The 67,124-nt window shown below is 38.6% G+C and overlaps 7 protein-coding genes and 1 pseudogene across 11 annotated transcripts; 3 read left to right on the plus strand and 5 right to left on the minus strand.

Annotated features, from left to right (window-relative positions):
- The first annotated feature begins 2,291 nt into the window (after nucleotides 1–2,291).
- LOC122075331 lies at nucleotides 2,292–3,239 on the plus strand. Its single transcript, XM_042640322.1, has one exon. It carries the CDS (start codon nucleotides 2,528–2,530, stop codon nucleotides 3,029–3,031), a length of 504 nt encoding a protein of 167 aa, XP_042496256.1. The 5' UTR covers nucleotides 2,292–2,527; the 3' UTR covers nucleotides 3,032–3,239.
- Nucleotides 3,240–15,025: 11,786 nt separating this feature from the next.
- On the plus strand, nucleotides 15,026–21,446 carry LOC122076661 (cystathionine gamma-synthase 1, chloroplastic-like). The gene is made up of 11 exons (XM_042642079.1): nucleotides 15,026–15,715; nucleotides 16,602–16,705; nucleotides 17,026–17,099; nucleotides 17,201–17,369; nucleotides 17,647–17,706; nucleotides 17,796–17,999; nucleotides 18,217–18,303; nucleotides 18,558–18,665; nucleotides 20,623–20,718; nucleotides 20,815–20,933; nucleotides 21,149–21,446. The coding sequence occupies exons 1-11, from the start codon at nucleotides 15,229–15,231 to the stop codon at nucleotides 21,270–21,272; spliced, it is 1,632 nt and encodes a 543-aa protein (XP_042498013.1). The 5' UTR covers nucleotides 15,026–15,228; the 3' UTR covers nucleotides 21,273–21,446.
- Nucleotides 21,447–22,122: 676 nt separating this feature from the next.
- Nucleotides 22,123–27,076, minus strand: LOC122076660 (phosphate transporter PHO1 homolog 3-like). 2 transcript variants are annotated; one of them, XM_042642077.1, is made up of 13 exons: nucleotides 26,147–27,076; nucleotides 25,662–26,055; nucleotides 25,497–25,545; nucleotides 25,227–25,298; nucleotides 24,765–24,894; nucleotides 24,489–24,609; nucleotides 23,845–24,103; nucleotides 23,649–23,753; nucleotides 23,502–23,546; nucleotides 23,254–23,403; nucleotides 22,894–23,046; nucleotides 22,675–22,811; nucleotides 22,123–22,522 (listed from the first exon to the last, which is right to left on the minus strand). In XM_042642077.1, exons 1-13 carry the CDS (start codon nucleotides 26,766–26,768, stop codon nucleotides 22,417–22,419), a joined length of 2,343 nt encoding a protein of 780 aa, XP_042498011.1. In that variant the 5' UTR covers nucleotides 26,769–27,076; the 3' UTR covers nucleotides 22,123–22,416. The 2 variants fall into 2 exon arrangements, with proteins under 2 accessions (XP_042498011.1, XP_042498010.1); XM_042642076.1 differs by having other exon boundaries at nucleotides 22,894–23,172; nucleotides 26,147–27,072.
- Nucleotides 27,077–28,055: 979 nt separating this feature from the next.
- Nucleotides 28,056–33,576, minus strand: LOC122077444 (phosphate transporter PHO1 homolog 3-like). 4 transcript variants are annotated; one of them, XM_042643398.1, is made up of 15 exons: nucleotides 32,949–33,576; nucleotides 32,667–32,693; nucleotides 31,938–31,980; nucleotides 31,384–31,659; nucleotides 31,259–31,307; nucleotides 31,080–31,151; nucleotides 30,636–30,765; nucleotides 30,357–30,477; nucleotides 29,718–29,976; nucleotides 29,523–29,627; nucleotides 29,392–29,436; nucleotides 29,147–29,296; nucleotides 28,793–29,071; nucleotides 28,575–28,711; nucleotides 28,056–28,425 (listed from the first exon to the last, which is right to left on the minus strand). In XM_042643398.1, exons 1-15 carry the CDS (start codon nucleotides 33,574–33,576, stop codon nucleotides 28,326–28,328), a joined length of 2,421 nt encoding a protein of 806 aa, XP_042499332.1. In that variant the 3' UTR covers nucleotides 28,056–28,325. The 4 variants fall into 4 exon arrangements, with proteins under 4 accessions (XP_042499332.1, XP_042499331.1, XP_042499330.1 ...); XM_042643397.1 differs by lacking the exons at nucleotides 31,938–31,980; nucleotides 32,667–32,693 and having other exon boundaries at nucleotides 31,384–31,738; nucleotides 32,973–33,576; XM_042643396.1 differs by lacking the exons at nucleotides 31,938–31,980; nucleotides 32,667–32,693 and having other exon boundaries at nucleotides 31,384–31,720.
- Nucleotides 33,577–36,809: 3,233 nt separating this feature from the next.
- LOC122075324 lies at nucleotides 36,810–41,228 on the minus strand (annotated as a pseudogene).
- Nucleotides 41,229–45,069: 3,841 nt separating this feature from the next.
- Nucleotides 45,070–49,752, minus strand: LOC122075323 (phosphate transporter PHO1 homolog 3-like). Its single transcript, XM_042640312.1, has 13 exons — nucleotides 49,019–49,752; nucleotides 48,573–48,924; nucleotides 48,429–48,477; nucleotides 48,251–48,322; nucleotides 47,733–47,862; nucleotides 47,466–47,586; nucleotides 46,744–47,002; nucleotides 46,550–46,654; nucleotides 46,415–46,459; nucleotides 46,170–46,319; nucleotides 45,743–46,021; nucleotides 45,525–45,661; nucleotides 45,070–45,377 (listed from the first exon to the last, which is right to left on the minus strand). Exons 1-13 carry the CDS (start codon nucleotides 49,632–49,634, stop codon nucleotides 45,278–45,280), a joined length of 2,415 nt encoding a protein of 804 aa, XP_042496246.1. The 5' UTR covers nucleotides 49,635–49,752; the 3' UTR covers nucleotides 45,070–45,277.
- A 2,914-nt stretch (nucleotides 49,753–52,666) lies between these two features.
- On the plus strand, nucleotides 52,667–55,565 carry LOC122076876 (fructose-bisphosphate aldolase-lysine N-methyltransferase, chloroplastic). The gene is made up of 6 exons (XM_042642482.1): nucleotides 52,667–53,249; nucleotides 53,411–53,439; nucleotides 53,685–53,896; nucleotides 54,063–54,185; nucleotides 54,554–54,958; nucleotides 55,199–55,565. The coding sequence occupies exons 1-6, from the start codon at nucleotides 52,744–52,746 to the stop codon at nucleotides 55,412–55,414; spliced, it is 1,491 nt and encodes a 496-aa protein (XP_042498416.1). The 5' UTR covers nucleotides 52,667–52,743; the 3' UTR covers nucleotides 55,415–55,565.
- A 277-nt stretch (nucleotides 55,566–55,842) lies between these two features.
- Nucleotides 55,843–64,039, minus strand: LOC122076875 (rhamnogalacturonan I rhamnosyltransferase 1-like). Its single transcript, XM_042642481.1, has 8 exons — nucleotides 63,023–64,039; nucleotides 61,098–61,165; nucleotides 60,924–61,012; nucleotides 60,660–60,822; nucleotides 58,223–58,512; nucleotides 57,414–57,618; nucleotides 56,760–56,917; nucleotides 55,843–56,296 (listed from the first exon to the last, which is right to left on the minus strand). The coding sequence occupies exons 1-8, from the start codon at nucleotides 63,369–63,371 to the stop codon at nucleotides 56,023–56,025; spliced, it is 1,596 nt and encodes a 531-aa protein (XP_042498415.1). The 5' UTR covers nucleotides 63,372–64,039; the 3' UTR covers nucleotides 55,843–56,022.
- Nucleotides 64,040–67,124: the final 3,085 nt, after the last annotated feature.

Raw genomic sequence — 67,124 nt, forward strand, 5'->3', positions numbered from 1 at the left:
GGGGGGGGGGGGTGGGTGTGGAGGGTGAAGGTTGTTTAAAATGACGGTTTCACTGGGGTGAATTGGAGGAGGTGGTTTCCAGAGGAGGGATCCGGCTCCTCTCCTGAGCGCTAATCGCCAAGGTAGATCGCCCATGTCGATCCATAGCTACCCGGGCGATCAAGATATGTCCAAACGCTAATCCAATGACTATTAACATCACGCCTCTATTCTAGTCGGTAGAAGCACAACTGTTAAATCAATGTTTGAATACGTGTCAATCTCCCAAATAACCATGAGAAGGGGTGCGATAAGGAGGATGAGGACAGAATGGCAACACGGTAAGATTGGCCCATGGCAACTTGGCAAGGGTGATGAGAGGCGAGAGCAGTAGGTGATAGGTGACAGGCTATCTGGACAGAGTAGGGGTGTCAATCCTAAGCCCGCATCGGTAGGCCCGACCCAGCCCGACCAGCTTAAGGCCCGACCTGGACCGGCCCGTTTAATAAATGTGTCGGGCTTAAGCCCGACCCGTTTATTAAATGGGCATTCACGGTACAGAGTAGTAGCCCGTCGGGCACCCGATTGGCCCAACTCACTTAACTAGCCTGGTAGAACCGACTCAATTAGCCTGATCGGCCCGACCCCCTTTAGAAATGCTAAAATTGTATATGGAATAGCTAGGACTAAATAGTAATTTCATATGGGAAAAAACCCTAACTGCCCAAAGAAGTAAAAGAACCCTGGAAGTCACTCACCAGAGCCGCTTCCTTCTTCCCTCATCCTTCTTCTCTAGTCGTCGCATGCCACTGGTAGCAGTTGGTCGCCGGTGCCTTCTTCCATCTAGTCACTGCATGCCGCTGGTCGCCGGTGCCATCTTCCCTCTCCTACCCTTGCTGCCGCTGTCAGCCGGTACCTTGCGAGCCACTGCTAGCCACTACCCTCTTCCTTCTAGGCTCTGTTACCCTCTTCCTCCGCCGCTTGTTTTCAGGTATGTTTAGTTTTTTTCCTCTCTTTTTTTGCTATGGTTTTTGTTTCATCTTCAAGAACTTGGAATAGCTTCCCATTTTCCCCCATTAATTTTTTCCGCTTTCCTTGCGATCCCTTCTTCAAAACTTCGAACCCATTTCGTTGCTGAGGATTAAACTTTGAACTATTCAGTTTCTCTTGTTTCAGGTATGTTTACTACTTAGTTTCAATTGGGTTATGCGGAATACATTCTAATTTGAGTTCAAATAGAGGACCTTTGTTTATAGTCTTCTATGTGTTTGCGCGTGTGTAGTATTTCTCTAATCAGATTCCTTTCAAGTCTATTAATTTCCACCCTATATAGACACTTGGCTGTGAGGGTTGTGACTTTGGCTATGGAGACCCAATTTGGAAATAATGACCGGATTGACGAAGATAGAATTGAAGAGCCTCCAGGTTGAGATACAACACTTTTTTTTCCCCCTATAAAATTGCTTTTATTGTCTGCATTTGTATTTGTGGAAAACGAAAATCTAACTCCAGAGATGTGCATTTGGCAGAACTGATTTATAGTATTCCGTGAAACCATTTGAGACCTAAGAATACAACTAAAAGAACATCAGGCAACAAAGACCTGGCAAACTGCAAGAAGCATGCAAACTTCATTAGATTAGTTATTTTTGCTTGTTTTGTCTGTAAATTTTGTGCACTTGGCAACTGTATGGAGCTGTCCCTAATATTTTATTGTATATATCTCAAATACAGTTATGAATTCGTTGATCAGAATAATGGTGAACATGTAAATTCAAGTTATCAATGAAGGTCTAGTCATTACCATAAACTTGTGCTTCCAACTGAAATTGTTAGATTGATTGTGAAGCTGCTCATCACTTGATAAAACTTAGAAACCCCTTGTTAACTGCAAGATATGGTTCTGAAATTGTCAATTGTGAATGTTATCCTCGATTTAATCCGCTTAAAAACTGATTTTAGAGTAGGCCCGTTTAAAGCCCGTTTAGAGCCAATTTAGAATTAAATAGGCCCATAGCCTGTTTAAGCTAGCTTGATTAAAGCCTGACATCGATTGGCCCGTTTACAAACCGTACTGTGCCCCCCAAACCCAGGCCCGTTTAAGTAAACGGGCATTCACGGTGTAGGGATTTCAAACTGTCAGGCCCGATTAGGCCCGACTGAGACCGGCCCGGCCCGACCTATCGACACCCCGATAGAGGGGCTAAACTAAGAATTTTAAATTTCAAGGGAGAAAGTGAGGTGAAACTTTGTTTTTCTTAGAGAATCAGAAAATAAAATTAGGGTAGGGTATTTTGAGTGAATATAGGGTGAGAAAATAAGGCGCAGACCAAGAAACGGATTCCCCACGAAACCCTGAGTCCTGACTCTGACTGACTCTGAATAAAGAAAGCCGAAGCTTGATGGCCAGCGAAAGCAACCGCTGAGGGTTTAGGGTTTAACGGAAGCACATCGCCATTGGAGGTCCCTATAAGGGTTGTCAACGTGAACTACAACAAGAAAAGAAGAACAGTAGCAGATAGTTACAGCAATCGTCAAAGTTTCGATCATGTCGTCCTCTGCTCGTAAAAGTTCAGAAAACGAAATTCCTGTGACCTCGGAATCCCCTGAAACCTCAGACCATCCTTCTCCCTCTGAAATCCAAACAATTAGAGAAGTTTCAGACCTTTCTGTCGGTGACAAAGGCCAAGATTCTGGTGTTTCAGATCAGTTGAATGTCTCTGGAAGCGAAGAAGGGGAAGGGGGAGAAGATGAGGAAGAGGGAGAATGTGGGTTTTGTCTATTCATGAAGGGAGGTGGATGCAGAGATAGTTTCATCTCTTGGGAGAAATGCGTGGAAGATGCAGAGAAGAACAAGGAGGATGTGGTCGAAAAGTGTTCTGCCATCACGGGAATTTTGCATAAGTGTATGGAAGCCCATGCAGATTACTACGAACCGATACTTCGGGCGGAGAAGGCAGCAGAAGAAGAGGTGGTCAAGGAATTGGAGCGGGAAGCCGCTTCGAAGGAATCCAATCGGGAAACGGAGTCAAAGGATAAACAGGAAGCGTAGTGGTTTATTCAATTTTGTTATTTATTTATTTATTTTCAAGAGAAAAAAATATTTCTATTTAATTGTAGGGCTGACATTAATTGTTATGTAGATCGTCAGCTCCTTCGAGGTAAGTAACTAAGTACGAGATCCTGAGATGTTAATGCTCAGCGTCCCTAGTGTTTTTCCATAGGGGATGAATAAAAGGATGAGATTTTTGTTGTTTAAATTTGTCTCCAAATCTGAATACTTAAATTTAACTAATCATTTACCTCTGCTTCGGGACTTATATGCTTGTTCAAGTGCAGGAAAAATACTCATATCATTGACTGTATCTGGGGAAAAAAAAAATTCTGTTATCACATGTCAGTGCTAAATATTTCCTGTGTAATTAATTAATTAGAGTTCAAACAAAGATGTTTTCATCAAGTTTGTGAAGTTTTGAAACGTTCTTTTGTTATAGAATATTTTTTTGTTACCAGGATTCTATAATGAATCTTTCATGATCGATGTTTTGTTTGTTAATTAATTGAGATAACATGAAGTTCTCAAACATGGGTTTTATGTTCCTTAAAACTAGAGGCTGTGGAATTAGTTACATGTTTGTTACTTATATGCTGCATAATTATTTTTATTGCATATTCTTGACATGATAAAGCTAATTGCCAGTGCTGCTGAATGTATTATGATACTGAAGAGTGGATCTTAGATTGCTAAAGAGTTGTCATTCATGAAATAAGAAGTCTATGGTGGTCACCTGGTTGTAGCAGCTCTTAAAAGTCAAGTGACTTGACATATTGGGCCTACATCCTCATGACTTCCTGCCCATGGAGCCCTAGAGAAAGAGGACGTATGAAGTCTACATTTAGTAGAGCACTAATCAAAAGAAAAGAAGACAACTCCGCACCCTTTTGTTGTTGGTCTCATGCCCAGATAAAGGAGGAGAGTTGGTGTGTTAGGTCGGCAATTGGCATTGGAAAAACCTAGCCTTGGTGCATCAGGTCAGCATCTAGCACTGTAAAAATCCCTGGCCAAACCCTTTTGATATGGATTCTAAAACCTTATATTATCAGGATGATGCTAGAATGTTCCCAGCCATAATAAGTGACTCGAGAAATGACCTTGGTGTATTGAAAAGTGAGCAAGGGTTAGCTAAGGCATCCCTTGTAAGTGATGTGCCACCTCAGCTCCCAAATGTGGTGGTGAGTAGGCAATGGTTCTCGCATTGTGGACAAGTACGAGAAAGTAGCTAGTCCAAAAGCGTAAGATTAGGTTAGCATCTTGGAACTTTAATGGGTAAGAGTCTAGAATTGATAGATGTTATGAAGAGAAGAAGGATTAACATGGCCTGTATTTAAGAGACTAGATGGAAGGGTAAAAAAGCTAAGGAGTTGGACAACCTTAAACTTTGTATATGGGGGATAAAAGTAACAGAAGTAGAGTGGGCATAGTTGTGGATAAAGATTCAAAGAATGATGTGGTGGATGTTAAAAGATTTGGAGATATGATTATATCCATAAACCTTATGTTGGAGAAAGAAGTTGTCAATATAATTAACGTTTGGCACCCCAAGTAGCATTTGATATTAAGTTATAATTTTGGAAACACATGGATGGATTAATGCAAGGTTTTAATTAAGGAGAAAAGATTGTTGTAGGAGTGATCTTATTGGACATGTTAGGAGAGATCGTAGACGCTATGGAGGTGTACACAGAGGATATCGTTTTTAGAGAGAGGAACGAAGAGAGGATCTCAGTTTAGATTTTATTGTGGTGTATGATTTATCCATTATAAACACTTAGAAAAGAGAGATGAGCATTTAGTTATCATAGTAGTCAATTAGATTTCTTCCTAACTAGAAGGTTCGATAGATCGTATGTAAGGCCTGCACGGTGATTCCAGGGGAGACTGTAACCGTCATGGATATGAGTCTTATTACGCAGAATCGTAAAAAAAAAAGTGAGCTTATTTGCCTTAGGATAAGGTGGTGGAGATTAAAAGGAGATGACTACTTATATTAAGAAGGTTGCTAAAGATGTCCTAGACGAATCGAAAGGAAAACATCATTCCTCTAGGGAGGCTTGGTGGTGGGATGATGAGGTTCAAACAACATCAAGACTAAAAAAGCTAGTTTTAAGTGATGCAAAATCATGGCTGAACTGTATTGACCCGTGTGGCAATCTAGACTGAGATGAACCACGTTCAATTGAATTTTGGAATCTAGTAGGATTTTAGGAGGATTTATTTATTTTGGGAATAATATTGTAATCTTTCTTTCATTTGGATAGATGCGGAGGAATGGTCTTTTATTTCCTTTCTTCTTAGTTGGGTAGATTAGGGTAGAATATTTTATTCCCAAGTAGAATAGTTTTCCAATTTAGGTTGTTTTTTCTCTTATTTATATAAACTGATGGGCATAGTAGAGCAAGATTTGAAAAATGGATTGAACAAGTGTTTATGGTGCCGGGTAGGTGCATAACCATGGTCGTGTGGCCACCTTATTTTTCCACACCCTTTGTGAATCTCTCTCTCTCTCTCTCTCTCTTTCCCTGTTTATTTTCCTGCAACCAGCCCTATCAGCCCTCGATCTCTCTCTACCCTACCTCATTTTAGCCTTAACATAGGTCAACGGAGGTCCTCCTTCGGGCAATTTAAGTTCCAGAATTTCAGCCCCAAAGATCCCTGTTGTGAGAGATTAACCTACAACCATAACCAGTTCTATACCTATTGCCCCTTCTGATTTCAGGATTGAAAATGTTAAAACTGTACCTAGTTTTTGGGGTTTCTGTTGGTTGGAATCAATAGGGTTTTGAAATCTGATTTTTCTACTGAAATCTAATGGAAATTTGAGTAATGGTGAGGGAAAAACTCACCAGGTTCGAAACTGGTTTCCGCCCCTGTTTTCTTGGCTGACGGTTGAAGACAACTTCCAAACCTAAGTCGTGAGTTCTTTTGACACTTCTTACTTCTTTTTCCCAAAATGCCCCTTTCCTTGTTCTCTTATTCTTCATGGTCCTTATTTTAATCTCCTTTCCAAGAATACCCCTTTGGCCACACATTATACCTTATGTTACTTGGTTCCTCATAAGTTGAAGACCCTTGAAAATACAATTCTGACACTCCTTATCAGGAACTTCAATTTATTTACAGAACTGCCATTATTCCTTGATATTGGTTTTTGCACTTTTGGATGGGCCCCTAAGCTATCCGATTTTGGTTTTGGAACCCGGATCAGCATCATTAAGACATGGAAAAGGACTTATGTAGAGGATCTAAAAAAGATAGTGGGAAAAGCAAGGGTGAAGAAATGTGAAAATCTTTGTAACAATTTGAGCACAAAGGAAGGAAGAAAAGCTATTTATAAAATAGCTAAAATGAGAGGAAGAGTAGAGATCTTGGCTGTGTTAGATGTATTAAAAGTGAAGATGGTAAAGTACTAATAAGGGATGAGGATATTAAGGAGAGATGGAAAGATTATTTCTAAAACCTACTAAAAATGAAAAGATTTCAAGTAATAGTGTCCCAAAAGACTGTATTACCAATCAAGAAACCCCATATCGTAGATATGTACGAAAAATTAGGTGTTTGAAGCAAAAGAAGCTTTAAGGAGGATGGAAGTAAGCAAGGCACAAGGCCTAGATGAGGTCTTAATAGAATTGTGGAAGAGCTTATGAATCAATAGTTTATCTTGGCTAACCAAGTTGTTTTAATAAGATTATGAGCACAAGGAAAATGCTAGATGAATGGATAAACATTGTGGTTATGGTTTTTACAAAATTTAAAGGTATTATTCAGAGTTGCAATAACTAGATGCCTTAAACTAACGAGTCATACTATGAAATTATTGGAAAGGGTTATTGAAACCCACTTGAGACAAGAAACTAATATTATGGAGAACCGACTTAGTTTTATGCCAGGAAAGTCTACAACAAAAGCTATTTACTTAGGAGACTATGACAAGGTTTAGAAGGATCTCCATATGGCCTTTGTAGGTCTAGAAAAAAGGAGTCCCAAGAGAGTTAATTTGGCAAGTACTAGAGAAGAGAGACATTTTAAGTAAATATGTGGACATAATTGAAGTATGACAATGTGGTGACTAGTGTAAGAATTGTGCCGGGGGATCAAGGCAATGAATTCCTAATTACAATTGGGTTAAATTAATGATCAACTTTAATCCCCTATTTGTTTGCATTTATCATAGATGATTTAATCAAAGACATTTAAAACGAGGTTCCTTGGCGTATGCTTTTTGGTGATGATATTGTTTTGGTGGATGAGACAAAAGCAAGGATCAACGCCAAGTTGGAGTTAAGATCAACCTCCGAATCAAAAGGTTTAAAGCTAAGTAGAATAAAGATGGAGTATATGGTGTAGTTAAACTAAGACAAATAATGAGGTGGTGAAAATTGATGTGAGGGTGATTCTGCAAACTGATTATTTTAGGTATCTATACTCAGTCATAAATAAAGAATGTGATATAGTGGATGATGTTTCATAGAGAATTAAAATAGGATGGATGAAGTGGAGAGGTCCGGAGAACTGTGTGATTGATGTATTCCTTTTAAAAAAAGGAAAATTTTATAGGATCGTCATACTACCGGCAAGGATTAAAGTATCGGTATCGATCGCCGTATCGGTCGGTCAAAATTAAGATACGTATCGGAGGGTATCGTATCGTATCGGAGATACGCTAAAGATATGCACATAAATGGATAGGGAATACATTTTTATACACTTTTGCATAAAAAACAGTTAAAAAAAGCTATATATAACATGTAGAATGCATAAATACTTAAATAGAGGGTATCGTATTGATAGACAAATATATTGAGTTGAAAATGTTCAAAATGATGAGGTTTGAGTTTCTTACAGTTTTTTCTTTCCTCATTGCCATTGCCACTGTGATGAGTGCCCTGAAGAGTGTCGTGGTGGTTCAAATCCTTAGCTAGGACCTTCTTCTTCAATAGGAGCAACTACGATGATATTTTGCACTTGTCGAATATAGGCACAATATTTACCCCAGTCAACATATTTATGGTAGTGGGTCTCCCATTCATTGTAGAATCTTCTGTACTGCTCAGGAGTGGCCAATGTTGGTCCTGCATAAGTCCCATATCCATAGCCTGAAGAAGCACCTGAAGATACATGGTGTCCGTGTCCGTGTTCGTGTCCGGATGAGGAACCAACATGATCTGAACTTCTGTACTGCTCTGGATTGGCAAATGATTGTCCTACATAAGTCCCATATCCATAGGCTGAAGATGCATCTGAAGATACATGGTGTTCATGTCCGGATGAGGAACCAACAAGATCTGAACTAATGCACATTGAATCCATGCTACTCATCAATGCCTCAGTAGCACTCGGATTGTGGGATCGCCTACCCCTCCGACTATAAAGACTTTGGTTGTGTGCGAGCACCATGATGACTATCTTGGGTTGCATGTGTAAATGCAGCCTTCTCTGTGAAATGTAGTGGTACATAAGTTTGGCCACCACCACTACCACCGTCACCACCATTGCCACCACCACCACCACCATCATCATCATCATCATTACCATCATCATCATCATCAGCAGCAGCAGCACCATCCTTGTCTTGATCATCATCATCACTATCTGGTTGAGTTACGCTATATGTAGCACCTGATCTCGTCCTCCTAATATCGCCATCATTGGAGCTATCATCATCCTCTTCCATAGTTGATGGTGCTTGGGTTTCATCATCAACAATATTTTTAAAATCTTCATTTATATCTCTAATGAGGTCATCTATAATGGGATCAGGTGTGGTTTCTTGTCGATCTTCAGATAATTTGTCCAACACTAAAACATTTTCAGTCTCCTCAATCCATCCCCTAACTGGATCTTCCTCGTCGAGTATGTGGGTGATGTCAATTGGGTTGACATCAATATCATCCCCTGATTTCTCCAATTTTAAATATTTCATCTTCAATTTCATGTTGTAGTGCACATACACTAGCTTCCCCAGCTTCTCATAACTCAGATGATTCCGAGGTTTGGTGTGTATCAATCCGAACGTACTCCAGTTACGTTCGCAACCACTTGAGGATGCCGTGCATGATAATATTTTCATTGCGATTGGCCTCAAGCTTGGAGCGCTCCATCCATAGTTCATCCACCAATCAGCTGTACAAAGATAATTGCAACATTAGGAGTTTGAAATAAATTTGAAATACAAGTGAGTAAAGATTCAAGAACTTATTATTCAAAATTTTCAACTTTCAAGTTCAAGGTTCTTCTTGGACTATGTTTTTCTCCTTCTTTGAACCATTCATTTCCACAATGTTTCTTTTAATCTACCATTTGAGTCTCCAAAAAGGTGTGTGAATCAAAGGGGAAAAAAGAAGAGAAATATAGAAAACTGTTGGTGAGAGTTTGAAGTGTTTGTTTCAAACAACAAAAGGCACATTCACACTTAAGTAGCCGTATCGTACCGTCTCAGTATGTATCAGTTCGATACTGTACGATACAGTAGATACGGTACCGATACTCACGGGAATTTTCATATTTTCAAAAGTTCGTATCGCAGAGTATCGTACATATCGGTACCGATACGGTACGGTACTATACGGTACTACCGATACACAAAAGAGGGCCCAAAATTCTCTGTAGCGTATCGGTATGTATCGTGCCGATGCCTACCGATACCGATACGTATCGGCCGATACGGCACGATACGCACTGATACTTAAAACCATGACTACCGGCTATGATGTATGGTGTGAAATGTTGGGTAATTAAAAAGCACCATGTAGATAATCTCAGTGTAGTAGAGCTGAAGATGTTAAGATGGATGTGTGGCAAAATTAGGAAGGATAAAGTGAGGAATGATCATATTATAGCTGATTTGGGAGTAGCTTTGGTAAATGATAAGCTACGAGAAAGTCGTTTCAGGTGGCATATCAATGTTCAACGGAAGCTTTTGGATGCTCTAGTACGGATGAGTGATTTGTTTCAGATTGAAGGAGCTAAAAGAGTCAGGGGCAGATGTAAAATGACCATAGGAAAAATGGTGAGGAAAGACATGCATAGCTTAGGCCTTGTATCAAGTATGACCAATAGAGCTGAATGGAGGGCGAGGGCAAGAATCCATGTAGCCGATCCCATTTAGTTGGGATAAGGCTGAGTTGCTGTTGTTGTAAGCAAGAGAAGTTGTAAGCAAAGGAAGTTGTAATCAAAAGAAAAGAAAGAGGGGGGGGGGGCATGAAAATAAAAAGATAACCCAAGCGGACTGCATCCATGACCTCGAATCCTCTGAATAACAGGACCTGGAAAAGGATCACCTTGAATTCTTTACAAAATAGAATCTCTATAATTTTTAACTTTATTTTCTTCTGGTATACTTGGATGCTGATTCTGTAATTTAAAAATAAAATCCCTGGAACCTTAAATTTTATTTGCTTCAGGAATACTTAGATGCTGATTCTGTAATTTACATACAAATTATGTTCATGCCTGAACGCAAGTTATTTATTTGAGAAAATTTCAACTACACTAGGGGGTTTGCTCCTGGACCATTCCTATTGAGTGTTACTTGAACATCATGTGCCGAATCCTCTTGAGAAATTCAACAACATTTAATAAGTGAAAATAGAGATTTAACTGCTCCCTAAATTACTTGATAGTAATCTTGAAATTAGTGGAGTTATAAGATACTTACAAACCAGGAATTCTGCCAGAAGGAGAAAAATTTCGATGCTGACAGCTATTTACGTGGGTTTAGGTATGGGGATCAGGTATTTATATGCATCAATGAATTGGATCCACCTGAATCCCAATACTTAGGCAACAATGACATGTTTTTAGAAAGGGATGTGGTGCAGATATATTAGAGAAGTGGGCTTATATTAGTGGAACTAGCCTTGGATTAAGTGATATATGTGTTGGGCCTTTGGTCCAGTGGGGTTTTTTGTTGTAATAAACCACTTCAATCAATGGTAGGATTAAGGGATTTATTAGTTAATTAGTTTGGGGACTACATAGTTGTTTTCTAAACTATGCTACTTATATTTCATATCATCTATGCTGGATTTGTAAGATATTAGAATTCCATCTTATCTCTATCTCTGAAGTCAATATTTTAGTAAAATAGGTTTTTTATTTATTACTTTTCTTTTGGATAAGGTTATCGGTAATGGATTCTGATGCCATCCTACTTGGGTTAACTCACATTATACATGGATGTAAAGGCCATGGGCCTACCCATCGATTTGAGAAGTAATACTTTTTCTGAAACTTTACTGTTGTGGATTCAGTTGTGTGCTTGGTGGATTCTAAGTGGAGCTGAGGTAGATTCCTAGCAAATTTATATTTCTGTTTCATGCTCACAGGTCAGATCTCTATCAATTTTCCTCCCCTATGGCACCGCTGTTTTGGTTTAGATTCAGTTCTTTTCTTACAATCTCATAAAATACTGTTCTGAGTTTGTTATAATCTGAGAATTAAGTTCCTGTTAGTCCATTTTCTTAAGTTCTGTTGTTAGTTCTGCGAAATTCTGATCGATTTTATATTTTTAAATTTGCTACCTGAAATCTTAGAGCAGTAGGCTCCTCTGAATGCACCTATCTGTTATCAAAATCAGTTCAGGTTCTGCAGGTCTGTTTCACCAGTAGAATAAACCACTCTTGATTGAAATATCAGGGCATTCTGATATTTTTGTTTGAAGTTGCGATTTCTCTCAATTCTAGGTCTGTTCTCTGTTCTGCGATCCTGCTTTATGGATTAGTTTACAATAGAATGTGTACAGGACTTGGCTAAAAAATGCTTAAAAATGGTACTTTATATGTCCAGAAAGGGGAGGGGGTTTAAATCTTGTTCTTTAGAGACATGTTGAGTGCCTGATTGCTGTCTGTTTACCATGTTAATCTCTGAGCTACTTAAAAGGTCTTTGTTATTCCCAGTAGATGACTTTTCAAGTTTTCCCCTATTAGGTCTGATCACTTGATTATGCCTCATAAAAAGGCTTATTCTAAATTTTTTTTTTTGGTTGCTGGTCCTGACCTTCATTGGCTAGTCATGGTGTTTATGTATTCTGATCAAGGTCTTTTTTTATGTGTGATAAATTAATCTAGGTCTGTTTCTATATGTTCAGGCATGCGAACAACCTTGATGAATGTGATCCTTTGAACCATCCAAGCAGTTATTTTGACTAAATTATTTCGCAAAATTTGAAATACATGGATTTACTCAACACTATGGCTGGCAATAAGTTTTGTTAGCTACACAACCCTCAAGCATAATATCTGTAATATCCTTTTGGAGTACAGTAGGCCTCTGGATTCAGTATTGGAATCTTAATTTTATGTTGAGGCTACCTGTGACATTGATGGTTTTCCTCGATCATTGTCAATCAAAGCAAAGTGAAGAAAAGCTTGGTTACTTGCATGGATGTAAGGTGGTGGTGATAGCTGCCCTCTTTTGAGTACCCAAATTCAGTGATTTTTCACTCTTAGAGATATCGGATATCATTCTGTGTGACTTCCAGGATCTTGAACGATGGACCAGAGAACTGTATTGCATCTTTCACAGGCTTCAGCTGCACTGTTGGTAGTGTGGTATAGTTTTTAGGGATGTGGACCATAGACGTGTGGCCCGGTGTGGTCTTAATCTCTGATATGAAAATCGGGCTAAGTTATCTCAGCCGAGCCCAATCCTGTCGGGATCAACTTGGCCTTGATTGTTACCAGGTCAGGCTGACCCTGATAGACCCTGGCTATTCTTTTTTCTTCCTTTACATGCATTGAAAAAAGAAGAAACTGAGACATAATCAACATCAATCATTCTTATAAATAATTGGGCTAAGCAAAATAGGTTTCAGTTCAGGCCTAGCCCAACCGACGGCCTAAAAGTCTTAGCCCAAGGCCACCCTATGCAGCTTGAAAACCCTAACTCAAGCCTTATCCGGGCTTACAGTGGGTTCGGGTTTACAAGGTTAAACTTATACCCCTAGTATTTTGGTCAGTCTAAGATTTGACTATCTGATGTCACACTGATTTGCTTTTCAATGCGTTTCACATAAGGAAAGTATGAATCCTTGCGCTCGTCCTTACTTATAAGTCTGTGGCTGATTTGTATTGGTACGTTAGTTTGACAGTCGGTATTTAATTATTATTATTATTAATCATAACTTGTTGAACTTTTTACATGAATCCTCATACTTGTCCTTGCTTGGATACTTTATGTAGCTGACTTTATTAAGTTGGGATAAGGTTTTGAATATTGTTCACATAAAGTATTTGAAACAGTCGAATATGATTTTCAATTTTTGATGGTGTATGTTTGGAAATGTCATGTTTTTGGAATTAAAAAGAGTATAGATTCCATATTGAGATCTTAAAAGCATGCTTAATCCGCATGTTCCTCCTGGGTTTTGAGTTCCTCTGCAGGTGGGAATGCCAGTGTAAAGTGGCATCATCCAAATGCAAAACACATGCATCTGAACCATTAACATGCAAAGAAAGATTTCAGTAAAAAAATGATTTAAAAATAGGAAGAAAAAGAAGATAAAATCTCTTCGATTTGTCTTGTTTGCTCGATTCAATTAATGAGAGTTTGTATGAAAGAGGTGATTTTTGACTTGTACCTCATGGGAGGTGATGGAATAGACCCAAGTCTAGGTTCATGCACATTGCACAATTTCCCCGTTTAAACACTATCCAAATCGGTATCCATGGACTTGGAAACACCCCTCAGCGTGGTGGTGGCTGTTAGTGTAGTAGAGTGCTCGCTTTAGTCTAGGGAGAGGTCCTTTCCCTTCCATCTTAAACGAAGGAGGTAAAATGATCACGTAAAAACGGAAATTTCACCTGTACTCGCATACTCAAATCTTGTTAAAAAATGGAACTTTTATTTTTTTTTCTGTAAATACTATTTGCTATTATGATTCTCTTTATTAATAAGATTATCTTGGTTTTATTTGGTCCCAAGGGGAATTGAAGGGAAGATAACTGAAAATTTCAAACATTAAAAGAAACTTTTGTAATTATATTATTTGGAAAATAGAAAACTACTAGGCTGCTAGCATATGCTAGTGCATCCCTGTGTTAGATAAAATTTTATACTGCTACTTGGACTGCAGGAATTTTCCTACGACACGGCCGAAATGGAATTTCAAAGGATATTTTTAAAAAAATACTAAAACCTAAGAATATATTTGTGAACCCAAAGAAAAAGTGAATAATTCTATTTATTTGGCTACAAACTTGGTAGCACCAATTTTTCTTTTTACCTATGTCTATCTCAACCCACTATTGTGGGAGAAGAGAAATAGACACAGAGAGGCGTAGACATATATTACACAATCAGACAAGTAACTAAATCCTTTATTACTTCACATGATTATCTTACTAATTTCAAATTATTTTTTGTTTGGTTATTAAATTTTATGTTAATTTACATCCAAATCATTTAGATTTAAAATTAAATAAAATTTATATTTAATATATAATAAAACTTTTTTAATAATTTATATTATTATATTAGATAACAGGACAAAAGAATCCTACTAATCTAACGTAAGATATGTTAGACCCCACGTGGACTAATGAGAGGTCATGTAGAACATATTCAATACTCTCAAAGGTGGAGTACATGATCTGTAGCCATATCAGTATGGGCATTTTTTTGCGTTTTTCCATAATGATTACAAAATCTTTACGTTTTTCCATAATGTATCTCATTACTCCCCGATTTCATTAAAAAAAAGAAAAAATCTCATTACTCTCAGGTGATGGTTGCCTCAAGCAGTCAAGCGGATCCCCACCCCCCTCCCCCGCTCTTACACCCAGAAGTGTGTCAGCGTGGGGATAGAGGGTCGGGAATCCAGATCAGCTGGGGCGGTTACCATGTGGGAGCTGATCCCGATCCCGATCCCAATCCCATCACCTACCACCCAATTTTAATTTAGGAAGTGCTAAACCCGTAGTTAAGTTAAAGGAACTAACCCAATCAATCTCCTAATCCCTAATTCCCAACCTTCGCCGTTATAAATTACTGAAAAGGAGAAAGTACCAAGCCAACGATCCCGCGCGCCTTTCGGGCTTCCGAGTTCCAACAAGGCCTCGAAGACAGGTGGGGATTGAGGAACCTAGCCGTGTCGGATTTCTCTCGGGGAGGTGGAGAAGACGAACAGCTTCGACTTGGAAGCACATTTATTATTTCTTCAGCTGTTCGAGTTTTGATTGATTAATATCATCATGGCCGTTTCCAGCTGCGCTAGGGTTCTCCATTGTTCTTTTGTCTGCCGCCCAGATCCCCATTTCACCGGCAACCCTCGCACTGAGATCCCTTCGTTCTCTACTGGAAAGGCCAGCTCGCTTCCTTTCCACGGAGGATCATCGGCTTCCTCTCTGTTCTTCTCCTCGGGTCTTATCCTCAAGTTCCCTCCCAATTTCGTTCGCCAGCTTAGCACCAAAGCCCGGAGGAATTGCAGCAACATCGGCGTGGCCCAAGTCGTTGCGGCTTCGTGGTCGAACAATCCTTCTTCTGCTGTACCTGCTTCTGCTACCGCCGTTAACCCCACCATCACTGCTCCCCTCGACGAGATCAGTATCGTCCCTGGTCCCCAGGTGGTGGTCGATGGTGATGGTTCTAACAGTACCACTAATAATGTACAGTTTAAGGGTTTGGCCGCTTTAACGGCCTCATTTTTGCGCTCCGATGGGAGCCTCTCTGTTCATGCCGGTACACCTCTCTCTGTTCAATTCAGTCACACACACACAACGCACAGAGAATTTTCTGTTGATATTGGTATCTGTCAAATGCATGTTTATTACTACACTTTCTCTTCTCTAATTTACTTGGTTCTTATTTTTAACGATTCCTCATCTGTAGCTTTTGTTCAATGTTTGGTTTTTGTATTTCGATGTTTCTATCGATTAGAAGGAGATCCATTTGAAGGTGCTACTCTTTTTTCTTTGGCAGACCAAGACTTCCATAGTCTCTAACCATTTGGTTTTCAGGTCTTGCCGGTCAGATTAAGAATAAAGACAGTCCTTTCTTGAAGTGGATGGAGAGAGGAGGGGTTGGGTGTTGAAGGAACAGCCTATGGTGAACCTTCTTACTTAATTAGGGTTCACAGGTTGGGTAGACCCACTTCTAACTTCCATAAAAAAATTCCAATCCTTCATCATTTCCCGCCTTCTTCATTCATTGATGACCAATAATTCAGCTCCTTGACCGTCCATTCGCTTTCTGGTGGTTATCCATAAACTTGTGGATTCACCCTAGAAGTTGGTGTATCACCATTGTGACCTTTAAAGGCTCTTTAGTAGTTATTTTCAATTGGTTTTTGAACAACCATTTCATTGATACAAAGAGGGAAAATATGTGTAAAGTACTTTTCAGTGGGATTTGTCAAGAACAAATTATGGAATCAAAGCGTGGTGTTTATTTCATTGTTTGCTGTAATTATATTATTTATCTGATTTGGATCATGGATCTCCCTGAGGCAAAACGATTTCGTATTAGTTGGATTATTACTCTATGCTCCAAAGGCATAATTGTATGGGCCCACTTATATTCTTTTTTTGGTTTAACCATAATATTCCCCCCCTTTTTGTTTGTTCAGGTGAAAGATTGGGGCGCGTTATAGTTACTGATGCACTCACCACCCCTATTGTCAATACTTCTGCCTACTTCTTTAAAAATACTGACCAGCTAATTGATTTCAAGGTGTGTACCGCACATCACATATGCTATTCTAGGGAGATTAGCCACAATCCTACTGTCATGAATGTTCTTGTGCATCCTCTTACATGATCCTGTAATTATGAGTTTTCTGCACTGGTTAATATTTTTGAAAAAGTAGCTACCAATAATTTAGTATGTATTTATCCTTCACTTTCTCTCGTCCAGGAACTAATTCAGTAGCAGACTCTTGTGAATTGATTGGTGTAACTAATAACTACTGTGGCTATAATTCTAAGGCTTTATTTATTTAGTCATGTTGGTCTCTTATCTTCTAATGACTACTGTGGCCATTATTCTGACAGGAGGGTCACTTTGATAGTTTTGAGTATGGGCGCTATGGAAATCCAACTACGGTGGTTGCTGAGGAAAAGCTAAGGTTTGTGATGCCTCTCAATATGTATGTTCACTGTCACTTGTGCCATTGGATACTATTATTTAACTACTAATGAGGTCCTTATGTCTTCCTTAATGGAGCAGTGCACTGGAAGGGGCTGAATCAACACAGTTGATGGCATCAGGAATGTATGCAAGTATAGTTATGATGTTTGCATTGGTTCCAGCTGGTGGTCATATCATAACGACTACAGATTGCTACAGGAAGACTAGAATATTTATTGAAACAATGCTCCCCAAAATGGGAATCATGGTAATATGCTTTCATACATATATCGTATATGACATTTGTATGCTAAGTTTTGTTGAATCTTTTACTAACATGATTGCGGGAATGCGTATTTTGAACATTCTTTTCTGTAAATTCAATTGGGTATATTAGTTTTTGTATTGGTGTTCATCGCTGTCTCAAATGGTTTACAAGTTTTAGCAGAGATCCTCTATAATTTATAATGTTATAAATTAAAATCAAATCTTTTAATATTTCTGAACTTCTCTGAGTTTTTATTTCCCTTATCCTCAATTTGCAGGTTACCGTTATTGACCCAGCTGATATGGAGTCCCTGGAAAGTACACTTGAAAAGCATGATGTCAGTAGTGAATAAAGTTGTTTTGCCTTTTTTATTTGAAGATAAGAGATCCACATGACTTCTTCATTGAATTCTTTCCCCCTTTGCAGGTAACTCTTTTCTTTACAGAATCTCCAACCAATCCATACCTCCGATGTGTTGACATTGAGTTGGTTTCAAAGCTTTGCCATAGCCATGGTGCACTGGTGTGTGTGGATGGAACATTTGCCACGCCTGTAAACCAGAAGGCCCTTGCCCTTGGTGCGGACATTGTTCTACACTCTGCAACAAAGTACATTGGAGGTCACAATGATGTGAGTTTATGCTTGTATCCTTTTGCTAGATTTTTCTATTTAAAAATTAATAATTGGTGTTGAGATTTGGTAGGGTGAACATAAGCAGTAAAGAATTCTTGAACAACTTGTGAGCAATGTCTCTGATGCTCTGGGAAAAGCACTGTTGTATAGATTGACAGACAAGTGTGGGCTGGATGTCCAAATTATTCAATACACTGACATGATTTCTATACAGGTTCTTGCAGGTTACGTTAGTGGTTCTGAAAAAATAATATCTGAAGTTCGTAAGATTCATCATATTTTTGGTGGTGCTCTTAATCCTGTAAGTTATTCATATTGGGTAGCCCTCTTGGGGCTTGGGGTTGTATATTTTGAAATTCACCTTATTAATGTCTTCAAAAACATGTGATCTAGTTGTAAACTATGTTTGGATGTCATACAAAGTGATAAGTGTGACTTCAAGTTCTCACTGCTCTTAACTCTTAAGTCTGCATCATATATCTGTACTCATTTTGTTTTGTTTTGTTTTGTTTTTTGTTTTTTTTTGTTTTGTTTTGTTTTTTTTTTTCCTCTAAGAATGCTGCGTATCTCCTTATCCGAGGCATGAAGACATTGCATCTTCGTGTACAACAACAAAATTTTACAGCGTCGAGGATGGCTGAGATTTTAGAGGCACATCCTAAGGTACTTGAGTTTATTTTTTACTTTTTTCTTGTTTCCCCTTGGGTTCAATAACAGCGATTTTTTTTTTTATCAATTTAAAATAATGGTGTGCCTGAAGGAGGGCTGTGGGGGTGAAGATATAACAAAAGACTACCTACAAGGATGACTTGTACCACACATTGTGAATACCCAGGACCTCCAGGCATTGAAAGGCTGCTTGCTATTTCTTTGGAGGAGCTTGGGCCTTTGGAGGCCAATGTAAAATCTCATTCGGCAATGGAAGTTGAGAACATATATTAAGATGGTCCCCAAAACCTTTGAACAGGCCTCCTGTGAATTGCTTCTCATTGAAATTTGTTTTTCCTTCATTTAGTCCTTTTATAACTTTCATTAGATGATTGAATTTTTTAATTCTAATTACCAGTCACTCTGGCATGATTTTTTTTATTCTAATTCCAAGTCAATTACGTCATTAATAATAATAATTATTATTATTATTAAAAGAAGTATGTCAACTTGGTAATATAGTTTACAGCTGGAAAATTTCACTAAAAATTTTTCTGCCTTTTCTTTTTTGGGGGTGGTGACTTCTTTTCTTCCATCCTGCTGTTCTACATCATTCTTGATAAGTAGTCTTCTCCCGGTACTAAAATATCATTTTTATAAATTTAAAAACTGTCTAGACATCTATCCCCGAAATTAGAGAAATATGCTGTTGCTAGCACTAGCACTTAGCCTCCCACTTTTATTTAGTTTCTTTATATTTAATATGTGGAATCTGTATAAAGGCTAGAAATAATGTACTCTCAATCATGGAGTGGGAGTCCTCAATGGATAGTCATGAGTGGATAAATACTAATTACCTAGGAAATAACAAATATTTAGTTTGCCAACCTAATGACATGATAGGAGAGACGTGTTCACATTTCAGTGTCAGATTTTAAATTTATTTTCTCCTTGTGGTTGAAAGGGAAATGAAATGGAATGTTGCCAGCTTAGGTTGCCTTTGTTATCAAATCTATGGAGTAATTTTGAGGGGTTCTTGATTCTCTGTGGTTATTTGTTTTTTCATTCTTGTAGCATTCTTCTTTTCCTTTCTTGTTGAGAGAGAACTGGAAAATATAACGAAAGAAATGTGATCAGATCGCAGCCAGAAAGAAGAGAAAGAAAGGGCTTTCTTGCAGTTTGGTCTGGTTCTTAATTGAACCAGATTTTGATGCAAACCAGTCCAGGCGATTGGAGTTTTAAACCAGATTTCTGTGGTTTTCTGGGACTTCTTTATTTTATTTAATATTCAGTTTTATAAAGAGATTAGTCTAAGTCCAGTCAAAGTTTGGTCCATTTAGGACACCCAAACTCAGTCTGTACAAGGTAGGAAGTTTTCTTCATAGTTTTGGTTTTCTTTTCTTATTTCTCTATGAGTTTGATTCAGTGAAGGATCCTCCAAGCATTGCTTGCAGCTGGACAGTCCTAGTCAGTTTATTTGTTTCTTTCTTGTATGTCCTATTTAAACATGTAGATCCCATTTCCTTGATTCTGGTCTTCAGTTGGATTTCTAAAGCCTAACCCTTAGGTGTTTTAGATCCCCATTAGAATGTCTTTCATGTGAGGCTGCGGGTCCCATACCTTTCATGTATCTGTGTTTTGATAGTCTGTGCTAGGTCCAGCATTAGCTATTCATACCTGAAAAGCAGCTAACATCTTTGTTGAAACTTGTATTAATATTCTCTAAATTTTATTCTTCATTAAATTACTCTCTTCAAATGGGAGTATGGGGCCAATTTACAATGGAGCCTAGTACTTTCGTCTAGGGGCTTATGGCAAGTCTTGAGTGCTGAGGCATGTAGAGTGGTCCGGAGCCTCCTGCCTCAGACTCATCTGTTAACTTAAAGAAGCCACGAGTTCTTTTTTTATTTTGTTCTTATGCAATAACTTGGTGTCACTTTGGTACTAGAGTGCTGACCTGGCATTTTTGCAGGTGGCACGTGTCCATTATCCTGGCTTGTCTAGTCACCCAGAACATCACATAGCCAAGCAACAGATGACTGGTTTTGGTGGTGTTGTTAGTTTTGAGGTGGGTATTGTAGTTATATTTCTAATGTGTGGATTGATACTGATTAGGGATCCTATTGATGTTGACTGGGGAAGCCTTTGTTATTTGCTCATGCAGGTTGACGGAGACTTGATGACTGCTAAGAAATTCATTGACAACTTAAAAATACCCTATAATGCCCCATCCTTTGGTGGCTGTGAGAGCATTGTAGATCAGCCTGCAATCATGTCTTACTGGTATTCACTCTAATTACCTTCCAGACCATTTTCTTGTGTCATATATTTTTATTTTGAATAGTTTGTTTTTGTGGTACTTCTGAAAGATATTGGCTATGGGTATTTTCCTTCATTGCCCCAGTTTGAGTGAAGTTTCTACAACTTCAATATGGCTGAAATAATAGTTCTGTATTATCTGCTTATGCATCGTAACATCACAATGCACTTTGATTCAGGGATCTGAAAGAGTCGGGAAGAGCTAAGGTTGGCATCAAGGAGAGCTTGATAAGGTTCAGCTTTGGAATTGAGGATTTTGAAGACTTGAAGGCTGATATACTCCATGCTTTAGAGGCTATATAGAGTGTCAACTTTCATAAGGTCTTCTGGTGGACTATATTTAAATTTTATCCTGGTGTTTCATCACCATTTGCTGTGTGTTGTTCAAGTCAAAATAAGAATTTTTCCTTGTAATGGCTAGCCAGGATAATGATTTTATCTTTTAGCTATAAAAAAAATTGGAGCACTTCTTTTTCATATATTGGTTCCTAGAGCTCTGATTGATCATTTAGCTAGTGAGCCTAGTATCTACTATCTAGATTTGACCCAACAATGATTCTTGCAAAATTTATGAACGTTAATTGTTTACTTAGGCCAAAAGTTTGTTTTCTTAAAATTATAACTTTTCTATCCTTTCTATCTTTTAAAATATTTTTTGGAGGCCAAATAATTGATTTCATAGTTTTCTTATTTGGTTCATTAACCAGCGTTATTTAGGTCTCAATGAATTAAAACATGACTAGGAGAGTTGTTTCTGGTTTTCAACATGGATCAGCATTCAATGGCTTGGACAGTGTATCTTCTTGTTATTTGCCTCTTGAGACCTAACCAGGTATTCCGATCTGATAACCTATTCCACCATTGATTAGTTAATTGGTTGTGGACACCATCAATGCACTCAGAAAAATCTGTGCCTGCGATCATAATTTCAGTTGCGCAATCATAATTGAAAACTTTGAAAAAATTAATGAAATTAACTAGCCAAGCTCTGTTTCAGTCTGCGTACGGGACCGATACTCAAGTCACGGTTCATTTGAGATTTCCATGTATAACTAACTAGCAACAGAAACGGCACAACGAATGTCCTCGGAATATATATATATATATATATATTTATTTATTTTTTTAAATCCGTGAGAAAAATTTTTAGTTATCGAAAGGAAAAAATGAAGATTGGGAGAATAAAATAATCAGATCATTTCTTTTTACAGAAATCTATGTGAAAACATGAAAGACACCATGACAACCGCAACAGAAAATGTAATTCTGCTATGTCGCTACTGAATCAGTTCCATTGTGCTGGCTTTAGTTGTTAATCAGGAAGTAGAATGTCCTTTGTCATGTCTTCTGTTGGTTTATGTTAGTTCCTGCAGCTGCTTTAGTCTGATTCTTCTGCAGGGATTGGTTTTTCTAGCATGCTCATGTCTTTGTGGATTGAGCTTGATCCTTAATTGTCTTCATCTTCGTCTTCATCCTCATCACAATTAAATGGCAGAGGTACTGACTTGAAGGCGCGAAACTTCCCAACATTGTTCAGGTGTTCATTCTCCAACCTAAAAAAGCAGAATTTTAGCTCCAGTTCTTGTCAATGAAGCAAATCATGATAAGTTACACTTATCAGCAGTTTGTGAAGATCATTTCTGTTTGACTTAGGTCACTGTGATACCAGAGTTAAATGGATAAGCAACAACCACCCTGAGAATACCTGAAGAAATTCCAAATGCCACGACGAATTATCTCTAGACTTGCCACTACCGCAATCATTGCTTCTCTATGTAGGAAAGATACTTTAAAGTCCAAAACAGTTTGCAGCCAGGCAAATCTGAGTATAACATCCAAGATCTACAGATTCATTGATAAGTATTAGATGTTGGATGTTAATGGCACTACTAATTTATGATTAAATTTCTTTCCTCCTACTTACCATGGCTCCGAAATATATGCTTTTATGAGAGATAAGAAGCTTGTCTCTCAACCATTGATTCTTTGAGTTACGTTGTAGAAGCCCCCAGTCAAAAACAAGGTCCCAATAGGTGCTCACAATTGCGGCAATGGCGGAGGTGATCACAGCAAACACCTGCCAAAGCATTCCCTTATTCATACTATAAGCTGTCCTCATAACAATGGATAAAATGATGGAGAAGTATTTTAGCCCATTGTATCCTTGCATTGGGTCTTTCTCTTCTAACCACCGGCGGATGCACTACAACATAGCAACTGTATTCAGATTTCACAGATCAATATGGAGTTTAAGGAAAGAGGAGGCAGGAGTGACAGGATCTACCTGAAGGAATCGGAACCAAAAGGGAACTACAGCCACTATATAAAAGAAAGTAGTGTAGACATCATAATTTTTGCAGTTGTTTGTTCTCATTTTGTAGTCTCCCCAACCATAGTAGCAGATGTAGAACTCCAGACTTCTGAAGGATTGGACCTGGAATAGAACAATAAAAACAACTTCCTATTAGTTCTCTAGGCAAACCAAAGGGTATCTGGCTTAATTAATACATAGCATGAGCAACAATACCAGACCTGGCTAGTTAGCTGGTCTGCTAGGAAAAAATCTGCAAGAGTAACCTGTAGAGAAGAGAAAATAAATACAAATAAGCAAATATGCCCTGATATAATTTCTTATTTGTTTTTTTTTTTTTTTCAAGTGATGAGTCTGCTTCATTGTACCTTGTAGAGAGGGGCACTGATACAGTGTAGAGCACATCGGAGTAGGAAGAAGCGACTTGAACGGTATATAATGTCAAATGGACAAAATGTTATGGCAAGTACTAGCTGCACAGGGAAAAAAAGGTTATTAGCAAAATGAATGCTAATCTGAAACCAGGAGAGGAATGAAAAATGTTGGCATGTCTGGGAATCATACACAAACTAATCCCAGAGGGACTAGTTCAGTGAGCGCCTTGAAATCTTTTGTAATCGGATCCATCTCCATGTCTAGGTTTGCCAGCACACTGGCAAATGCAAGTACTGCAAGACATGAGCTGAGGAGGAAGACTTCTCGGTAACCCAACTCAGTTCCTTGTTTTACTCCAAATATGAAGGGATGATTGACTCGGTAGCGCCTCCAAAAGTATATATTCATACCATACATGACCATGTGTAGGACAACAAATCCAAACAAGCTGCATGAAAATGTAAATTGACTTGTTACTTCAATAAATAAGTTGGTTCAGAAAATTGAAAATGTCTTGTTGGGAACAAAGGGAAGCCAGAACTTGGGACACGGTTCTATGTTGTAACTAAGTCCAGGGAAAACTGAGCTTGTCTTACACTACTATCTCACTCTTACAATTATATTATTTTTTCGGTGACTGCAAATGTGGTTTGCAATGGGGATGGATTTGTACTTGTAGCTCCTTGCCCTAACCTCTCATATAAAACTGAGTGGAACAACTGGCGGATAAGAAAGAGGCTAATGTATGGGAAAGAGTGTTTTTTTAATAGGTAGAAACTAATATCATTCTATTGATGGAACATTGAGTAGCTGAAACTGAATCCGGAGCTTACCTGTAGAGTGGAAACATGGTTTCCATGTATTGGGAACTCCCTTCCTTGTACAGGATATGTCTTGCATGTATAATCAAAAGAAGAGCCACTAGTAGAGCTGTGGTGCCACCAGCTAAGAAGCCTGAGAAATTACCATAGACAGATTCAATTAGTTCCATTGATCGAAGGCTTCAAACAAATTCAAAGGGATACTTGTGTGACCCTTTTGTAAGAGAATCAACGAAAATGTATATCCAAAGTTGGATGCAATTTGAGTTATAGAAGAATAAATCATACCGATGGAAAATGTTGTTCTATGTCTTTCTCTCTTTTCTTTTGGTCTTAGGATGTTTATGCCTTTTCTGTGGTTTGAGTTTGAGAAGTGCTTGATGAAGGTAGCTTCCACTCTCTCCATGAGCCTAGTGACCTGTGAGCACATAAACCAAACCATGTTAGTGATGGTAAGAGAGAATGATGTATCAGACAAAGGCAACAAACACTCAGTCAGCTGATACTCTGCTTTCAATGCTTGCACTTGTGGGAAGATACCAATTCATACAAATATAAGAAGTCTATAAAATTACTGTTTTTACTCTTAACAAAAGAGAGGATCTAGAATCAAATTAATAAGATTTTCATCAAGTTGAGCCAGAGGCATGCCCCAAAGTTGCTAATATATCTTTGCAACTGCCGATGCCTCCTTTTCTCAGTGCAAATTATCATATGCTCTCCATTTCTAAGTGAATATGTTGGACTAACCTCATCGGAGCTGCCAAGATAGGAGTCATCAACCATGCTTAGGTAAGCCCTCGCTGCACTTCTTGAAGTGATCTGAAAAAATTGATAAATGAATAAGAGAATTCTTGATTTTAGATGCACAGAATGGCAGGGTCTTGGAAATATAGCATGCCACAGGGGATGTGCAACGGATTTTCATTTTGTCTTACCAATATATCAGACATCTATTGCATTGAAAAAACTTCAACATAAACAAACGTGAGATTTTTATCTATTATTTAAATGACTAACCTTGTCATATTTCTTCATGATCTTTGAGAATGCCAAGAGATTCAAAAAGCTGGTTCATGCAATTATTAAAAATGTCGATAAATACACTGTAAAAGCTAATAAGCAGCATGCTTAGTAGCTTCAAACTTCAAAGACATAAATGCATACCATGTAGTGTTTTGTTACCTGTAGCTCTTAAGAAGTCGAAGCTTCTGATAGAATTCGATGAATGTTCGCTTCAGTTGTCTTTCAACTTTATTCAGGTCCTTAGGATTCAGCTCTCTGTTCATGGAGATCTTTAGAATGCCTTTAATGGTGGAGCGGGGAGTCTCAAGTGTGTTGTTGAGCTTCACATGGTTAAGGATTTGTAAACGGGTTGGTCTAGAGCCCTTGATGCTGTCTGGTCTCTCTTCACAAACACTAGAGTTGGTAGCTTTGTGCTCATTGACATCTGTATCTGCACTTGTGTCACCAGAATTCACTCCATTGTTCAATAAAAATTCTTCTATTACGTCCATGTACCCTTCTGCATCATCTCTGTTGCTCGGTTCAACTTCTTCTATTATGCCCATGTACCCTTCTGCATTTACAATATGACTTTCTATTACAATCTTCATGCTTTCTACAGAGATGGAATGATACAACAATAAACTAGAGACTGTAAAACTCACTAGTGGATTTAGCACGGCAGGGAGTAGAGGCATTCAATGCGGCAGTGGAGGCAGCGACACCAGAAGCAAGGTGGCACATCTCAACATTACGATCGAAGTTCTCGAAGTCACCGATGCCATCGATGTTGGGATTCTCAGCCTTAATCCGAAACGCAATCAAAGCATCCATTTGCTTATTCAACTGGGCAGCCTCCTTAAGGACCTCATCAACCTTATCCCTATAGAACTTGTTGACCTTGTTGAGCTCATCATCCAGCCTCCTGAAGTACAACAGCTCGTACTCTCCACCTTCCTCGGCCGACATGAGAAAGTTTGACTGGTAATTGACATGATCAGATGATGAGCCCTGATCACTCTGCATAGCTCTTACTAGTATAACCTGATCCTCAATGTCTCCACCGGGGCCGCCATTGGGGCTCTTGACATGCCTATGTATTAGGCCACTGAAAGCTCTGTACATGGTCAGCTTCCGCTTTAGGCCGGCCGGAGTGGTTACCGGAGGCTTAGTTCTTTGCTTGAAGCGTCTGATCTCTTTGAGGAGAGTCTTGAGATAGTTGTAATCCATGTATGCATATTGCCATTCTGGCACCATTTGTGATGCAAACTCCTTCCCAAACTTCATATCTCTTTGTCTTGGGCTTTTTAGTTTTGCCTCAAAACAGTTATGAGGACAGCTTGATACAACAATGGATGGGAGAGGAAGTGATTATGACTTGAGTATCATTGATAGTAGGACCTGTACGTCGTTAGAGTAGTTGAAGAGAAACTTTGTCCTTAATTACATCTTCTGAAGGACCGGCCTGTTAGCTCATAGCAGGAGGTGTGGCTCGCTCTACGCCACTCTCTTCGCAGGGGCATTTATGTATGAAGGGGGCCTATGACTGACTATGCGAGTATGAGTTCGTTCCTCCCTCTTGATCGAAAGGAAGGTTTCTCTTACGTATCTTTCATGGAGATGAGCGAAATCGAACTTCATTTGAAAATTTCATGTCTTAATCTTCTGGTCAATTTTGAGAATCATAATATGAAATTGACCGGGTCATTTCCAAGTACTTCTCTCTCTAACTCATCCACTTTTCAACAACTCTGGAATAAGTTCTTTTCATGTATAAAGCTTCAACAATGGCGTGGCAGTAAGATTGATCCATAACCCAGATCAGAATTCCAATTCTGGTTTTTAAACTCTGGATATATACAATAAAACAGGGTTTTCGTATATAGGATTGATTGCGATCGATTCTGATCTAGATTGATCAATTAGACCAGGGATTTAAACTTGGAACCAAGGCCGGATCAATCCCTATCAATTCCAATCGAAATTGTTTCAGAATTGGCCGAAATCAGTCCCAAAAACCTTAAATAGGCCCTAAAATCTAAAACCAGCAATCGACCTGATATGGACTAAATCTCTATTGAAAACTTAAAACCTCCGCTAAGGATTTTACAATGATTGACACCAAGATGAAATCCGATTCTGGGTTTTTGGTGTTTACGAGTACACATTACGTAAGTGCACAGATACCATGATTGACTTCAAGAAGAAGAAAGGAGTCGTCTTCCGCCAACGACATGGATGATTCAACATTTCTTGTTTGGGATTTTTAGCAAGTTCTTCCTAGTTTCTTTCATGTGGGTTTCCGGTTTATCTCTCTAGGTTTAAATCTCCTCTCCGTTAATGGCTTCTTTTTGGGTTTGGGATTGGTTCCCATTCCACAAGAAAATTCAAGAATCTCCGGTCCTTTTGTTTTTTAATGGCAATATTCACTCTCTTTTCCTAAATCGGAAAGATCAAGAATCTTTGAAAGGAAAAAACGAAGTTTGTAAGGAATAAACTGTTGGGTAGAAAATATAAATCAATCCTCTGTTTTTACAAAATAAAATTGTGTGAGAATGATGAATCAACCGTATAGACTGAAAAATGAAAGATAATATACACAATAGTTAACCAAAACAAATGTAAATCTGTTCTGTTGCTACTGAATCAGTTACATTCTGCTGGTTTTATTGTTCCTGTCTAACCACGGCTTATCCACTGCACATTATTGAACTGAAAGTCTGCATCTTAGTTGTTGATATGGCCATCTTTTGTCAGTTCAACAACTACTTTAATCTAATATTTCTGTAGGGATTGATTGTTCTGGCCTAATACCCTTTTGTCTTTGTGGATTGTGGTTGATCCTTATTCATCTTTATCTTCATCCTCATCACAATTAAATGGGAGAGGTACTGATCTGAAGGCACGAAATTTCCCAACATTGTTCAGGTGTTCATTCTCCAACCTGAAAAACAGGATTTCAGTTCCAGTTCTTGTCAGTGAAGCATCATGATGAAGAACATTTATCAGTAGTTTAAGCTCATTTTCTGTTTTAAGTTTAGGCCACTGTGATACCAGAGTTAAATAGATAAGCAACAACCATCCTGAGAATACCTGAAGAAATTCCAAATGCCACGGCGAATAATCTCTAGGCTTGCAACTATTGATATCAAGGCTTCTCTATGTAGGAAAGATACTTGAAAGTTCAGAACAGTTTGAAGCCAGGCAAATCTGAGTAGAACATTCAAGATCTGAAAATTCATCTAGAAGTATTAGATGTTGGATGTTAATGACATTTCTTATTAATGATTAAAAATTTTCTTCTTACTAACCATGGCTCCGAAATATACGCTTTTGTGAGAGATAAGAAGCTTGTCTCTCAACCATCGGTTCTTCGATTTACGTTGTAGAAGCCCCCAGTCAATAACAAGGTCCCAATAGGTGCTCAGAATTGCTGCAATGGCTGATGTAATCGCAGCTAACACCTGCCAATGTGGTCCATTACTCATACTGTAAGCTGTCCTCATAACAATAGCCAAAATGGTCGAGAAGTATTTCAATCCGTTGTATCCTTGCATTGGGTCTTTCTCTTCATACAACTGTCGGAGGCACTGCAACATAACAAACTGTACTGAGAATTCACATATCAATGCATGGTGTTTGAGGAAAGGGGAAGCAGGAGTTACCTGAAGGAAGCGGGACCAATAAGGAAATACAGAAACTATGTAAAAGAAAGTTTGGTAGACATGAAAATTTTTGCAGGTGTTTCTTCTGTGTATGTAGTCTCCCCAACCATAATAGCAGATGTAAAACTCCAGACTTCTAATGGCTTGGACCTGGAATAGAACAAAAATAACTTCCTATTAGTTCTCCATATAAACCATAAGGTATCTGGCACAATTGATACATAGCATGAGCAATGATACCAGACCTGGCTAGTTAGCTGGTCTGCTAGGAAAAAATCCGGGAGAGTAACCTGTAAAAGGAAAGAAAATAAATACAAATAAGCAAACATCCCCTGATACAATTTCTTTACGTTTTTCAAGTGATGACATCTTGTACCTTGTAGAGAGGGGCACTGATACAGTGGAAAGCAGATCGGAGTAGGAAGAAGCGACTTGAACGGTATATAATGTCAAATGGGCAAAATGTTATGACAAGTACTAGCTGCACATGGAGAAAGTTTATCAGTCAAAAAAATCCTAATCTGCAACCAGGAGAGTAATGAAAAAAGGTTGGCATGTCTAGGAATCATACACAAAATAATCCCAGAGGGACTAGTTCAGTGATTGACTTGTACTCTTTTGTTCTCAGATCCATCTCCATGTTAAGGTTTGCAAGCACACTGGAAAATGCAAGTACTGCAAGCCCTGAGCTGAGGAGGAAGACTTCTCGGTACCCCAATTCAGTTCCTTGTTTGATTCCAAATATGAAGGGATGATTGACTTGGTAGCGCCTCCAAAGGTATATATTAATACCATACATGACCATGTGTAGGACAACAAATCCAAACAAGCTGCACAAAAGATTAAATTGACTTGTTACTTCAATGAATAAGTTGGTTCAAAAAATTAAGAAATTCTTATTGGGAACAAAGGGAAGCAAGAGCTTGTGACACTGTTCTATGCTGTAACTAAGTCCTGGGAAAATTAAGCTAGTCTTCACTGCTATCTCACTCTTAAAATTATATTAAGTTTTCGGCAACTGCAAAAGTGATATGTGATGGGGATGGACTTGTACTCGTAGCTCCTTGCCTTAACCTCTCATATAAATGAGCAGAACAACCACGGATGAGAAAGAGGCCAGTGTATGGAGAAGAGTGTTTTTTATTAGGTAGAAGCTAATATCATTCTATTGCTGGAACATTGACGAGCTGAAACTGAATCCGTAGCTCACCTGTAGAGTGGAAACATGGTTTCCATGTATTGGGAACTCCCTTTCTTGTTCAGGATATGTCTTGCATGTATAATCAAAATAAGGGCCACTAGTAAAGCTGTAGCACAACCAGTAAAGAAGCCTGAGAAATTACCATGGAATGATTCAATTAGTTCCATTGATTGAAGGCTTCAAACAAATCCAAAGGCATACTTGTGCTACAATTTTGTAAGAGAATCAATCAAAATGAATGTCAAAAGTTGGATGCAACTTGGTAGAGTCATAGTAAAACAAATTTACCTATGGAAAATGTTACTCTATGCTTTTCTTTCTTTGATTTTGGTCTCAAGATTTTTATACCCTTACGGCGGTTTGAGTTTGAGAAGTGCTTGATAAAGGTAGCTTCCACTCTCTCCATAAGCCTAGTGACCTGTGAACACACAAACCAAACCAGATTAATGATGGTAAGAGAGAATGATGTATCAGACAAGGCAACAAACACTCAATGAGCTGATTCTCTGCTTTCAATGCTTGTACTTGTGGGAAGATACCAATTTATATAAGTACCTGAAGCACATAAAATTATTAACAAAGGAAAGGATCTAAAACCCAATTAATAAGATAATTGTCAGAATTAAGCAATCCCCAAAGTTGCTAATATCTCTACAAATGGAGATTTCTCCTTTTGATCACAGTGCAAATTATCGTATGCTCTCCATCTCTAAGTGAATATGTTGTACTAACCTCATCGGAGCTGCCAAGATAGGAGTCATCAACCATTTTCAGGTAAGCCCTGGCTGCACTCCTTGAAGTGGTCTGAAACAATTGACAAATGAATAAGAGAACTTTTCATTTTAGATTCACAGAATGGTAGGGTCTTGGAACAGAGGTTCATCATTTTGTCTACTATGTAAAGAACTAACCTTGTCATATTTCTTCATTATCTTTGAGAATGCCAACAGATTCAAAAAGCTGGTACATGCAATTATTAATATTGTAGTTTCAAACTTCAAATACATAAATGAATAACCATGTAATGTTCTGTTACCTGTAGCTCTTAAGAAGTCGAAGCTTCTGATAAAATTCGATGAATGTCTGCTTCAGTTGTCCTTCAACTTTCTTCAGGCCCTGAAGGTTAAGCTCTCTGTTCATTGGGATCTTGAGAATGCCTTTAACGGTGGAGCAGGGAGTCTCAAGTGTGTTGTTGAGCTTCACATGGTTAAGGATTTGTAAAGGGGTTGGTTTGGTGCCCTTGATGCTGTCTGGCTTCTCTTCACGAATGCTAGATTTGGTACTTTCGAGCTCAATGACATCTATGTCTGCACTTGAGTCATCCAAATTCCCTCCGTTGTTTAGTAAAAATTCTTCTATTACATTCATGTATCCTGACTCCCCTTTTACATCTTCTCTGTTGCTTAGTTCAACTTCTTTTATCATGTCCATGTATAATATGACTTTGTTTTACAATCTTCATGCATGTCTATGGAGATGGAAAGATGTCTAGCTCAAATGTTACCAGAAAAAAAAACAAATGTAATGCGAAAAGGATATGGCATACACTGCACCTTCTTCTCCTAACTACTATTATATCAGTGCATGAACTCATACTTGTTTTTATGATAAGAATATCCTTCCCTCAAAATATCTATAAAATTTTTTGAAAAGATCAATTTCGTAATATATAATTTTTTATTCTTTTATCTTTTAAGCACACCAGAGCTAGCGGCTCAACCAATGGAAGGACTAGGATGCAAAGAGCATGGGGTTCATTTTCCCAAGGGGAGAGGGAAAAAAGTGACAATGGCTGAGCATGTATATAATTTTAGAGATTTTCTTCATTTTAGTCTGCCACCTCTCTAAGCAAGCTTGGAGATTACTGCTCAATCCTTCTTCTATTTGGGCTAAATTTATGAAGGTCAGCCTACCATGATGCTTTGGGTATTAAATCCAACTTGGTTGAGACTTGAGAGGAATCAAATGTCTAACCCTTCATGTATATGCTACAATTAACCTCAAGAAACTATTGTCGATGCCCTTTTATCTTGCAATCATGCTAAGCTGTCCTAGTTTGAGAATCACTCTCTATTTTTGGCTCTATGTCTCAGACTTAGGCACCGTTTGACAACGTTCTGTTTCTGCGTTTTCTTTTTCTCATAAATGGAGAAACAGCCTAAAAAGCGTTTGACAAAATTGTTCTATTTCATCCGTTTCTAGAAACATAAATCAAAGTTTATGCTTATTTACAATTCTAGAAATGACTTTACGAAACAAGAAATGAATTTGAGAGAAAAAACGGCTGTTGTGCCCGATAAATATCTCAACTATTTAAACCTAAAAAAGGCAACCGAACCCCTCTCCCTTTTTGGACATCTGATGATACTATTAGGCTTTTTAGTAATATTATGTTGCAAAAAATGTTTGGAGAAAAATAAGTTTATCAAATACCAAAAAACCAGTTTTTGTTCCAAAAAATGTGAAAAGCCGTTTCTGCTGAACGGTGTTGGTTATACTGCTATGACTAATAACAACAACAATCAAAGTCTTATCTCAACTTAATGGAGTCTGCTACGTGGAGGTGGAGGTTATAATGCTCCAAAAATATGTAAAACTCACTGGTGGATCCAGGAGTCTTAGCACCGGAGGGAGTAGAAGCCCTCGATGCGGCAGTGGAGGCAGCAACCTCAGAAGCAAGGCGACGCATCTCGCCTTTATGATCGAAGCTCTCGACGTCGATGTTGGGATTCTCAGCCTTAATCCGAAACGCAATCAAAGCATCCATTTGCTTAGTCAACTGGTTGGCCTCCTTAAGGACCTCCTCAACCTTTTCCCTATAGAACTTGTTAACCTTGTTGAGCTCATCGTCTAGTCTCCTGAAATACAACAGCTCGTACTCTCCACCTTCCTCGGCTGACATGAGAAAGTTTGTCCGGTACTTGACTTGATGATGATCAGATGATGATGAACCCTGATCACTCTGCATGGCTCTTACCAGTACCACTTGATCTTCCATGTCTCCACCGGCGCCGCTGTTGGGGCTCTTGATGTTCCTCTGGATTAGGCCACTGAAAGCTCTATACAAGGTTGGCTTCCGCTTGAGGCCGCTTGGGGTGGAGACCAGAGGCTTAGTTCTTTGCCTGAAGCGAATGATCTCTTTGAGGAGAATCTTGAGATTGTTGTAGTCCATGTAGGCCTCTTGCCATTCTGGTACCATTTGGGATATAAATTCCTTCCCGAACTTCATACTTTTTGTCTTTATCTTTCTGGGTTGCCTCAAAGAAGAGAGAAAGGTGGTGAGTGAAGAGAAACTCTTTGGGGTTTCGAAGGCAGTTTATGAAGCTTCATGCAATAATGGATGGAAGCGATAAAGCTCCCTATTTATCACTATAATTGTACGTCCCCATAGAGTAGGTTGATTTATTATGTGTTCTGACTTGTAGGGTAGTAAATGGATAGTTGAAATCGAAATTTGTATCCATATTCGATTAAAAGGTATCCAAAATAAAATCTAAATTATTTAAAAAATAATTATTCAATCTAATTAAATAATCAATTAATAATTTTGAAGGTTCTTGAAATTTAAACATGATTTAGAGAATGTGGAAAATAATTAAAACAACTTAGAAATATTGATTAAGAGCAAATTATATTTCTTAGGGGAGAAATGTCCGGATTACACAAGTCAAAGAGCAAGTTAATAGATAATTGAAAATCTGAATTCAATCTGCATCCGTATATATATTAGTTTTGGGATTTCGAATCCGATCAAGAAATATCTGAATCCAAACACATCTGATCCATTTACATCCTTGCTTCTGAGGGACAGGAAGAGGAGGTGGCTTGCTCTGCGTAACTCTCTCTTGGCTATCAACGTAGTGTAACTGAGCAAGGGCATTTATATATATATATATATATATATAGAAGGGGCCTATGACTATGATGAGTGATGACTTTTTTTTTGGGGGGGGGGGTGTGGGAGAATGATGAATGATGACTATGACTATAATGTAAGGGGCGGATGGGCATGGTATTCAAAATTTGATACAATACAATAGGTTAAGAATCAATATCGAAATTGTATCATATCAAGGAAAAAATGTCTACATTTCAATACTGAAATTGTATTGGCTTGATAAGATTTTAATATGGTTTTATTTGATACAAATACTGTTTTTATTTGGTATAAATGTGGTTTCAATATAATATTCTTGTTATTTTTTTTAAACCTTTTTTATGTATATATATTCAATAATTCAGTACAATATTCAGTATGGTTTGGGTATTCAATATTAATTCTGTATGGTTCGATATATATTGAATGATTTTGTCTTAAATATCAATATCGTAATGCATAAAAATAAATAAATACCATCTTATCATATCATACGTGTAGTAAAGGCATATGTAGAACGGCAGAAGTCAAATCTTAACCACACAACACTAATGCCTAATGTTGGAATCCCGACCCTCTCCAAAAAAAAAAAAATACAAGAAAATGATTTTACAAGAATGTGGCAATATTATGACTCTTAAAATGAGTCATTCCTAATATGATATATGAAAGAAATTGAGTGTGTCACTATCTTTTCTTTGGTAGAAGTCATTTCCAAATACCAACACCAGCAATTATGAGCATTCAATGAGTATAGTCATCCATTCGTTCCTGCAAGGCCCATCCTATAGAAGAATCGAAGTCATCTCTCTCTCTCTCTCTCTCTCTCTCTCTCTCTCTAGGCAGCCGCCACTTTGCCAGGTTATTGGCCAGCTTTCTCAACTAAGATCCTCTCCTGTAAAAGCTTCAACCATAGCATGTTGCCCAGTCTCTCGCCGCCTTCTTTGTGGCAAGTTGAAGTGGCTTTCCCCTTGCTCGGATCAATTCTACATTGAGAAACCCTAGATGCCTTAAGTATTTCAATTTTGAATTCTTCTGAAAGAGAATCGTGCATGTGAATGCATCAAAGCTGACTCTTTCCTTAAAAGTCACTTTCAACGACATTCATTTTCTTTGTGTACAATCTCGAAGGAATCTCCGTCACAAAAGTTTGCTTTGGTCATTGCCACCACAACTCACAATTCAGAATTTGGGTTAGGGGTGTTTAAAAAGGCCCGATCAATCTAAACCAGCCCTAGCTTGCCCTGAGCTTGAATAGGGCTTGGATTGAGATTTCAGCCCATACGGTGGATTGGAGTAGAGATTTTCAAGCCCGAAGCAGGCCTCAACTTAGGCCCAACCCAACTATGTTTATTAAGTATATAATCATATAAATATGCTAATAATTATTAATGGGTACTTATAGAAAAGATCTTTCGTTTTCCACAATCTACACATACACGAAATTCAACCTCAACCCAAGCCCAAACCCAACTATGTTTATTAAGTATATGATCATATAAATATGCTAATAATTATTAATGGGTACTCATAGAAAAGATCTTTCTTTTTCCACAATCTACACAAACACGAAAACTTTGGTCTTTGGCCTCTGCAATGCGTCAAGATCAAGTAACCAAGTAATCGATAGTATTGGGTTGGACTGGATTGGGTTAAACCCAGCCCAATCAGGGATCATCAGGGTTAGGTTGGGTTGGACTAAACCCGACAAGGTTGGGCTTGGGCTGAAATATCCCAGTCCGACCTAGGGCTGGGCTAGGCTTGGCCTGGGTTGAGTTAAGAGACCTTAGCCCGACCCAGCCCAACACGACCCATTGACACCCATAATTTGAGTATTAGGATGTCATTTTTGGGCAAAAGAACTTTGTCAGTCTGGTGTTGCCTATGCCTAAGCTCACACTCCTATTCTATCCCCCCACCCCCATGCCTTGAAGATGCTCCCAAGCCGGCATAGGCGACACCAGACCGGCAAGTTGTGTTGCCCACATCGCATGCATCCAAGGGTATCATTCCCTATTACTTCAATGAAAATCTCCTCATAAACTACTTTGTTTCCCTATATCTCCTGGAGATTCTTAGACATTTTGTCCTTCATTTGTGTCTGCAAATTCACAAGTTTATATCTTAGGTGACTTGCCCTCTACACATTTTTTTCCTTTTTTGGATAAAGAAAGAAGGTCCTTGATATTTTAGGTGACTTTTTCCCTGTACATATTTTTTTTCTTTTTTTGGATAAAGAAGAAATGTGCTCCATGGTCGTGATTAAATCCCCCGCGTACACATAAAGAGCATGGTAAACAACGAATTCTCACTACTTATAATCTAAAAATAGCTTAAAATGCGACTTTTTCTGTCTCTAATCTGTGCAAAACTTGTCCTTCCTACTGTGTGGCCCATCGATGGCTTCAACCTATTATCTCACAAATTGCCTACTTATCAGGAGAGATGGTGCACTTCCTCTTTTCACTCTTCCAATATAGGGGACAGGGGTTTCATGATCTCAGTCTTGTGCACTGGATGCTATTCATGGATTGAAGGAGAGCTTCCAAGGTAAGGAAATAAATCGATCCTTTTTTTTTTTTTTACAAAAAATTGTGAATGATGAACAGATAAGGAATCAATTGTATATACTGAAAAAAGAAAGAGACATACTGACAATGGTTACAAAAAAATGTAAATCTGTTCGATGGCTACCAAGTCAGCTCCATTGTTCTGACTTTATTGTAGCCCGTCTTACCAGGGCTTATCCACTGGACATTATTGAACTGCAAGTCTGCATCTTAGTTGATGATCAAGCCATCCTTTGTCATGTCATGGCTGACTTATTCTGTTGGTTCTTATAAGTTCCCAGAGCTGCTTTAATCTTATTCTTCTGCAGGTATAGATTTTCTGGCATGCTCTTTTGTCTTTGTGGATTGTGGTTGATCCTTACTCAGCTTCGTCTTCATCATCATTATAATTAAATGGGAGAGTTACCGACTTGAATGCACGATATTTCCCAACATTGTTCAGGTGTTCATTCTCCAACCTAAAAATCAGGATTTCAGTTCTAGTTCTTGTCAAAGAAGCAAATCATGATAAAGTACACTTATCAGCAGAGTGACACCAGAGTTAAATAGATAAGAATAAACCCTGAGAATACCTGAAGAAATTCCAAATGCCACGACGAATAATCTCTAGGCTTGCAACTATCACAATCATGGCTTGTGTATTTAGGAAAGATACTTGAAAGTTCAGAACAGTTTGCAGCCAGGCAAATCTGAGTAGAACATTCAAGATCTGCAAATTCACTGAGAAGTATTAGATGTTGGATGTTAATGACATTACAAATTAATGATTTAAATTTTTTTCTACTTACTAACCATGGCTCCGAAATATACGCTTTTGTGAGTGATAAGAAGCTTGTCTCTCAACCATCGGTTTTTTGAGTTACGTCGTAGAAGTCCCCAGTCAACAGCAAGGTCCCAATAGGCGCCCACAATTGCTGCAATGGCTGATGTGATCGCAGCTAGCACCCGCCAATGTGTTGCCTTACTCATACTGTAAGTTGTCCTCATAACAACAGCCAAAATAGTCGAGAAGTATTTCAGCCCATTGTATCCTTGCATTGGGTCTTTCTCTTCGCACAACCGTCAGAGGCACTGCAACATTACAAACTGTACTGAGAATTCACATATCAAGTACAGTAATTTTAGTTGACCGGTTAGAGCTTTAAAATCTCCTCTTTATTTCTTCGGTCCTACCTGAAAATCTCCTCTTTATTTCTTCGGTCCTACCTGAAGGAAGCGGGACCAATAAGGAATTATGGCAACTACATACAAGAAAATATTATAGACATCATTTCCATTGCAAGTGTCTATTATGTGTCTGTAGTCTCCCCAACCATAATAGCAGGTGTAGAACTCCAGACTTCTAATGGCTTGGACCTGGAATAGAACAATATTAACTTGCTATTAATTCTCCAAATAAACCAAAAGTTATCTGGCACAATTGATACATAGCATGAGTAATGTTACCAGACCTGACCAGTTAGCTGGTCTGCTAGGAAAAAATCCGGGAGAGTAACCTGTAAAGGAAAGAAAATAAATACAAATAAGAAAACATGCCCTGGTACAATTTCTTTATGTTTTTCAAGTGATGATGTCTTGTACCTAGTAGAGAGGGGCACTGATACAGTGGAAAGCAGATCGGAGTAGGAAGAAGCGACTTGAACGGTATATAATGTCAAATGGGTAAAATGTTATGGCAAGTACTAGCTGCACAGGGAGAAAAAGGTTAGTCAAACAAATGCTAATCTGCAACCAGGAGAGGAATGAAAAAAGTTGGCATGTCTAGGAATCATACAAAAACTAATCCCATAGGTAGTAGTTCAGTAAACTCCATGTAGGATTTTGTTTTTGGATCCATCTGCATGTCTAGGTTTGGCAGCACACTGATAACTGAAAGCACTGCAAGACCTGAGCGGAGGAGGAAGACTTCTCGGTATCCCAATTCAGTTCCTCGTTTGAACCTGAATATGATGGAATGATTGACTCGGTAGTGCCTCCAAAAGTATATATTCATACCATACATGACCATATGTAGGACAACAAATCCAAACAAGCTGCAAGAAAGATTAAAGTGACATGTTACTTCAATAAATAAGTTGGTTCAAAAAATTGAAAAAGTCTTGTTGGGAACAAATGGAAGCCGAACTTGGGACATAGCTCTATTCTGTAACATGGCCAATACTGGGATCAGTACAACTAAGTCCTGGGAAAACTGAGCTAGTCTTCACTGCTATGCTCCTACAATTGTATTAAGTTTTTGATGACTGCAAATGTGATTTTTTTTCTTTTCTTTTCTTTTCATTTTACTATTATATTTCTGGAAGATTGAGGAGCTGAAAGTGAATCTATGGGTCACCTGTAGAGGGGAAACATGGTTTCCATGTACTGGGTACTCCCTACGCTGTTCAGGATATGTCTTGCATGTATAATCAAAATAAGGGCCACAATTAATGATGTGGTGGCACCAGCAAAGAAGCCTGAGAAATTACCATATACAGATTCAATTAGTCTTTTATTCGAGGATCCAAACAGATCCAAAGGCATACTTGTGTTACCATTTTGTAAGAGAATCAAAACAATTTATGTCAAAAGTTGGATTCAACTTGGTAGAGTCATATAGAAGAGTAAAGTTTACCCATGGAAAATGTTATTCTATGCCTTTCTCTCTTTGCTGTTGAGAAGTGCTTGATGAAGGTAGCTTCCACTCCCTCCATGAGCTTAGTGACCTGTGAGCACACAAACCAAACCAGATAAATGATAAATCAGACGAGGCAACACTCAATGAACTGATACTCATTCAAGTACAAGAAGTATAAAAATTTACTTTTTTTTATTCTTAACTAAACAAAAAAATCTAGAATCCAATTAATAATATTTTCATCAAAATATATCTTCGCAAAGTGAGATGCCACTTTTTCACAGTACAAATATCATATGCTCTCCATATCTAACTGATATTTGGTACTGAGTGTGGGGAATTTAGTAACAGATGGATACTAATTAGCTCACAGCCCCCCTTATACATCTGGGAGTCCCTCCACCTAACAGTTCGAACTTATGGAAATTATACACTCACCTCATCGGAGCTTCCAAGGTATGAGTTGTCAACCATGTTTAGGTAAGCCGTTGCTGCCCTTCTTGAAGTGATCTGAAAAAATTAACAAACAGGGTAACTGTAATATCAGAAACCTTTTGCATTGAAAACTCAACATAGGCAAACATGAAACTTTTATCTATTCTGTAGAGAACTAACCTTGTCATATTTCTTCATGATCTTTGAGAATGCCAAGAGATTAAAAAAGCTGGTTGTTCATGCAATTATTAAAAATTTCGATAAATATATCACTTCAAAAGCTAATAAATCAACTTAGCTTTTTTCCTTTCATATTTCAAAGACATAAATCGATACCATACGTAGTGTTATTTGTTACCTGTAGCTCTTAAGAAGTCGAAGCTTCTGATAAGATTCGATGAATGTCTGCTTCAGTTGTCCCTCAAATTGCTTCAGGTCCGAAAGGTTCAGATTTTTGTGATGGGGATCTTGAGAATGCCTTTAATGGTGGAGCGGGGAGTCTCTAATGTGTTGTTGAGCTTCACCCTGTTAAGGATTTGTAAAGGGGTTGGTTTGGAGCCCTTGATACTGTCTGGCTTCTCTTCACAAACGCTAGAGTTGGCAGTTTTGGGCTTATTGACTTCTGTATCTGTAGACTCTGTACCTGAGTTATCCGAATCTCCTCTGTTGCTCAGCTCAACTTCTTCTATTACGTCCATGCACCTTTCTGCATTTACAAAATTATGAGTTTGTTTTAGGGGAAACCCTGATCACAACTGTTCCTATACTCCAAAATCTAAAAGGGCCCAATCTGAGAAACTCACTTGTTGTTCTGGCTCGAGGAGTAGAGGCTTTCAATGTGGCTGTGGAGGTAGCGACATCAGTAGCAAGGCGATTCATCTCAGCGTGATGATCGAAATTTTCGAAGCCGCCTTTGACGTTGTTGGGATTCTCGACCTTAATTCGAAACGCAATCAAAGCGTCCATTTGCTTATTCAACTGGGTTGCCTCCTTATGAACCTCATCCACCTTATCCCTATAGAACTTATTAACCTTGTTGAGCTCATCGTCTAGCCTCCTGAAGTACAACAGCTCGTACTCTCCACCTTCCTCGTTCGACATAAGGAAGTTCTACTGGTATTTGGCAAGATCAGACGAGCCCTGATCACTCTGCATGGCTCTTACCAGTATCACTTGATCTTCAATGTCTCCCTCGGCACCAGCGGCGCTGTTGGGGCTCTTGGCGAGCCTCTGGGTTAGGCCACTGAAAGCTCTATACGTGGTCATATTCCGCTTCAGGCCTACTGGGGTTGTTAACTGCGGAGGCTTAATTCTCTGCTTGAATCGTAAGATCTCGTTGAGGAGAGTCTTGAGATGGTCGTAGTGTTGGGGTTATAAGGAGGGCAGGCGGCTCCTACTTGAATTTTTTATTTGAGGGCAATTGTATACTTTCTGGATTAGGGTTTTTTCGCTATATATTTGTAGCGAGGGATTCTTTCTCTGTAATGCGAGTAATACTGAGAGGTGTGAAGACAAGCACTGTGATCTTATTCTCCATTGATAGTGAAGCAGGATCTCATCTCACTAGGGCCATAGGTAATCTTATCGAACCTTATAAAAATTTGTGTGCATTGTTTGTTTTGTTTTTTCATTATCTTTTGCATCGTTTTAAGATTACGTTTCTACACGTAGTCCATGTACGCCTCTTGCCATTCTAGCACCATTTGTGATACAAATTCCTTCCAGAACTTCATATCTATCTTTCGTCTCTTGGCTTTTGGCTTTGGGGTTCGCCTCTAAATATCAAACAGTTATAAAACTCTTCCAAGAACTACTCTGCTACACGGCTTTCGCAAATAGAAAACTCCATATTTATATATATACATTATGTGATCGTCGAGAGAGAGAGAGAACATGCAGGCTTGACATGGTCTTGAAGATTAAAGGTAAAAGTTCTCGTTCGAGATTCATATATAAAAAACTCAAAAAAGAAGAGAAAGAGATTCAAAGAAAACACAAAGACCAGGCCAGCCTGACATCATGATTCATCCTCTCCGCATTTCTGATCTTTGGAGGGTAGGAATGCGCCAAAAGCCCAACCAGTTGTGGTGGCCAACAAGTGGTCATGGCTGTCTCAAGGAAGATTTTATCTGGTCTCTCCAACGACCCTGCTTCTTGCTCTTCTTGCCTGAAATCAGTCTTCGACATCTTGCGGGCCCCAACATTAGATACTTTATTGGGTTTGGTAAAAATACCTTCATTTGATTGGATCCATGGCTGAGATATCCTCTGTTCAGTAGGGGATGGAGCTATCATGATCCCCGCTATTGGTCGTCAAAGAGCTTTCAAACTCTTCGGGAGAAAGGAAAGTGGGTTGCATTCAATAAATAAATCTAATCCTTTACCAAAAAAAAAAAAGGGTTCGATCGAATGCTATTTCCCACTTCGGTTTCATACCTTGGGAGCTCTTCACCATGGATTGACTACTAAACCATAGACTCTTTCAAATCAGAGTTGCTTGGCAAGTGTATAGACAATGCATGCTGATACTCGATGCGAATAGATCAAGAGTTGCAGGTCTCGGATTATAGAAACAGGGGACGGCACACACGGGTGGAGCGCACAGGATTGATATGCCGATTAGGAGTTACAGGTTTACGATTAGCAACAGGGGAAGCACTTGGCCAAACCCCGCCGTCTCCAACATGAAACACAAACACTCCAGACCCGCTGGCGACCGGATTGGAATTCGGGCTCGGCGGAAGGAAAGATTCAGGTAGCCGTATTACTGCGTCGCAGAGCCTCGTCTCTGACATCACCAGGGAAGAATTCGATGTGGGCATCGGAGGCTATGGCAATGTAGAAGGATGAGGTGGGCTCGGCCGAGTTTCTGAAATCCCTATAGAGTTTGATTCGGTGGTGGTGGCGAGTGAGGGAGATGGATTTTGAGTCAAATCGGTTTCGGAAGGGGAAGGTTGATGCTTAAGGACTAAGGAGTGGAAGACGACGGTTAAGGAGAGGTTAAAATTGTCATTTCAAATTTTAAGGTGTTTTAAGTTAAAACCTATCCCATAAAGGGGACTCTTGTAGCATCTCAAACTCGTTTGGGTGAAATGAGAATGTCAGAAACCTCAGGAGGTCAATGTTGTTAACCCTAGATTCTTTGACGGCAATGGTATTTCGGTATTTGATAATGACCAGTCAATTCCATAGATTCCTGAATCTTGTTGAATTATTATTTTATATGATTTTATTGTTTTATTTTTTGCAAGACCCAACCTGTAACAAATGGGACTCAAGTCAAACCTAAAGACTAATTCCATGTGGTGAAGCTATGGCTATCCGTCTAGCTCTCTCTTTTCAGGGAGACTTGCAGGTTATTTGATGATAATAGTGTTCCTTGATTGCCTTATTCTCATAAATAGCCTCTCTTCCCCCTCTTCTCTCCAAGCATCCATTGGGAGCATTGTGCATGATATATGTCTCTCGGAGCTCTTTTTCCTCTTTGCTCATTTTCTTATATAAGCATGTCTTGTAATGGTTCTGTTCATGCTATTACTAAATGTGCTCTTTTTTACCCTGATGAGGGTTTTTGGATCCCTCCTCTCTCTGGAGAGCTCTGGGATCTTGTTTTGGCGTGTTTGCCCGTCTTTACTGAATAGAACGTTTTTGCACCAAAAAAAAAAAACGATGTGATGTACCTCACGCCCACGCACATGAGAAATTTTTTTTAACTGTTACTTATTTATTGATAAAAATTATTATATCGAACCTAAAGAGTAATTCCAAGTGGATGTGGTGTTCCTCACGGCCACGTTGCATAAGATTTTTTTATTATTTTTTACTTTTTATTCTTCCAATTTTTCAAAGGATCTTTTCCCATTGCAGATATTTTTTGCCCTAGGAGTATGAATAAATTTTTAGGATAATTATAGGGGCCTCATTTATAGTTTACCCTAATGTTATAATCATTTCTGCATAACTGACAATTAGGGCAAACTGTAGGGGAGGTCCCATGATGGACATGCAAAAAAAAAACCATGATCGGCACCATTATCCAAAATCTGGTTAGCTAAGCCAATTCAATAATAATAATAATAATAATATTTTTGTCCAGGAGTTTTAGGGTTGCACCCAAACAAAGGCAGGTGAAATGACCATCCTAACTCCGATAAAATATGGAAATACCCACCCTGTTAATGCTTTCTTTCAAGTGCACTCCCATTGGCCCCACGCTGGTGCAATCTCTACACTCACAGATAAAAAATATTCTTCTTTATTTTATTTATGAGAAAGTGTTCTCTATCTGGTAGCACGGCCTAAACCAGCACTATTTGTCTATCTTCTCTCCCGATAAAAGGTCGAGATGTCATTTCTTGGACAGACAAGATTTTCTCTTTATTTATTTATTTTTTGGATAATTAATATCTACTTGTTGCAAAGAAAAGGAAAAAAGAAATTAATGGATTCTACTTATTATATAATTTCATCTCAATATTTTATGTCACTTGTATGTCATGTAAACATTATAATAGATTGATAAGTGAGAATATATACAAAATATAAGAAAAATGAATAATCAATACTTTATCCAATTTCTTATAGGCAAATGAATACTTTTTTAATTAACTCGAATCTATTTTATCAAAAAAATAATTATTTCAAATCAAAATATTGTCAAATTTTGAGTTTTGAGTGGACCCAAGGAGATAAGATGACTCAAACTCAAAACCACATACTTCCTAAGGTGAAGGTCCCTTGCCAACTCGGCTACCCCTTTGGTAGCTTTCCTTCTGACTGTGTGGCCCATCGATAGTTTCGACCTATCATCTCACACATTGCCTAATTATTAGGAGAGATGGTGAACTTCCTCTTCCAATATAGGGACTAGAGTAATTGTACGAGGAGAGGAACAATCCCCAATTTATGTAAATGAAAGTGCTTTATTTATGTAGCTACCGGTTGAAAGATGCAGCTGGTCTTCCCAAAAGCCCGGCTAGATCAGCTTAAATATTGATGGTTTGCTTTAAGAGGGAATATAAGCAGCCTATAGTTGTAGAGGCTTGGGATAGTGATGGAAGTGTGGTTTGAGAATTGTCCATTTAATCAAGATCAACCATTCATGGAAAGCTTGTATACAGGATGCTATTCATGGATGGATTGAAGGAGAGCTTCCAAGGTAAAAATCAATTGAAAAATAGATGTATAGACTGACATTAGTTACATAAAAATGTAGATCTGTTCTGTTGCCACAGAGTCAGTTCCACTGTTCTGGCTTTGTTGTTGCCTGTCTTACCACATCTTAGTTGTTAATCAGGCCATCCTTTATCATGTCATAGTTGACTTGTCCTGTTGGTTCCTATTAAGTTCCCAGAGCTGCTTTGATCTTATTCTTCTGCAGGTATTGATTGATTTGGCATGCTCTTTTGTCTTTGTGAATTGTAGTTGATCCTTATTCGGCTTTGTCTTCATCATAATCACAATTAAATGGGAGAGGTACTGACTTGAATGCACGATATTTCCCAACATTGTTCAGGTGTTCATTCTCCAACCTAAAAATCAGGATTTCAGTTCTAGTTCTTGTCAGAGAAGGAAATCATGATAAAGTACACTTATCAGCAATTTAAGCTCTCTTTCTGTTGAGTTTTGGTCATTGTGACACCAGAGTTAAATAGATAAGCAAAAAACCCTGAGAATACCTGAAGAAATTCCAAATGCCACGACGAATAATCTCTAGGCTTGCAACTATAAATATCAAGGCTTGTCTATGTAGGAAAGATACTTGAAAGTTCAGAACAGTTTGGAGCCAGGCAAATCTGAGTAGAACATTCAAGATCTGAAAATTCATCTAGAAGTATTAGATGTTGGATGTTAATGACATTTCTTATTAATGATTAAACTTTTTCTTCCTACTAACCATGACTCCAAAATATACGCTTTTGTGAGAGATAAGAAGCTTGTCTCTCAACCATCGGTTCTTTGATTTACGTTGTAGAAGCCCCCAGTCAATAACAAGGTCCCAATAGGTGCTCACAATTGCTGCAATGGCTGATGTGATGGCAGCTAACACCTGCCAATGTGTTGCCTTACTCATACTGTAAGCAGTCCTCATAACAACAGCCAATATGGTCGAGAAGTATTTCAGCCCATTGTATCCTTGCATTGGGTCTTTCTCTTCATACAATCGTCGGAGGCACTGCAACATAACGAACTGTACTGAGAATTCACATATCAATATGGTGTTTTAAGGAAAGGGGAGGCAGGAATTTCAAAGCAAGTCAGTACAGTAATTTTAGTTGACCAGTTAGAGCTTTAAAATCTCCTGTTTATGTCTTCAGTCCTACCTGAAGGAAGCGGGACCAATAAGGAATTACGGCAATTATATAAAAGAAAGTATTATAGACATCATTTCCATTGCAAGTGTTTTTTCTGCGTTTGTAGTCTCCCCAACCATAATAGCAGATGTAGAACTCCAGACTTCTAATGGCTTGGACCTGGAATAGAACAATAATAACTTGCTATTAATTCTCCAAATGAATCAAAAGGTATCCGGCACAATTGATACATAGCATGAGCAATGCTACCAGACCTGACTAGTTAACTGGTCTGCTAGGAAAAAATCCGGAAGAGTAACCTGTACAGGAAAGAATATAAATACAGATAAGCAAACGTGCCCTGATACATTTTCTTTGTGATTTCAAGTGATGAGTGCTTCATCTTGTACCTTGTAGAGAGGGGCACTGATACAGTGGAAAGCAGATCGGAGTAGGAAGAAGCGACTTGAATGGTATATAATGTGAAATGGGCAAAGTGTTATGGCAAGTACTAGCTGCACAGGGAGAAAGGTCATCAGTCAAACAAATGAGAACCTGCAACCAGGAGAGGAATGAAAAAAGTTGGCATGTCTAGGAATCATACAAAAACTAATCCCAGAGGGAGTAGTTCAGTGAACGCCTTGTAGGAATTTGTTTTCGGATCCATCTGCATGTCTAGGTTTGACAGCACACTGATAAGTGCAAGCACTGCAAGACCTGAGCTGAGGAGGAAGACTTCTCGGTATCCCAATTCAGTTCCTTGTTTGAACCCAAATATGAAGGGATAATTGACTCGGTAGCGCCTCCAAAAGTATATATTCATACCATACATGACCATATGTAGGACAACAAATCCAAACAAGCTGCAAAGAAAGATTAAAGTGACATGTTACTTCAATAAAAAAGTTGGTTCAAAAAATTAAAATAGTCTTGTTGGGAACAAAGGGAAGCCAGAACTTGGGACACAGTTCTATGCTGTAACATGGCCAATACTGGGATCAGTACAACTGAATCCTGGGAAAACTGAGCTAGTCTTCATTGCTATGCTCCTACAATTGTATTAAGTTTTTGATGACCGAAAATGTGATTTGCAATGGGTTGGACTTGTACTGGTAACTACTTGTCCTACCCTTTCACATAAACAGAGATCACTTGGCCAAGGTGCACCTTATTGGACCAGAAATTTAAACCCTGAGTGGAACAACTGCAGATGAGACAGAGGTCAGTGAATGGAATAAAGAGAATCCCCCCCCCCCCTAATAGGTAGACCCTAATACTATTATATTGCTGGAAGATTGAGGAGCTGAATGTGAATCCATAGGTCACCTGTAGAGGGGAAACATTGTTTCCATGTACTGAGTACTCCCTGGCATGTTCAGGATACGTCTTGCACGTATAATCAAAATAAGGGCCACAATTAAAGCTGTGGTGGCACCAGCAAAGAAGCCTGAGAAATTACCATATACAGCAGAGTCAATTAGTTTTTGATTCGAGGATCCAAACAAATCCAAAGGGATACTTGTGTCGCTATTTTGTAAGAGAATCAAATCAAATTCATCTCAAAGTTGAATCCAACTTGGTAGCAAAATTTACCCATGGAAAATGTTATTCTATGCCTTTCTCTCTTTGCTTGTGGTCTCAAGATGTTTATGCCCTTATGTCGGTTTGAGTTTGAGAAGTGCTTGATGAAGGTAGCTTCCACTCTCTCCATGAGCTTAGTGACCTGTGAGCACACAAACCAAACTAGATTAGTGATAGTAAGATCCAATGATGTATCAGACAAGGTAACACACAATGAGCTGATACTCTGCTTTCAATGCTTGCACTTGTGGGAAGATACAAATTCATTCAAGTACAAGAAGTATATAAATTTACCTTTTTAATTAAGAAAAAATATAGAATCCAATTAATAATTTTCATCAAATTGAACCATAAGCATGCTCCAAAGTTGCTAATATATCTTCGCAAAAGGAGATGCCACCTTTTCATATTACAAATATCATATGCTCTCCATATCTAACCGATGGATACTAATTAGCTCACAGCCCCCCCCTGTACATCTGGGAGTCCCTCCACCAACCAGTTCGAACTTATGGAAACTATACACTCACCTCATCAGAGCTTCCAAGGTAAGAGTTGTCAACCATGTTTAGGTAAGCCCTTGCTGCCCTTCTTGAAGTGATCTAAAAAATTAAACAAAACAGGGTAAGTGCAATATCAGAAACCTATTGCATTGAAAACTTAACATAAGCAAACATGAAACTTTTGTGTATTATGTAAAGAACTAACCTTGTCATATTTCTTCATGATCTTTGAGAATGCCAAGAGATTCAAAAAGCTGGTTATTCATGCAATTATAAGCCAACTTAGTACTTTTTCCCCCTTCAAATTTCAAAGACATAAATCTATACCACATGTAGTGTTATTTGTCACCTGTAGCTCTTAAGAATTCGAAGCATCTGATAAAATTGGATGAAAGCCTGCTTCAGTTGTCCCTCAACTTTCCTCAGATCCGTAAGGTTCAGATTTTTGTGCATGGGGATCTTGAGAATGCCTTTAATGGTGGAGCGGGGAGTCTCAAATGTGTTGTTGAGCTTCACCCTGTTAAGGATTTGTAAAGGGGTTGGTTTGGAGCCCTTGATACTGTCTGGCTTCTCTTCATGAACGCTAGAGTTGGTAGTTTTGGGTTCATTGACTTCTGTATCTGTGGACGACTCTGTACCTGAGTTATCCAAATCTCCTCTGTTGCTCAGTTCAACTTCTTCTATTACGTCCATGTACCTTTCTGCATTTACAATGTTATGAAATTGTTTTAGGGGAAACCCAGATCTATACTCCAAAATCTAAAAGGGTCTAATCTGAGAAACTGAGAAACTCACTCGTTGTTCTTGCACTAGGAGTAGAGGCTTTCAATTTGTCTGTGGAGGCAGCGACATCAGAAGCAAGGCGAGTCATCTCAGCTTGATGATCGAAATTTTCGAAGACTTTGTTGGGATTCTCGATCTTAAGCCGTAACGAAATCAAAGCGTCCATTTGCTTATTCAACTTGTTGGCCTCTTTAACGACCTCATCCACCTTGTCCCTGTAGAATTTGTTTACTTTGTTGAGCTCATCGTCTAGCCTCCTGAAGTACAACAGCTCGTACTCTCCACCTTCCTCGGCCAACATAAGAAAGTTTGATTGGTATTTGACAACATCAGATAAGCCCTGATCATCACTCTGCATTGCTCTTACCAGTATCACTTGATCTTCAATGTCTCCAAAGGCACCGGCGGCGCCACTGGGGCTCTTGGCGAGCTTCTGGGTTAGGCCACTGAAAGCTCTGTACATGGTCATCTTCCGTTTCAAGCCGACTGGGGTTGTTAGCGGCGGTGGCTTAGTTCTTTGCTTGAAGCGTAAGATCTCTTTGAGGAGAGTCTTGAGGTGGTTGTAATCCATGTAGGCGGCTTGCCATTCTGGCACCATTTGGGATTCAAACTCCTTCCCGAACTTCATTATCTTTTGTTTTTGGGTTTTGGGTTTTGGTCGATCGTCTCAAAACTCAAAGTATCAAACAGTTACATAGCTTTTGCAACTGTCAAAACAGAGAGAGAAAGAGACATGCACTCTTGAGTCTGGACGGTTGAAAGAGAAATATCTTCTTCTAGATTCATAGATAACTCAAAAGAAAAGATGTGGAAGAGTACCCATGGAAAACTCAGAAGTTGAGAAAGGTGGCCAACAACTCCAACTAACCATAGCTTGGCCTGCATAGAAATAATTGACTTTTTTTTTTTACCTTATATATATATATATATATATATATATATGTTTAAAGAACAAAGAATTTGGAACTTGGTAGTTTGGGATCTAGAATCTTGGGTTAATTACACTGACCCCCCCCCCCTCTATACTTAGAGTATTATTATCATAGGTTCATTACGTTAATGTTTGTAGTTTAGTGATGTCATCATTGGAGTATATTTTTTAAGTGATTAAATTATCCTCAATGTAGAGTAAATTTACCATTATATTTTATAACTAATCACCAATTGGGTTTACGAGTACCCTCTTAGCTAACCTTTTTTTCTCCCCAATCTCTAAAATAAACTATGAGCAAAAGCCTAGGAGGATTAACCGTGCAGGAAGATAGATAATGGCGGTGGAGATGATCAGAACCAAGGGATTCTAATGCAAGAGGTGGCAGTGATGAGGAATTTGCAATAGAAAGGGGATTCCAATTAGGAATTGCAAGGCTGGTCTGTGATTAGTAATTGGGGGACTTGACCAAAGCCCGTTGTCCCCTACCTGCAACACAAACACTCTAGTCGATTAAAATCGAACTTAGTGAAATCCCAATAAAGCTTGATTTGGTGGTGGTGGTGGTGGTGGAGAGTCAGGGAGATGGATTTTGAGCCAAGTCTCTTTTGAAAGAAGAAGGTTGATAGGCATTGAGAGAGATTAATTGAAAATGAAACAACGGCAATGGATGATTAAGGAGTGATAGACGACGGTTTTGGAATAGGTTAATGTCAGTAAGGTTGAATAGGTAAAGGAGAGGTTAAAATTGTCATTTCAAATTTTTAGATGTTTTTTGCCGTTACTTTAGAAGGGAACATTTTTTTCTTTGTAGAATAAAACAGACAATTGCAATATCTAAAACTTGTGTGGTTGCAGTAAGAATATTCAAAACTTCAAGGGAGGTCAGTGTAATTAACCTTAGATTCTTTGAGGACGATGGTATTTCAGTATTTGGTTTGAGATATTACAATTAATTCCATATTCCCCAATTTTGATGAATCTTACGTTTTATAGATTCGTCCTTTATTTTAATATTATTAATTACTGTGCAAGACCCATGCTGCCCTGATAGAGGTACCCACACGAGACACATTTTACTGACTAATAACTTACTTGCTATTATATCGTATCAAGAAAAGTTGGGGGATGAAAGAGTTAACCTTCAATCTTCTTGATATAATATTGTTACTTAATATATAATTTCATCTTAATATCTTTTGCCACTTGTATATTACTATATTATGTAAACATTAACATAACACGTATTTAGTTTGAGTCTTCTCGTAACTGATTTGTTACACGGATTAGGTGTGATTGCGTGTAGTTGGGGTTGAGCCTGAACAGTAAAATTGGACAGATTTGAGGGATTCCTCGTTATCAAAAGAAAAAAAAAAAAAATGTAAACATTATAATTGATTTGTAAAAGTGAGGATAGATACAAAATACAAGAAAAATAAATAATCAATACTTTATCCAATTTCTTATAGATAAATGAATAATTTTTTATTAATTCGAATCTATTAATTCTAATAAAATATAAAATTTTTTACCAAAAAAGAATTATTCAAAATCAAAATATTCTTAACTTTCCAAAGACATGGGGAACGTTTTCATATGTAGGTTTATTTGGTTCACACTTCTTTTGTTTGTTTGGTGAACTTTGGGTCACATTCACAGATAAATCAAACATTACTACCAACCTTACTCTAGTGGTTGAACCTTGAATTAGAATAGTATCATCATATTTGTCTATGGTACTTTTTATCAGTCATTACCTCATGGGTTTACTCAGTCATTTACCAAAAAAAAAAAAAGGTTTACTAAGTTAAATTAATTAAGAAAAATTAAGTTGATTTCGATATCGGAGATCAATTTTAACCATGTGATTGCGATGGGATGATGTGGCAATTTTAACCGTTGGATAGATAAATATAGTGTTAGATTAGCAAAGTGCCAAATTTATAAAGTAACTTCGATAAAATACTCTTTCATATAATGGCATGAATATTGCTATTTTTAGTCGTCCATGTTCACCCTACTGTAGTCTTCAAATTTTCTAGAAAATATGTATGGATCACCTGCTCCGGATTGATAGGAAATGGGAATGGACTCGACTAATTCTGATTCACCCAATCCAATTCTGATTTAAAATCCATTCCATGACTCCTTGGTTTGTCCTCCATTCCAAATGGCAAATGCCATTAATGTAGTGAGTTATGCTCTATTATTGAGTTTGTTAACTTAGTTTTTAATTTCAGAAAATATAGAATTGCCAGTTTTGAGGAAGTGATGGTAGAACAAGATCCTCTCAAGTGCACCAATGCACATCAGTTGGCTAAGGTGTGTGTCCGGGTGCTATTAGTTGTTTCGATGCACATTGAACTTGCATGATACACCTGAGAGGATCTAAGTCCAGAGGTGTGATGGGTTAGGCTGAAGAGGAGATGGGCGCTAGAGGTGGGGGTCTAGGAAGGGGAAGAAGGGAGGCAAGTTGGAACGGGAGAGAATTGTGGACACATGGTGTGAAACGACAGCCCTGCCCCTTGAAATGCAAAGTGACATCCCAATTGATAATTCCTCGTGTTCTGATTGGTCCTTTCGCATGTGTAGTAGCCACACTCCACCCTAAGGAGCACTTTGCCAAATATTTTTTTTTCCCAGGTAAGGGTAAATTCGTCATAGAAACTTTCAAAAGCAAAAGCTTATCCACAAGAATCCACAAACTACAAAATCAACGGCTACATTTCATATCCCATGGATCAGTTGGGTTGAGAAAGGCAGGAGGATGCCAGGGAGACTGAACTGAAAAAATCTGAAAGAAAGCATGGCTATGGCGTCTCTCCTCTCTCTCCCTTCTTCGTCTTTCTCCTCATATTTCTGTTCTTCATCTTTCCTCTGCTCTGCTAAAGCTCAATCTTTCCCAAGAAAGAGACAGACTCTTCATCTCACAAACTCTCCCATTGTCAATTCACTCAGCTCGCCGAGAATTGAGACACTTCCACCAGCCGTGCAGAGCTTCTGGAAGTGGGTTTGTGAGGAAGGGGTGATTTCGGCAAAATCTTCCCCGGTAATGCCTGGAATTGTATCGGAAGGGCTGGGTCTGGTTGCGCAGAGGGATATATCTCGCAACGAGGTGGTTCTTGAAATACCCAAGAAGTTTTGGATAAATTCAGACACTGTAGCTGCTTCTGAGATTGGGAAGGTCTGTGGTGGATTGAAACCATGGATTTCTATAGCTCTGTTTCTTATTAGAGAAAAAACAAGGGAGGATTCACCATTGCGTTCTTACCTTGACATCCTTCCACAGACCACAGATTCCACCATATATTGGTCAGTATTGCCCTATCTCCTGGGATATCCAGTGTGGGTTTTTCACTTCTGAAAACATAGTTTTAGCAGCTTTTTTATGGAATTCTATTATCAATTGTCAATAGGGAACTTGAAATTCCTCTGCGGCTGTTAATAAGTGTTGCTTGATGTCTCCAGTGCAGGTCAGAAGAGGAGCTGTCTGAACTTCAGGGTTAGTATCCTTTTCTGGCTTCAACCTGTAAGATAAACATAAGGGCTTGCTAGTTATTTCAAAGCTTTTCTGATTCTGATGAAAGGACCAAAATATGGAAGTTTGCTTACTATTTAGATGAATTAAGGCTTAAAGGTCCAAAGTACAGTTTAGATGAACTAAGCTGATAATGAAAGCCATAATCTAATTTGGTGATTTTTTGCCATTCCTTGTTTTGCAATATATGAAACTTGAAATTTACGCAGGGACCCAACTATTGAGCACAACCTTGGGTGTGAAAGAATATGTGCAAAGCGAATTTCTTAAAGTTGAGCAAGAAGTCATACTTCCTCATATGGATCTCTTCCCTACTCCTATAACAGTGGATGACTTCTTTTGGGCATTTGGAACTCTCAGATCAAGGGCATTTTCACAGCTTCGAGGCCAAAATCTTGTTCTAATTCCTCTTGCAGACTTGGTAAGATATCTGTCTCTTCAAGTTGTTCTAGTGCAGAATCCTAAATAAACTCTGAATAAGAGAATCTCTGCATAGGATTAAGTTCCTCAAATATAGCAAATACTGATCAGAACATATCAATAATCTTTGGACTCTACATCCTCATTGCATTTGTTTTCTTGCTCAGATCAACCACAGTCCAAGCATAACTACAGAAGAATATGCTTGGGAGACCAAACAAGCAGGTCTTTTCTCCAGGGATCTCCTGTTTTCTTTGCGGACACCAGTTTTCGTCAAGGCCGGTGAGCAGGTGAAATTGTTATAAATTTGGGTGCAAAAACATTTTGATATTTCATTACACATAATGGAATAATTGATAAAACTTTGTGATATGTTTGTGTCTGTGTTACACAACAAATCAACCGAGGAATCTTTATCCCAAAGGAAGCAAAATACTTGGAAGCAGCTATGAGAATCTTCAAAATGGTCTAGAATATAAATTGTAATTCTAAAAGTTTAAAACATCAAAAATCTAAGGTGATATACATGTTGCTGGTTTCTATTAAAGAGATACTACTATATCAACAAGAAAAAACCCTGGTCTGGAATGACTAAGAACTGACATGAATAAAGCCAGTTTTGTTAGTATTAATGATGGTTGGGATGGATTTTTGACAGGTCTTGATCCAATATGATCTTGGCAAGAGCAACGCTGAATTGGCATTAGATTATGGCTTTATTGAATCAAGACCAGAACGCAATGCATATACCCTGACACTGGAGATTTCTGAGTCAGACCCTTTTTTTGGAGACAAACTGGACATAGCTGAGTCCAATGGTCTGGGTGAAACTGCTTACTTTGACATCATTCTGGGCTGTTCTCTCCCACAATCGATGCTTCCGTATCTACGGTTGGTGGCTCTTGGAGGAACCGATGCTTTCCTTCTAGAATCTATTTTCAGAAACTCAGTTTGGGGTCACCTTGAGTTGCCTGTTAGCCGCGCCAATGAGGAGCTTATATGTAAAGTAGTAAGAGATGCCTGCAAGTCCGCACTCTCTGGCTATCATACCACCATTGAAGAGGTAAGGATACTTTCTCTACTTAAGGATGGTGCTTTCAATCTGTGAAATGGTTAGAGACTCATCAAATCGGTGATCACATTGGCTCATTCATGACGACCAACTTGTGCAACTTCAATTCCAAACTCCAGTTATATATGTTTTCCCTAGTCAGTAGTTGGTGTTGTCTGGAGATGGAAGCCATATTTGCATTATAAATCAACAGAGATCAATAAAACTCAATCTCGTGAATGTGATTTGCAGGATGAGAATTTAAGGAACGAAGTGAACCTGGTCCCAAGGCGCGAAATAGCAGTTGGAATAAGAGCTGGTGAGAAGAAAGTATTGCAGCAAATAGATGGGATATTCAGGGAGAGGGAACTGGAGTTGGATGTGTTGGAATACTACCAAGAAAGGAGGCTCAAAGATCTTGGACTGGTTGGAGAACAAGGAGAAATCATCTTTTGGGAGTCCAATTAAGGTAATGGAAATGTGGAATGCTAATTTTGGTGACTTCAGATCATAAGATTGTGGGAGAGGGGTGGGGGAACGAGAGAGAAAGAGTTGTGCTAAGGAGGCTTTTGTTTGGATCATTTGTAGTTTTGATTAGCAATGATAATTGGATATTTCTTAAATATTTAGTCCAAAGCACCTTACAACTGGTGCTATACCTAATGGACCTTAGCTTCCAAGCTCAGGTAAACAACGAAGCAATTCTCAGTAGCCTTACCAATTGCATTCTCAATTGCAACTCAGGATGGAGCCACATAACATATGGAATGTGTTTTTCTGAATTTAGTTATATTATTTCTATCAAAGGAAATACATTGAATTGTGTAAATTAACAAACAAAAAAAAAAGAGTAACAATTGACAAATTAACAAAAGAATGAAGAGAGCACCAGGACGAGGTGGAATTTAAGACAAGAACTTTCTTTTCTTTCAGTAACTTACATGGCTGACCGAGTATGAGAATACACTTGCATTAATGGACGGTATGTCATAAACAGGGTTCCTGGTTCTCTTGCAATCCGCAGGGGAGGGGTATCATGGAATTTACAACCTCCGAGCCTTAGATTCAGTTGGATCTTATTGGATAACACTTGAGTTAAGTGGACCTAATAATCCAATGCTCTCTGTCCTTTGACAGAGACATTCTTGTGGGTTAGCATAGAAATAATCTTCCTCCTTAGGCTTGTCCACAATAACCCTCCGGTGTGCGGGTTGTCCGACCCTTTTCTCATGTGCCAACCTGACAGCAATTACAAATTCATTCCATGAAAGTGTCCTACTCTGGTGCAAATCAAGCAGCTCAACAAGCCTTCTTCGATCCAACATGATGGTCTTCTTAAACCCAAAATACCTGCACAAGAGACAGTACCAAACTTCTATCTTGCATGATCTACAGTGGTATAGACTATTACATGTCCACATAACTGAGAAAATCCAACCCCCACCCCCCACCCAAAAAAAAAGAATAATAATAATAATAATTAAAACTTGACTGCAAACTCTACTAGCCAAGCAGAAAACAATTGTAGTCACTAATCACTGTTGACCTTCAGACTACATTTGCAGATGGTCCCAGCAATATCCAGCTTGCAAGGTGTTGGTGCCGAAGAAAAACAGCCAAATATCTCAACTGCACACATTGTTACTCTGAAGTGCAAACACACTCAGGAACACCTTGTGCAGCTCAGATGTGCGGCATGGATACTTATGGCATGCCAGTAAGCCACAAACATGGATTATAAGTTTATATCAACAATTCAAGCATTAATATGAGCTAAACATATGAATAATCAAAAGCATGTTTGAACATTAACCTGCGGTGACCTTCAACAAGTTTCGCCATGTTGCCATCATTGGTGGGGATGAAAATGTCACTAGCAACTGAAACCATAAAATCCAAGGCTGCCATTTGAGACGAGTGGTTCTGGAATTGTTGCAGATCCTTTGGATCTAATAGCATCTCCTTGTTCACCTAAAATACCATTGATCCAAGTCAAAGATTAGAATATCAATTTTTTCACTTTGTTGTTGAATGAAAGCAGGTAATATCCATTACAACACTGAATTGAGTAGAGGATGAGAAAAAATGCAGAGTCAAGACCCAACATTCTATGTCCTCTTTTTTTTTTTCCATTTTGCGATTCCCCCCCCCCCCCCAAAAAAAAATAATAATAATTGTAAGAAATGGAGCATTAGATTTTACATGTAGGACCATCAGGTAGTTCATATAATTCAACTCCCAAGAAGGGAGGATGGGGGAGCATTGCTATTAAATGGTGGTCTCAGACATGCACATTGCCTTAGCACCCCAAAAGTGGAGAGAATGAACCCTCATCACCCACTGATCATCACCCTCGTACTTTTCAGGCCAAAGAAAACCTTATTTAGCAAGTCTGAATCTACCAAGTGCCTGAGCAGATGCAGTGTACTATTAGAAAGGTCTGATACTATGAAGGTGGAAAACTCACAATCCGTGGAAAAGCATCTCTTAGTGCAGCAAGCCTCCGTTTGCTGCCATATATCTCACCAGAAGCAATGTAAATACGAGTGTCCTTCTGGAAGCCTAATGCTTGCAAAACTAAAGCAGCTTCCTCTGGCGTAAGAGGGCACAAACCTAGGGACCTCTTCTCTGCAGATACTATCTCTTTCTCCTTCCACCAAGGATATGCATATCTGAATGATTTACAAGAAAATAATTAAAACAAAAGATAAATTAACCACACTTCATCTTCTGAATTAGTACCGGTATAATAAAAGGGTATTTATGTCCTCCGATATCGCAGAATGACAGATTTAGAACCATCAGACAATGAATACATGAGAAAATAAATTTTCAAGGGTGATTTGATGAACTGGATTAGTTTGTTGAATAGATCATGGGATGCAAGCCTCCAACAACTGCTCTCTATTTCAAAACTCAACAAGTGCAATAAACAAAGGAAATGCTAATGCCACCAAACATCTGATATCCCATAGAACGCTCTCTCCAAAAGGTATCCATGCCACTCAAACAATCAAACAAGACATTTTTAATCATCAGACATCCAATAAACAGGAGTTGCCTCAGCATTTCTTTAGAATAAAGGTACAGAAAGAAATAATGACTTGTATAGATGAGAACTGAACACTCTGTTGTTCCTGCCATTGTGTTATAGAATTACTGAGGATATGGGACAATTTGATGGATCCCACATGGAAACTCTCCTTGACGGGACATCTAATAACACTCAAACCAGAGCTAAGGATCCCTAACAAAAGAAATAAGTCAGCAACAAACCTCATCCTCTTCAGCTCCTCTGCTTCTTCATCAGTGCAGCCTTGAGTACAACCTGAGAAAGCTAACATGTCCATCTCATATCTCAGATGCAATGCCACAAATGGTCCCCTCTGTTGAAGAATTTGAACCAATTTGTGCCCCAAGGCCTCAATCTGAGGAGTGAATTTCAACGCCTCGAAATTAACACGGCACCTGAGCATCTGAAGGTGGATAGGGAGCCCATTATTTGCCAGACGTGTATCTGTTTTAATGAAGTGAACCACTTTATTCCTGCTTAGAAGTGGAAAAATCTGCAGGATTGATGAGAAATCATCAATCAAAATGGAGCACCATGCAGTTGTTCGTATCAATCATTAGAGGGATCATCAACTATTGGTAACATAGTCTGGAACTAAAATCGGTCAAACAACTCAATTAAATATCAGGCAGATTCATCACACAAACAAATCAATTAAATATCAGGCAGATTCCTCACACAAACCTGATATGTCAAAACTTGTCAAATCAAACAACTAAAACCATTAATACTCGGCCTGAATTCTAGTATGAAAGCAGGAAATCAAACCAAAAATTGAAATTTGGAACCGTAGTCTTTTTAAGAACAGAAACCATTGGCCTTTCGTGCAAGCAGATCTGAAATCCAATGGTTGGATTTGAAGTTTCGAAAGATTTCTAGTTGGAGTAGGGATTCAAGGAACTTGAAAAATATTTGGATTTTTTAAGCTTGAATGAACTCAGAACATTAATAGAATTGAAAACAGAAGTTCAGCAACCCAGATAAATCAATTAAGCATCAGATTTAATAAGGAAGGTGCGCATACATAGAAATTTTCAGATCTAACCTGTTCGATTGAAGAAGAAGAACAGACAATATTAAAAAATAATAAAAATAAAAAAGGAGAGAGAGAGAGAGAGAGAGGATATGAATCGGGAATCACACCTGATCCTCTGAGTTGGCATCCCACCAAACCCAAGCTTGGAATCCCCCCCCCCCAAAAAAAAAAAAAAAGCCTTCACTGCATCTCACAGCAAAACAGAGCTCCAAATCTCACAAAACCAAGAGACAAGAGCCAATTTCCATTCTTCAAAGTAGTGAGCAGAGCTGAAGTCCATCACAACTTAATATAAAGGGATTTTCTTATTGACACACATTAAGGTGTCAAATAATTTATAGCCTTAGTTATTTTTCCCTTTTAATATAAGTTTTTCCCCCAATGAAGGCAAATCATATCATCTCACGTGTGACTCGAAAATGTCTAAGACGATGACAACTTTTGATGATGACATTAGGGGTGTCAACGGGTCGGTCCGGATCGGTTTCGGTGTGGGAAGGCTGAAACCAAAACCAAACCAATAAGGAAATTCCAGTTTTACTTTGGTTTCGGTTTCGGTTTGTCTTCGGTTTCTTAAATCGGTTTCTAATCGGATTGGTTTCGATTTTTGGTCTAGTTTGGATTCAACTTTCCATACAAATGTATACAAAACTATTAAAAAAAAATATTTTTTTAATGAATTTTGGAGTGTTTCGGTTTCTTACCGGTTTGGTTTCGGTTTCGGTTTCGGTCTGGGTTTTGAACCGGTTTTGGGTTCATCCGGTTTCCAGTGCGGTTCGGTTTGGTTTTTGGGGTTTCAATGCTCCAAACCGAAACCGAACCAATAAGGCTTCGGTTCGGTTTGGTCCGGGCTGTTTCGGTTCGGTCTAGTCTGGCCAGTTTTACTGGTTCGGTTTAGGGTTTGACACCCGTAGATGACATAATGGTAAGTCACTTTCAAATTATTTTTGAAAACCATTTTTACCTAAGTTAAATAACTTTTAGGAGTAATACAAGGGGCAATAAAAGAAGGTGTCAAGTTCTAAATACGCCTATAAAAGTGTCATTTAGACATTTCCTTATATAAAAGACTAAAAAACTCAAACTAAGTTTAAAATTCCTCCAGCCAATAACTTGCTATGGAAGTAGTCTTGACAGAAACTCTGCATAAAATAAAGGAAAGCAGCTTAACACAAGGCTGGACTCATACAATCCCTAATCCAGCCAACTACCAATACTAAATAATAATAATTAAAAATAAAGGAATCAGACTCTTAACTATACCCCATTCCTTCCTCCTACCTATAGTTTAGACCCATTAAAGTAGCCTCTTACAAAGAATAACTCATTGTACCAAAGGCCCAACATATATGTAACCAACCCAAGGTTTATATCCACTAAAATAGGCCCATTTCTGTGTTTTATCTGTATCCCCTTTCAGGAGAGTAGGAAAATAACTGAGACAAACCAGGGGAGATTGTTTCATTTCACTCTACACAAGGCACAACCACAGAGATTGAAGTGGTCGCCAACAGGGGTGCAATCATTTTCAGTAGATAATTAGAGAGTACAGAAATTTATCAACCAGGAAAAAAAAAAAAAAAAGAGTACAGAAAGTTGCAAACCTTCTCCAAGTAATATTTTTCACTCGACCAGCTCACCGGTGGCATCACTAAAGGTTTATATGCAGCTTTCCTACTAAGCCTCTTTGGCACCCTCTTGATAATCCGGACTTCATCTCTCAAGGAATTAATGAAGTGTTTCACATTAAATATGTCACCAAAATTGCTGCCAGTAAAAACCACAGAAGTTACCAATTTCCCCCTTTTCTAACCAATAGCTGCAACATAATGACATTCAGTTAAAGACTTTCCAGACCAATCAAATACCTGGGATCTGCCCAGAAAGAAGTCTTGTCAAGCTCTGGAACAACCAACGTGAGGTTCAAAAACCGAGCAACTGTCACCATGTCGCATATCTGAAATGATAAAGAATGATTAATAACAGAACATATCGATGGGGATGGCCAAGCCACAAGAAGCAAAATGATGATGAATACAAACCCCCGCACGCATTTGATTCAAGCCTCCATTGCAAGACAATTTAAGATAACCATTGCTTTTATAGATTCCTGCAATGTGCATTGTTAAGTAATTAATTAGTGACTAAGAAGCAAAGATGTTTTTTTCTTCTTCTTTTTTTTTTTTTTTCTTTTTATTAAAGAAACAAAGAGTTTCACAATAACCTCCAGGGCCCTCGCCACACCAATAGGATGTTTTCATTAGTAACATTGCCAATAGATTGACATGAGGAATATTCATTGTGAAAGAAAATAGTAATCCAAATCTTCACTGGCTGTATAAAACAACTAATTCACTACAATTTTTACTGCCTACAATAAAGTAGTTGATAATATGGGTACAGCCTACTGACCTAGAAAACCGATCAAATGGGCATAACTTAAAAATTTCAAAGAATGGATAAGCCAACCCACAGGATGACCCTCCAGCGAAATATCTAAATTCTTGTCACTACCCCATAGGTAGGTGGCCACAAACTTAGACCATCAATTAGATGAGGATATCTCCATGAAACATGTAAGCCATTCACCCGCATTCTAAGCAAATAAAACCCTCCCACAACACCTAGTAAGAAAGTAAAATCAACAGAGGCTACAAGACACGTCCTTGCAAACACCACCAACACAATTCTCTCAATTCTGTTTGCATGTGAAAGAAGGTTAATCCCCTTCTAATTTCCTACCAATCCATCCATGGTCACTCTGATGGATGAAATTTGAGATGAGATATGAATTACCACAATTTTCATCCTTTATTAGGGTCACAGCTCTCTCAAATCCCCTGGACTCTTTGGTATTAAATTTCATATGCAAAACTTCAAACTTCACAATTTAATGTTTCTCCAATCCACTTGAATGAATCCGCCCACCCCCAAGGGGAGCATTTAAACATCCTAAAGGCTTTATGATTGAGCCAAACCATTTAAAGGAGTACCTAGTACCTCTTGAAGGGTGGGGGGAGAGAGAGAAAAAGACTTGGGAACAATTAATGGTGGGAGGTCACTTGGCATTAAGTATCGAATGGCTGACCAAGATGGTGCAATCCCATGAAAAATCTTCACATTAGATGACACTTGCAAGACTCATCTGACCTATAACCATCTCCTTCCAATGGAGAGCAAGATCCAGCAACTTGTTATTGGACAAACTGGCTGGGAGGGTGATGTCAGGGAACATTTGCACATAAGGGCATATCCAATAATGTAGTTTTCTCTATGAAGTCACTTGTATCAGTAAAGTATATGTATGGTTCCGCTTTTAGGGTCATTTCAGTATCGATGCAAATATGCACAATAGTTCCTTTCCCTTTAATAGATTTATATAAGTATAAAAATATAATTTCATTGCTAAAGTAATAATAGTCAGTGATAGCTCTTTGGTACCGAAATGTCTACACTTTGGTGTAGGCCTGTAGGGTGATGTACCCTAACCCATGTATGTCACCTCACACAGCTGGGAAATCAACCCAGCTACTAAGAGATGATGGAAAGGATTGTTGAAGGCTGCGCTTAGGAATAAGAATTGTCTGCCATTTTCTACAAGGTCTAAAGACTGAGTTGACAGTGTTTGAACCATGAAGGCAAGAAACTCCCTACTACAAATTTACTATTCTGGCTTCATTGTCATATGACATCTGGTTCAGCAATTCAACCAATGCACAATGTGGAGCAGTAGATGGGTTAAACCACACACGCATTTAAGAAGTAAATGTACCCCCTTATACCACTCTTACTATCAACATTAGGAAATGTCAAATATGTATGCATGCATAAAATCAAAATCATATTCCATTCATAAAGAAATCAAGGCGTTCTTTACTTGGATTTCCATAAAGTGCGGCAAAAAAAATAAAACGATTGGGAAGCTTCCCTAGGGAGAGTTAAGGAAAAAAAAAAAAAAAGGACTCACTTGGAGGTGGAAGCTGCCGGGGCATTGCAGCGGACTCAGTTGGAGTAGACAGCTGCCGGGGAATTGAAGCGATCTCACTTGGAGGCAGAACCTGCAGGTGCAGTGGAGCCGTCTCAATTGGAGGCAAGAGCTGCCGGTGCATTATTGGAGCGGTAATTGGAGAAGGCTCTCCCTTACGGTCTGAGTTAGTAAACCTTGATAACTGGAACAGATGAACAAAGCAAGTCCATAGCAAAATGCTGGAACAGACGCGAATAAACCACAGTTGCAAGCGAGTCTTGGGAAGCACGGAGGTTGGAAGCTTACCACACCGCAAAGATAAGACCTCCGATCTAACCTCCATGACCATTTCTATTGCCCAAACCACTTAAACCGCTTCATCCGACCTTTCCCCTCATCAATCGGAACACCAAGCCCACTGAACCAGACGAAACAAAACGAAATGATCTCCACAAAAGCATCTGGCTAGGTACAAAATGCATCAATGTTGACACATTCAGCATACGTTTCCGCAGAACTTCACCGGGAAACAAACCCTAACTAATTTGTTCTGCAATCCCAACGCCAATGCTGTGACGATCGAGAGGAGAAAGTGGAAGAATCGAAGCAGAAAAAATTTACTGCACTCCAAGAACTGCTCTGAAGTATCGTCTTCAAAGTCCAAACAATGAAAGAAAGGAAAAAGAAATTGGAGAACCCAAGACAGAATGATTACAGACTTCTAGAGAAGTGGAAGGAAAGGAGAAACCTTAGCAATGAAGGAGTTGTGGGTTATGTGACAGGCAAACTGATGAAACGCAACCCAAAAGGAAGAGAAAAATTAAAAAAGAAACTCACCAAACACGCCCTCCTTCTCCCTCTTGGTCTCTCTCTCAGTCCTTTTAAGTCTCGGTCGCTTGCTTTGCTTCTTTCCTGTTAGTTGGTTCGACTCACTCAATGAGAAGAGGGCTTTTCTGATTGTTTGTTTGGAAAAGAGAGACGACGCCACGCCAGAATGCCAACGCTGTCGCTGACTCGTACTCTTTAGAATCCCGGCTCCCTAGGGACGGAAACGCTGCCGGACTGCGTGGCCTCTGCACCAAAGGGTGGAGTTGCATCCAAATAGGAATAGAGATTTTTACTTCATTGGATTAAGGTCATTTTTCCCTTCCAGTGTTTGGGTTCAGGGGCACTTCATAGATATAAAAATGAGATAAAGAATATAACTCTATAGTGTTGAGTACGCCTAAAAACATGGGGAGGTAGAGCCATGGCATGAATGGCTTTTCACAATCTAATCCCAATTCCCCGCCTCTAAATGTATGCAATAGTATCAGGTTCTTTTGTCAAAAAATGAGAAAGAGTAACTTTTATTTTTATTTTTTTATTTTTTTATTATTGTGGGTTTCATGAACTTTTGATATTGATAAAGAAGGTTGCTAAGTTCTTTGTTCCTTTTTTAGTAGAAAGAAGGATACTAGGTTAAATGGCTTACTTAGACATAGAAAGGCAAAATGGCCACCTTACCCCTCAACCCTCATGAATTGAAAACTTTTACTTTTATGGATGTCCTTTCCAGCTCTATTGACCCGTGTTAGTGTAGGGGCACACAGTATGGGAGCAAGCTCCCTCTCCCTTCATGGATTACATAGTGAAGTAACTTGAATCTTTTTACACCAAAAAAAAAAAATGCATGAATCCTTAAATTCATAAATGGAAAAAAGAACTTCATCTGAATTCTTAAACTTCCACTATGCATACTTTGGGCCTTTCACACGGGAATGTTTAGTGCTCTTCACTGTTTTCAATGAAAGTTGAATGATTTTCATTCAACCTTGATATGACTTGGTCCATGTAACTATAGGGTCAATATGGGCCCGTGGGACAAGTCAAGCCAAAGGCCTGAATACCCGTCATTAGCCAAAAAAAAGAACCTACCTCAGCACTCTATGGGTTTGTCCCTTTTCTCTTTTTGTGAAAAACCATCATTGTTGTTGCAAGGGTCACGCAACCTGGCAGCTACCCCTCACCCAACTTATAAATTAAAATGGAAGGGCATTCCATGTCTATTTCCTCCTACTTGAAGCTGGGGTGGCGTACCTTCCACTACTTCCTCAAAGCACCTTTTTCTATTAATTAGTAACAAAACCAAACCTTTTTTTTAATCAAATAACAAAACCAAACCCCTCCCTAAAAGGGGGACCAAAAAAAACAACTTATGATTACATTATATTATTTCAAAGTACCTATAAAAATGTTATATGAATAGGCATCATCATGTTTTTCGTGGAGCAAAATCAAAGAAAAATGTCTATTTTTAACAGTTTATGGAGTAATTATTGTCTTGGATTTAGAATATTGGAAATATGAAGGAAAATAAATAATGAACGGGTTTATACTTTTATACAGAATATAATAATATATAATGACCCAATGGTGATCGGGGAAATGTCAACCTTCCACAACTATCCACCACCGTCCGATTCAAGGGAAGTGACTAGATAGTCTGGATGTGACTAACGGCCAACCGGTAAACGATGACGTGGGTGTGGTGGTTGATTCCCTTCTACATATGTAAGTTATGAATCTGAAAGGTCCATAATCAACGGATGGGATGGTGTTCAGAGTCTTCAGACTCTTGAGATGAAGTCTAAAGAATACAGTGGGTCCCTCCCTTTTTGACTGGACTGACTCGGGGGAACGGGTCGGAGCATGCTTTACACTTCACAGCCACTCATTCCTCCTGACCAAACGTTTTTTTTGTCTGGCCTTTCAACTTCTCGGAAACAACGAGGTCACTTTTTAATCATTAATAAATTCACAATTTTTAATTGCTGATGACTTAGGTGTGTTTGGTAATTAGGAGAAGAGAAGAGAAGAAAAGAAAAAAAAATGGAAAGAAAGAAGAACTTTATGGAAAAAAATGAAATTGTAAGAAGAAGAAGAAAAAAATGTATGATTGGCTAATTAGAAAGAAGAAAAGAAAATAAAGTCTTTTGTATTTTTTTGTGTAATAAATCAAAACTTCATCACTCCTAAGGTGAATTATTAAATTCAAAAAAAAATCTTCTCCTGATTCAGACATGCTAAGCACAATGAAAATTTCTTAAACAAAAAAAAAGTACAAAAATTATCCCTTTTTTTTTTCCTTTTTCTTCTCTTGACCACCAAGCATAGCCTTAAGAAGGCAAAGATGGGAGAAAAATATGGAGAAAATTTTCACTTCATCTTAAGGCTATATTTGGTAACGTTTTTTGAAACATTTCGTGTTAAAAACGAAAATTTCAGTTTCTGTGTCAAAACGCCTTGTTTTTTTTTGGTAATTTATAGCGTTATCCCTTGGAGAATGCCATGATTATAAGAATACCCCCTCTATTTCACCAAATTAGACTCAAACCACTTATCGTCAGTCATTGATAAGTTAAGAGATAAAATGACCATTATACATTTTTCATTAAAACTCGTTTTAAACCATTCCCTCTTCACCAATTGATTGATTGGTCCTCATTATTCTTCTACAATCAACATCCAAATTTATTTTACCAATTTCCTCTTGACAATGATGATAAATTGCAACTATTTCAACAAACCCTCTGCATTTGTACTTACATTAGACTATTAGAGGTTCTCATGAGACTAGTTGGGCAGATTGTTGGCTTGTTTCCCATGCTATGAACTCTCTCGGTTTGGATTTAATGATCGAGTGGATGTGGATGTGAATGGGGTGCGTCATGGTGGGGGAAAGGAGGCGATATGCTTCTTCATCTGTTGCTTTATCTTGGTCTATATATTTCACCGTCGGCGGCGTTCTTCATCACTACGCAGAGGCGAGCGTAGGTAGGCCTTCCGATGGCAGTGGCTCCGGAGTTCATTAACCCAAAATTACCCCTCTTTCCTCACCGTGGGTCATTTTCCCCTTCTCTCCAGCCTGGGCATTGGACAGACGGGCGAACTTTCAAGAATTATTTCAAGACAAGATCATCTAAAGTTTTGATTTTTAGTTTACCTTGAGATGATGAAGAAGGGGATCTCCTTGGCAACAAGGACCATTCTTTAATTTTTTTTCCCCTTTTCATTTCGTTTTTATGGGTAATTTGCTTTTGGGGTATATATATATATATAT

This window comes from Macadamia integrifolia, chromosome 4 (genome assembly GCF_013358625.1).
Source record: "Macadamia integrifolia cultivar HAES 741 chromosome 4, SCU_Mint_v3, whole genome shotgun sequence".
Classification (NCBI taxonomy): domain Eukaryota; kingdom Viridiplantae; phylum Streptophyta; class Magnoliopsida; order Proteales; family Proteaceae; genus Macadamia; species Macadamia integrifolia.

Excerpts from the sequence above, each read along its gene's own strand:
- LOC122075331 (XM_042640322.1), top strand. The coding sequence starts at position 2,528 with ATGTCGTCCTCTGCTCGTAAAAGTTCAGAAAACGAAATTCCTGTGACC.
- LOC122076661 (XM_042642079.1), top strand. The coding sequence starts at position 15,229 with ATGGCCGTTTCCAGCTGCGCTAGGGTTCTCCATTGTTCTTTTGTCTGC. Across the intron at positions 16,706-17,025 it reads ACCAGCTAATTGATTTCAAG|GAGGGTCACTTTGATAGTTT; the intron begins GTGTGTACCGCA and ends TTATTCTGACAG. Across the intron at positions 17,100-17,200 it reads GTTGCTGAGGAAAAGCTAAG|TGCACTGGAAGGGGCTGAAT; the intron begins GTTTGTGATGCC and ends TTAATGGAGCAG.
- LOC122076660 (XM_042642076.1), bottom strand. The coding sequence starts at position 26,768 with ATGAAGTTTGGGAAGGAGTTTGCATCACAAATGGTGCCAGAATGGCAA. Across the intron at positions 25,546-25,661 it reads CGACTTCTTAAGAGCTACAG|CTTTTTGAATCTCTTGGCAT; the intron begins GTAACAAAACAC and ends TGCATGAACCAG. Across the intron at positions 25,299-25,496 it reads TCATGAAGAAATATGACAAG|ATCACTTCAAGAAGTGCAGC; the intron begins GTTAGTCATTTA and ends CAATTTTTTCAG.
- LOC122077444 (XM_042643395.1), bottom strand. The coding sequence starts at position 33,576 with ATGAAGTTCGGGAAGGAATTTATATCCCAAATGGTACCAGAATGGCAA. Across the intron at positions 29,977-30,356 it reads ACCATGTTTCCACTCTACAG|CTTGTTTGGATTTGTTGTCC; the intron begins GTGAGCTACGGA and ends TCTTTTGTGCAG. Across the intron at positions 29,297-29,391 it reads CAGACCAGCTAACTAGCCAG|GTCCAAGCCATTAGAAGTCT; the intron begins GTCTGGTATCAT and ends GTTCTATTCCAG.
- LOC122076875 (XM_042642481.1), bottom strand. The coding sequence starts at position 63,371 with ATGGTCATGGAGGTTAGATCGGAGGTCTTATCTTTGCGGTGTGGTAAG. Across the intron at positions 61,166-63,022 it reads CCGGCAGCTTCCACCTCCAA|GAATCTATAAAAGCAATGGT; the intron begins GTGAGTCCTTTT and ends TGCACATTGCAG. Across the intron at positions 56,918-57,413 it reads GAGATGCTTTTCCACGGATT|GTGAACAAGGAGATGCTATT; the intron begins GTGAGTTTTCCA and ends ATGGTATTTTAG.
- LOC122076876 (XM_042642482.1), top strand. The coding sequence starts at position 52,744 with ATGGCTATGGCGTCTCTCCTCTCTCTCCCTTCTTCGTCTTTCTCCTCA. Across the intron at positions 53,440-53,684 it reads GGAGCTGTCTGAACTTCAGG|GGACCCAACTATTGAGCACA; the intron begins GTTAGTATCCTT and ends AAATTTACGCAG. Across the intron at positions 53,897-54,062 it reads TAATTCCTCTTGCAGACTTG|ATCAACCACAGTCCAAGCAT; the intron begins GTAAGATATCTG and ends TTTCTTGCTCAG.
- LOC122075323 (XM_042640312.1), bottom strand. The coding sequence starts at position 49,634 with ATGAAGTTCGGGAAGGAGTTTGAATCCCAAATGGTGCCAGAATGGCAA. Across the intron at positions 46,320-46,414 it reads CAGACCAGTTAACTAGTCAG|GTCCAAGCCATTAGAAGTCT; the intron begins GTCTGGTAGCAT and ends GTTCTATTCCAG. Across the intron at positions 45,662-45,742 it reads GCGTATATTTTGGAGTCATG|ATCTTGAATGTTCTACTCAG; the intron begins GTTAGTAGGAAG and ends ATGAATTTTCAG.